Genomic DNA, 72,089 nt, shown 5'->3' with positions numbered 1-72,089 from the left:
TTGTCACTTAGACTTCTTATTGCACTCACCACTTCTTTTATTCTTATAGCATACTGAGCAGCATTTTCACCTTTCTCCATCTTCATGTCATCAAACTTCCCTCTTAGGCTTTCTCTCTTTGCTCTCTGGACATTTTGATCACCTCCATAGATATCTAATAAGGTTTTCCTCATTTTGAATGCAGTGTTACAGTCTTTGATGTCATCATATTCAACATAGCTAAGTGCAGATGCAATTTCCAACATTGCTTGGTTATGCTCCTTCTTTTTGTTTAAGTCATCTGCAGTGAGGGGTCCTGCTGGAGTTACATGCTTTGTTCTTATTGAGGTTTGTGCATAGTTACCTATTGACCCAAGGTGCAATTTTATCAAACTCTGCCATGCAACAAAGTTGTCTTTGTTGAGCTTGAGAAATTCTCTCTTGGACATCTTGATCTTCTTGCTTCTAGTACCTTGAAGCTAAATCAGCAGATGGCTCTGACACCAATTGTTAGAATTACTTTAGAATAACTAAGAGGACGTGGGGGGGGGGGGGGGGGGGGGGGGGGCGGTGAATTAGTTATTCGGTCCAAATGTCCTATTCAAACTTTTCACTAAGTATAGTGAAATCATTCAACCATTCATCCATCCAAGCTTTAACTTATCTAATCAACAAGTTACTGTAAATCAACATGCAAGTAAAACACACAAGAAATCAACACATAACACAGTGATTTATGTGAAAACCCAGTTTGGAAAAAACCACCAATAACATGCTACTCAATTTTCACCCTTCTAAAGTGATGCCCTGTGAAAGGCCTACCCTGTTAAAGGCTTACAACACACTGTTATATGTGACCTTGTTAGAGGATTTAACCACCCTGTTAGAAGTGGGCCTAGTTAGAGGACTTTAGAACATTCACTTGGAATGCCACCCTGTTAAAGGATTTACAAATGGTTGTTAGGCCAAACTAAGTCCATAGGATTTTTAGATCTAATACAATTGCTAGAGAGTATTAGAAAATCTTGACCTAACTACAACATACAACTTATCTTACAAATCTCAGCTCATACCCTTGCCTGGCCTTTAATCTCTGCAACTATTAACAGTTTGCCTTTTCTTTCAAGGTTTGTCTCGTTGAGTCTCCATACTCAATGTACTAGTGCATTCATCTCTTCATGACCACTCGTAGAAGCAGAGCCTCTATACTCTTCCTTCTCCTAGATGTCTCCTTCTTGACACCCTTTCAATCACTTCACAGATTTGGCACTTCAGCAGCAACAATATTAGCAACTCTTTGCTTCTTGGTTTATGACTTCTTAAATAAAAGTCTTGGAGTTCCTTTTCCTGCTCAATTCTTCCATTTTTCAATTTCAATTCGCATGGATTAGGTAGGATTCATTGTATCTAACCCACATTCTATTTCCTCTAGAAACTACTTGAATAATCTTTTAGAATTCACCCAAAAATGGTTTACATAAGATTTTGTGCCAACAACTCATCATTCTTATCTTCCATCTCGTTCCCAAATTTCAATGCAACCACTATGTCGGCTTAGATTTGGTGAATCTTCATCATTCAAAATAATGTAGCAGCTCAACACTATTGAAATATTAGTGCTCGGCACATATTGTGTTACTCAGCATCAACTATGTTTTTCCTGATGCTCAACTCCTAAAGATCACTTGGCATCAACTGAAAATTTTCTGATGCTCAACACCTAATCTTTACTCATCACTTGAAGATCACTCGACACACACTAGAAATGTCTGTTACTCAACTCCTACTAAGAATTTACTCAGCTTCAACTAACTTGCTCGACACCCACTGATGATCTTAGTTAAAGCTTTGTAGTCAACCTTGTTACAACTTCTTCTTCCAATGTATCTAAGTGTGACCAACCTCTATATCTTTGAGTATGTCATCAACATATTACTTAACCATTGTCTTAACTGATCCTTGCACTTCATTACAACATCATAACTCAACCTTTCCTTTAGGTGCTCTTGTTACATCTTGTTGATCAAATCCTCTTCATCAATCAACTAAGTGATAGTGCTTGGATCTTATAAGCAAATATCATCCCTACAAATAGCAAGTTGACATCAATGGCAAAACAATGATTGAAAACATTCTTTTATAACAATCTCCCTCTTTGATCTTCAACAACAATGAGCTTTTCAATAATATTTCTAACACATGGAGGTGTAAATATAGAAGTAGAAGGTAATGATCCAATTGAAGAAGATCACGATGATGAAGAAGATCACAATGATCAAGATGATGATGATATTGATGTAGACCTTGATCTATACTTGAGAAGGCACATGAGCCTTTATACAAAGGCTCCCAAACAACTCTTCTTGTCATTGTATTGTTGTTGGTGAACTTGAAGGTTATAAATGGTTTATCCAACATAGCAATGACACGTATGTTAAGGTATGTCATGTTTTTTCATTTTTTCAATCATAATTCCCTTACAATTAACATTGGATGAATTATGCAGCAATTAATATTCTTTATATTAACAAATTATATTTTTTTGTCATAGGTTGATAGGTGAGTGTTTGTTACCACCATCAAACATTCACCTATACCGAAAATTAACTTCCATTATGAAAGATATTGAAATGGAGTATCAAACAATACATGCATATCTAAATGATCATAATATATATCATAAACAACATGAATTTGTAACACAATGCCCTGCTTGTCATATTAGTAGATATTGATCAAATTGAATAACAAAAAAGGTGTCTCACAAGGTTCTTTGGGTTATTGTCATTATTCCATGTTTGTAACAATTATTTAGGTGCAATAGCTTGGCACATTTTATGGATTACTATGCACACAATAGAAGTCGAGATGACATTATGTGAATGCTTGCAGATGGTTCAACATTTAAGAAAATAGAGAAAAATGGCCACACTTTAAGGAAGAACCTCATAATCTCAAGCTTTTATTGGCAGGGGATAGTGTCAATCCATTTGGAGAGATGAGATCTACTTACTCAGTGTGGCTTGTTTTTGTTATCAATAATAACATTCCTCCTTGGATGACCATAAAAAGGGAGCACATAATGTTCAGTGATAACTTTAAGAAACCCCTCCTAAAAAAAATGGCTAAAATGCTAGCGAATCCAACATTTTGTGGGCAAGAAAATTTTAATGTCGAGGGCATTTTTTTTGTTCCATATAGGGAAATAAAATATTATATGTTGGGAAAAAAAGTCTTGCCCTAGCAAAATAATTTCAAATGTGGCAAATTAATATTTTTTCCTGCTGACATATAAATAAATGGTGGCTATTCTTTCCCTTGCCAAAAATGAATTAATAATGTCAGAGGCGAATTACTTGTTTTGTAAGAAAATGAATAATAATGGTCTTGGCTAATCTTTAGTGGTAAATTGAATTTTTTTTTAATTTGAAAGTGAATTAGTAGTCACTTCATGTTTCAACTTGTGTACTATCTTAAGTCTATTATTAACAATTTCGTAACATCATTACATTAGTGTAACTATTACCAAGTCGGCTAGCTTCACTTTCAAGTATCGTATTGTTAATACAATAGTTTTATAAACCGTTGATTAATTAGAGATCAACGACAAAAGATGCATTTTGGGGCCACTCACTTGAAGAGACTTGGAGTCACATGAAATTCTCTAGAATGGAGACACGTGTAACGAATGTACTCAATGTCATAAACTTTCGATTGTCTAACATTAATGCGAGTACATTTCACACACTTGAAAATAAATAGGAATACGAAAAAATATATATATGAAAGATCGCAAATGCCAAACAATTTAATGCACATGCCATTTGTAAGAATTTTTCTTAGGGCAAAATTCACCCAAGATCAAAGAATCAAGCACAAGCACAATAATAGACCAGAAAGAGTATGATCAAAATAACAATATGTATTCAATTCAATTGTGTAAGTACACTAGGATTGCCTGTATATAAAGGCCTCTAAAATGCTTCTAGAATGCATAGGAATCAACAACATAATAAGTCATACAACTAAGCACATGTCCACTAGGTGTGGGTTATCTTCCATTAAGCACAAGAGTAAGTGTGATGATGAGAGGATAAGCCTACAAAGGTGTAGCATGCAAAATAATGTTGTAGACACCATGTGCTAAATTAGGAGTGTGAATAATTGTGTTGTATAAATGACAACTCAGTTAATGATGCAAACTCGAATGTTGTAGGCACCACGTGTTGAATTAGAGTTGCTTACTTCTATGTTGTCAACATGACAACTTGTAAAAGTACACAAACTCCTAAGTGTCTAACCAATTAAATAATAAAATAATGCATTAACCTAAGTAAACTTAAGTAAGTGTAAATATTGAATACTTATTTACACCAACACCATTAAATAACCTCTTTAATTCCTCTTCCATTATCATTTCTCAAATTCTTCAATCCAAATTTTGTTTGTAGAGTTTTTTGAATCTTAGTTATGAATACGCCAATTTGCCTGAAATTCACTACAATGGCTCTCCAAAAGCCCTTTTTGGGTAAGATTCTTGATTATGTCATTGCCATGGTTTGCAAGCCAGATGCCCAAAGTCCTTTTATCTGCCATGCTATATTCATGGTCCTCGGCCATGAATTCTTAAGAAATAATAAAAGGTACTGTATGTCCCACAGATATTACCTCCTACTTCGTCACGTCTCTTCTCGACCTTGGAGGCAATCAAATAGACATTCTGATGCTTCTGCGTAACATTTTTAAGGAAATGTTTTTAGAAGATGCTGTCAAAATTCTTGTATTGGTCGAGCAGGTACTAGGGCTGGGCATTGGCATTCCTTTTGCATAAGTAGCAAACAAGTACTTGGAGCAAGGCATAGGGAGAATTATACAGAAGTATCCCTTCCTGCTCGGCATAAATGAATGACAATTGACTCACAATCGGAAGTGGGCACGACTCGAAAGGGATCTTCTATGAAAGTGGTCATTGTTAGATGACATCAACGATATTGACTTCACATGGGTGGATGAGTTCAATGACATCATCTTCTTCAACAGATTCCTCGCGGAGGGACTTGAAGACCTTTATGATTGAAGGCTTCAAGCCCTTGGCCCCTCAGCCCGAATATGCTTCCAGCCTCCCTGTTCCCTGTTTCTTGAATCTTGTTTCCTTAACCCTTGCCCTTTGGACAAAAAAATATTTTTAATATATATGTTTTTCCTTTGGATTGGGCCTTGCCCTTTAATGTAAATTGTGAAATAGTAAAACAAGGTTGATTTAATTAGCTATTTTGAATATCTATTCTATGAATCAATATTATGTACATTGTACACTCTAAAATATTATCAATGGAAACAATAGTTTTTGTCTTCTCAAATTGTTGTTCATGTTGGTCTACGACTTTATTTTTGGCATCTCAATGCACTGTTGAAATGTTAATCTATGACTTTGTTATAAAAAATTAAATGTTCATAGTTATAAAATTAGAACTTAGAAACAAAAAAAAAGGGTTTCAACAATCTGGATCCCTTTATGGTTTCATATTTGATTAACGATTTATAGTAAAAAATTATTCAATTGAAAATTATGTAATTAAAAGTTTTGTAATTGCTAAAACTATTATTCTTTAATCTGATTGGTTAAAACAAATGGAGTGATAAGAGCAGATTTCAAGGAAAACTAAAGATTATGACCTTAATAAAGTTAAATAAATTTTTGATAATTTAAGTGTCAATTTTTTATTTCATACCTATCTTATCACCTAACTTTTTTTCTTTATGAAATATTTTAAATGATGAAGAATATTTTATGAACAATTATCACAATTTTCAATATATGTTAATAATTTATAGATAATTAAACTATATTACATTGTAATTTTTAAACTAAATAATAAATATGAATAAAAATATAGCATTTATTATTACATTTTTAAATTTTTATTATTTTATTTAAATTAAACTATTGTCATTATTATTTCATATCTTGCACCAATTTTATTTTATAAAATTTAATATATCTTCATTGAATTTTTCATATCATCTTTACAATAAAAATTTTATGATAGGAAAGAAAATCATTTATTTATATTATATTATAACTATTATACTAATAATTATAAATTATATTATATATATAATATTTTATATAAATAATTAAATTAACATTATGATTTTGACATGCTCATTGCTCAAACTTAAAAATAAAATAATAATAATTAATAATAATTTCTTTAACAATATTTATTTCAATTTCTCTATATTAATTAATATGCAATTTAAATTCTTTTCATGCTAATACTTCTTTTAAATCATTTTTTTACTAATTCTATCATTTTTTTTCCACGAACTTAGTTGTTGTGGAACCTTGATCAAATAATTAATATTAGTTATTCGAAAGGTTTAAGATTTAACAATTCACAATTTGATCTGGACTATTCAATGAACAATAGATCAATGACTGCGGCTCTATTTTGGGCCAAATTTTAAAAGATTGAAGTTAAATTCTATTTCTACACGAAATTGGGACATGTGTAATTGAAGATTCTACCCGAAATCTTGACAATTGACTATAAGAAAGATTGATGGCTTGAGATGAATTTCGGGCCAACTTGGGTAATATTTTCCCATGTGCCCAGATTCATCCAAAATCGTGACACGTGTTCAGTCATTGCAAAGCTCAATTAAGTGTCAGGACTCTATTAATATTAATAATAATTTACTAAACATAATTGAAAATTTATTTTGGATAGATCCCAGTGAGATCAATCTTTCTTTCATTCCAATTTTCTTTTCCCCTTTTGTGCATGAACATGATTTATGGAATCACTTTTGATTTTCTCACTCGATTAGTCCAGAACTGACTCCAACTCTATAATATCAGTTTGTGACTCCCTACTTAGGGGAAGTGTCTCCAAATCGTGTTCTTGAGCCAGTGTTTTTTAAATGATTTATAATATCCATTGTCGAGGTCAGTCAGTTGAGAAAGTAGATGTAAGATATAATTTTGTTTAGCACATTGTTGAATCTATGCAACAACAATTACTAATGATTAAACAAAGTAAAACTATAGGCAAGACAAAGACATTTAGGTTCACAAGTTACTTGTGCTACCTTCTTTTAGTAAAGCATCACCCAGTATTTGAGAAAGAGAACAACAAGCTTGATATTGAGGTCTATAAGTTTGATGAGAAAACCCAGAAGAAATCAGAGACTCCAAGTCTAATATATAAGTGGATACATAAGATGAGGATGACTGCTAACAATAATAACTACAACCATTTTGTAGACTTCTTTTTGACACCTATTTACCAAAAAATCATAGGCACTTTGATGCCTAGATTGCCTGTGTCTTGTAAAGATTGCATTCAACTAGGAAGTCAGATTTAATTGGCTGACTGGTTATTCATGGAAGAGTACATTGTCTTAGGGTTTTACGGTTCAACAGTTGAACCCTACAAACTTCCAATGCATGTTACAAAAAGGATTTTTGCACTGGAATATGTACAATAGATGGAGAGCGTAGATGAACTTTTCACTAGACAACAAAAGAAAACGATGTTTCCTTCCTTGCCTTTCGCAATTAGAGGCCTCACATTTGAGAGAAAGGCTTTCAAAGTGGCAAATGAATTGGTAACATTTTTTGGCTTTGATTTTGTTAGTAACTGGAATTATGACCACTGAACATTAAAAAAATAAGACTTATTGCCAATGGGAACTCTGCGAGCAAATATCAACATTAGGAGATGTCATTGATAAAAAAGTTAAAAACCAAAGATTTGTGGGATGAAGTTAAGAAAGAGATGGAGAAACATGCAACATAGAATAATATTTCAATGTAAGAATTGTCATCCCAAATTACGACATTGCACATATCAAAGTCACACAAATCAAAGCCTCTAACATACTTAAATTTCTACAAGAAAGCATCTCAACCTTTTAAGAGATCTGTGCCGAAAGCAATTAAAGAGGCATGGACATCTGAATTGTGGTGTCAAACCAAGATGACTGATTTTTGGAAAATGAGGCAAAATTTGGGTGAACCAAAGACATTAGCAGGTTTTGAAGAAATTGAGGAGGATGAACTTTTCAGCGATTATTGAAATAAAGAGCATCCAACTGTACTATATGATTTTGGCAATTGTAGTGACAGTGATATTCAAAGACAAAAGGACCTCAAGTCTGATGTCGACATTCAAGGTATTCATGATTCTGGGTCAACCAGGGGCAGACATATTGTTAATCTTCAAATGAGTGATTCTATTAAACAAACATATAGTAAAGGGGCAACTATGATACAAAAAATGAGTTATGCAGGTATAGGGCCCACTGGTGCAAGTGGTGAAGGGATTTGGAATCTAGTTCCAGTACCAGACCCACCCAAAAGAGGAATTAAACCAATCATTGGACTCTCCGATGAGATTGAAGATGATTCATCTAGAAAAGGAAAAAATATTATACTTCTACTTTTGAAGGTCATCCCAACACATTATTTGTTAAATCTTCAAATCCAATTGTAGTTGATCCCACTGGCACTGGCACTGGCACTAGCATGGATGAACCCTGTGTAAAAATGAAAAAAGTTATGACAATTACACCGCAAGAAATGTCAGTAGTTACTTCACTAATGTTTGCGCTAGTAGCTTCTATACAAAACCTTGAAATAGTCCTAAAACGTCAGGATTTGGAATGGCCCATCTCCAATATGCTAGCAATCCTCAAAATGCAATTGTAGGTGGAGTAAGTTTAACTAGAGTTGGACGAGCATACAACAATATCTGATAATTCACCTTTCAAACACTCAATTGTGTCAGCAAGCCCAAATTTTGGTTTGAACAAGTTTGCATCAAAGTTTGATTAGACAAGCGAAAGAAATAGGCAAATTATGAAGAATTTGAAAAGTGATGCAATTGTTGAATTTCAGGGATCTACTAACATAATATTTCCTACATATGATCCAAATAATGAAATGATGAACTTCATGGATGTTATGCCCCTGGCTAGAGATAATAATCCACCAGAAAATGTAATAAATCATAACGACATACAAGTTACCAGTCTTCAAATGGATTTGTCAAAAGTGAAAAATATTGACAAAATCAATATATCAAAAGAGATCAACAAAATGGTCTACTCTACACTTTTGAAAGTGAAGAGAGAAAACAAAAGGTTTACAAAGCAAATAGAAAAGTTACAGGCAGACTTTGATAATGTGAAGGCCAAGGAGAAAGCAATAGACAATAGGTTTAAAGAATTGCAAAACATGATAAAGAACTCTTCTCCTATAGAGTCAATTATCTAGCAAGAAAAGATGAATGAAAAAGTGTGAAATTTGACTAAAGAATTGGATGAGTGCCAAAAAAGAATTCAACATGAAAAAGCCTCTATTGCACAATTGTTTAAGTCTGTAGAGAGTAGTGCACAGGTCAACAATAAATTGAAAATTGACCTAGAATCTGTTGTCAAGGAAAATAATAATTTGAAGATTGAATTGGGGAATGAAAAAAAAAAAAGAGGAGTCTAAGGCAAGGATAATTGATAATTTGTAGAAGGAATTGGGGAATAAGAAGAAAAAAGAGGAGTCTAGTGCAAACACAATTCACAATTTGAAGAAGCAATTGGAGAATATGAAGAAAAAAGAGGAGTCAACTGCAAAAACAATCCTTGATTTGAAGAAAGAATTGGAGATTACAAAGAAAACAGAGTTTGGTGCTACTGAAAACAATAACATAATCCACCATATGAAGAAGGAATTCGAGAATGAAAAGAAAAAAGTGGAGTCAGCTGCAAAGAAAATCCTAGATTCGAAGAAGGAATTAGCCAATGCAAAGAAAAAGGAGTCCACTATGAAGATAATCCATGATTTGAAATGGGAACTCGAGGATGAGAAGAAAAAAGAGGTAACTACAGCAAAGACAATCCAAGATTTGAAGAAGAAATTGGAGGATGAAAGGAAGAGAGAAACTGATTGGTAAGGGAAACCAGAGGAAATATAGAAAAAGAGTGAAATAGAGATGTTTGAAATGAAGAAAAAAATGGAGAATGTAAGTGCACAAAATAGAACGACATCTTCTGGAGACCATCATGCCAAAGATACTATAATAAACATGGTTAAGCTTATCAAACAAGAAAATTGGAACAAAACAATGAAGAACAATGATAGTTTGTTTGAATGACTTGATTTAAATAACAATCTCAAACTTGTCTTTGAAAATGTGTAAAAAGATGTTGTGGATAAAGAGGAATCTTCACCAATTCCTTAAAAAATCTTGCTAAACAAATTTTGAATAAAGTACAAAGATCCAGGGATTTGGCAAACCATGGAATAAACAATCACTTGGATGCCTCAGTAATGACCTTTGTTGTCTGTCACAATTGTGAACAAGTAATGGAAATAGATGAAGCTCTCAAATCTGCTTCCAAAGACTTGATGAAGATGAATCACAACATACTGAACTTGCTAAATGTTGGATTACCAAATCTAGCTTACTCGAACGAAAAATTCATTGGAAAAGAAGATTACATGAAAAAGTTGCAAAACATTATGAATTCTGATTTAGGCAACTTGCCTAAGGAAACCACTCTAGAAAGAACTACAAGTTTCATCAAACCAATATCAACAATGAATACAGTTATAGATAAATTCCTCGATTCATGTAAAACTATCTCTGTGAAGTATTCATTGTTGACGAGGTTACAACTATTTAGCTGCAACCTCAAACAACTAGAGCTTCCAAATGATGCAGAGTGGAGCACCCTAAAGAACTTCATTACAGTTGGGTCATCTTCTCAAACTATTATTGTTGTTGTTAGTGGTAGTCATTGTTGATAGCACTAAGAAGTAAAAATTTAGTAAGTGATAGTACTATAATCATTTTGTTACTTGTTGCTCTTTAATTTCAAATTTTGGATTTAATTTCAACTTTGTTTAATGTTAATTATTACAGGAATCAAGAGCCAGCATATCAGGATAGTTGGGCAGCTAGGCACTAACATACTATTACTACACTGAGCAGATGGAAAATTTTTCCCTACTCCCACTTGAAGAATTTGTACAATTGGCAATGTGATTGTACACACATAATGTATTATGTAGTAATAATTTGATTATATGTACAATTACAAACCAACCTACAGCTATTGTTGCTCCCTTATATCTGCAAAAAGGAATTCAAGGTCATTTCAATTTGACATTGAGTCATTTGCAAAGGGTTGTAATTGTTAAATGTTTTATGTTACAAGCTCATTTATAATTAGAAATTATTATACAATTTTTTTTAATAGAGCCTATTTTGTTAAATGCATTATGTTACAATTTCTTAAAGAAACTAGGATCAATGAAAATCTAAAAGTAAAAATGTCTAAAAACTAGAATGAATGAAAATCTCAAGTTCAACATGTACTATTGTATTAAAACTAGAATCACTAAAAATTTCAACATGTTCAAAAAATACAATCAATGAAAATCTCAATATGTGTAGACTCTAAAAGTAAAAAACTAGTTTCAATGAAAATCTCAATATGTAAGTTTGTAACATCAACATGTTTAAATAAAAGTTTAAGCATCTATAAAAGAACAGTGAATGAAGGTTATAAATTAACTTCTACAAACATAATTAATTAGTAGATAGAGTCTTAGATCAGAGCTACTAGCCTACTACTTGACTCACACAGAAGTTAGAACTTGAAGTTGAGAAGTTGCTATAGTTGCCACTCCACCTAGACCGGCTCAACATCACTATCATCAAAATCCTCCTCATTTATTGCATATAACATTTCATTGTTCATTGTATTTTCTTCAGATTCACTGTTAGTGTTAGTAAGCATGCCAAAGTCAATATCATGTTCATTGCTTCCAATGTCAGGACATGAACCACTGCCACTGCCACTTGGGTTTGAAATGTTGGCCATCCCTCTTCTTTGACATTGGTTTCTCCAAATGCTGAGAGCCCTATCATAAGGGAAACTATCTACCTCATACCTAGAATTATGGAGCCTCAAACAATTATCCAAATTTTTGTCTAATTTGTTTCTAACCTTTGACTTTAGAAAGCCCAAAGTACTGAAAACTCTCTCATCCTCCGTTGAACCCAATATCATCGTCAAACATAAATTGGTAAGCTTGAAATATTCTAGTATTGACTCTCTCAACTGATTACTCTCACCAAGGTTTTTCCAAAGCTTTGTTACCACTCCCTCTTCATTTGAATTCTCCATAAGAACATATTGTTCCCTCATTATATTTGTAAAAGAATATGATTGATCTCTCAATCAAGATTCATCTAAAATTCCATTTATAATTACTTCATTGATTACTTTAGGTTTGCAAAAATGTTGAATTGAAGTCATCATCCTTTGAAAATTAGTCGGACAATTTAGAGACCAATATCGAGGAAAAATAATTGACATTGCTTCGAGTAGTTCCTCTAGAGGGAATTTGAATCTAATTTCTAATGAAAGATTGTAGCAAACTCACTTGACAGAGTCAAGCGTAGAGTCTTCGATCTTCTTGAAGTTTTCACTTGTAACACGTGAAAGTACCTTCTCTAGTTTTGATTCTCCTTCGCTTCCTACTTCATTGGGGTTGGAGTCAGGGTTGATGTAGGCATAGTACTGCATTGGTATGTCAACTCCACGTACCCTAACACATACCTCATCATCTGCACCAATATATAAAAAGTTCCCAAGATTGTTCAAATCTATGATTTCTCCACTTTGCAAACTTTGATTCATCTAATGGTAGTAATTTATATAGAGTATCTAGGCTATTACATGTCATTTTACACAACTTATTATATTCTGCAATGTACATAGCTCTTTGTTGAACCTTTTTTTATAATATTTCTCATGTCATGTAGCATGGGGAGAATAGCTGCTAAAGTTAAGAGTATCTTAACATTAGTTAGACTTTAATATAGCTGAGGGAATCTATCTCACATAGACTGAACTAATCCAATCAATGATGGATATTGATAGATTACTCGATGTGCTGGTCTATCCAAAGAGATCCATCTAGTATCATCGTCTTTAAGAAGCTTCCTCCCATCAGTAAGTCCTTGAGCAAAGTGTTGAAATTCCCAGACTCGTTTTGGACTTCGATAAAAGTATTGGTAAATCTCTTTGATTAAAGATTCCACTTTACTTACACAACCAAAATCGTTGACAATTCCAAAAGCTAGATTCATTCGATGGGCCATGCAATAAATGGAGATAGCGTAGGGTGCCAAATCATTCTTGATCTTTTTGCAAAGACCACCTTTATAACCTTTCATAACCGAAGCTCCATCCGCTCCAACACACACCAATTTTTTGACAATCTCCATGTTATCCAAACCTCTACATTCAATTAGAGTACTATTTAATCAATCATATAAATTTTCAGCTGTCACACTACAATTCAATTTAGCAATAGATAGTGGAAAGGGTTGACAACAAAGATCATTTACAGTATAAACATGCATGCACACCCAAGAAGTATTATCAATTGTTGTAACTTCATCTAGAGACAATGCAATGAAATTTGAGTGTTTTATTTTTTCCTTCATATCTTCTTTTTCAACCTGTGCAAGACATCTAGCCCATTCTCACCCACCATTTACTAACCAATGACTGTTCGGATAGTTCCAAACTTTGAAAAAGCACAATAAAGTAGTAATTGAAGGGTAGTCTATCATAGGATTTCCTCTACTCAAAATATAAAAGACCACACTTAAATGAACTACTTTTCCCATATTTTGCACTTCCATTGCTTTCTCAATGAAATCTTCAATGAAACCTTTTACTGCAGAACCCTTCTCCTGTAATTGCTAGTGTAACTCATATATTTTAGTATTCCTGATATGTAGATGTCTTTTGTTTTCCAAGTTAGCACAATTTTTTCAACTCCATCTATAGTTTCCTTTTTGTAAACTTTACTAACATGTTTTTCTATGGTATCAAGTTTAAGTTGCAACCTCTTCTCCTTCTTTATTATCTCTGTGCAAATCTTACATCTGCATTCTATAGGAGGGTCACCATCAATTAGATTGGTCACTAGTTCAATGAACTAGCACTTTTCCACCCATTCTAATTGAAAATTCCTTTTGGATAGATCCTAGTGAGATCGATCTTTCTTTCATTCCAATCTTCTTTTTCCCTTTTGTGCATGAATATGATTTATGGAATCACTTTTGGTTTTCTCACTCAACTGGTCTAGAACCAACTCCAACTCTATATTATCAGTTTGTGACCTCCTACTCAAGGGAAGTGTCTTCAAATCATGTTCAAGTTCATCCTCAACTGAGATATCAGGTTCACCAACTTGAACTTCTTTAATACGGTCTGAGTCTCCAACTTGTGATGAATCTCCTTTTTCAATAAGCACTGGAGATCTAATTTGTGAATCTTGTAGGTTTCCAACATTTCCACCACCAAAATATGTTGATATGGTTATGCGTTTTGGTAATGGTGGCCTCTCTTGGCTTTCAGGGATCCTATTGGAACCCCTGTTACTCCTCTTGTTTGACATTGCAAACCGATAAAGGCTACAGAAAATAAATCAACTTAGTTGTTGAACAAAAGACTCAAATAATGACGAGTCAAAGACTATGAACAATGATAGTAGACTACTTAGACTACATACAATAACAATAATATGATTAATTCTCAAAAATAAGCTACTACGACTACTACAGTACTACAGTCTATGATACTACCCAATATAATTCGCAAACCTATAGGCTATCTTAGCATGTGAGATGTCCAGTCACCAGTGGACACTATACATTAAAACTAAAAAAATAACTAGTACCATTGTCGACATAAAAAATAAATTAAAAACCACTTGCCTTTTACAAAAACCACGGTCCACGAGTCAATGGGCAATGCTCTCTGAAACTTCGGCAACAATAAGAAATTCCAATCTCTAGACCAAAAAAGAGCAAATTGTGTAGAATAATAATATCTTATAGTCCAATCCAAGTTGGCGAATTATGCAGGATTAAAAAGCAGGAGTGTCAAATGTAGGCAAACCCAATAAAAAACAATTGGCTAAACGGGTCTAGTGGTTGATACATGTCGGGAAAATGGTAGGTGGCGCCCAACCCAAGGGAAAATTATTTGGTTGTAGTAATGGCAAAAGAATGTGGGCTAATAAGAAACAACATGCAAAGGATGGTGAAATGTTTAAAATAAATGTATCCAAAATGTATATTGCATTGGTGATTGGACCAATATTTTTGACCAATCATGTAATAACTAATGGGCGACTACTATGGGCATTGAACAAAAATCTGATAAATATCCAGTGATGCGGTTGACCTATGTTGCATGCGCTATTCACCAAATGACAATCGACCCATGAGACGGGATCGCCAAATGGCGAAGATTCGCTTGCTAAAGTAATCTCTGACAATGTATATCTCTCATGTCATATCATGTATATAATTCAAATTGTGCATGTAAATTTGTCATTTATCTAATATAAATTATTATGAGACTTTAGAAACATAAATTACCATCTAGAAAATGTATATATCTAATGTTATATGCAATTAGTTTTCCCAACAATTGCTATCAGTCATTTTTTCCTGCCACATATGCATCAGGGATAAACTATAGAATAAAATGGAAGAATTGGAAGTTCCAAAAGAATATAGGGTTGTTGTTTATAAGTTTTATGAACAGGTTAAAGCAAAAATTAGAACTAAAGAGGGCATGTTAGAATGCTTCAAGAGAAACATGGGGTTCAAATAGGGATGTCTACTATCCCCTACCTTGTTTGGCCTATACATTGATAAGTTGGAGGAGTGGCTAAACAAAGCCAATGGAGAAGGAATCCAACTAGCTGATTATGTGATTAAACTGCTTCTTTATGTGGATGACCTTATCCTAATTATTAAAACTGTGCATGGGTTGAGGGAGCATTTGAGTAATTTAGAGACCTTTTGCACCAAGTTAGGGATGAAAGTCAACACCTCTAAGACTAAGATCATGGTCTCTTCCTTGAAGAAAAGAAAGCAACAACATACTTTTATATTTATGGACAACACAATAGAAACTGTGGAAGAATACAAGTATATGGGGATCAATTTCCATTATCGGCTAGGTTAGGAGACATGTAGATAAAAAAGAATACAGGTGGGTTGGAAGGCCTCTTACCCTCTTTAGATTAGGAAAATGTTGTTTAGGTTGTTGATGGTTCCAGTTGTTCTTTACAGAAGTGAGGTATGGGGGAGCAACGTATCAAACCATAAATGATGACAAATAGAAAGAATATAAAAATATTTCATTACCACTAACCTCAAAGTCAAGTCAACGGTTCCCTACGAGATTCTCTTGGTAGAGGCAGGTGGAGGCCTCAACAATTATTCGCTTGTCAAGCTATTTAAAAAAAGTGGGAAAGATGGATATACATCGTTGGCCTAAGATGGTGCTTGACGAGGAGCTAGATCGTCAAAAGAAGACATGGAACAAACAAAATAGCAAATGGTTTAACAAATGAAACATTGACTACCAAGAGTGCCTGTAAACCAACTTAGAGATAAAAAAATGTGTGTTAGAAAATTTTAGGACTTCCATGTGGGCAAATCAAATAAGTAGGAAAAAAAGCTTACTATGTCAAATAATTCAACCCCACATGCGAACATGGCGATAGAGAATACTTAGGAGCTGACATCAAGGGAAAGGCTAAAATTTTAATCGCTCAATTGAGGTTCAGATCACACCATTTGAGATGTGAAACTGGTAGATGGGAGGTCCCTAAAGAAGGGTGGGAGGAAAGAATTTGTAGGTTTTGCAAAAAGGGGGTGGTGGAAACAGAATGACATTATGTCAAAGATTGTACCACATATGAGGATATCTGCAACCAATACAAAGACACCTTACGGGTGAACAACATAAAATTACTTTTTGAGGGACTAAGACTTTACAAGGTGGGCATCTTGTTAACGCAAATCTACAACAAAAGGGACAACTTGGAGAAATCGAGCAACAAACTGATTAATGGGTCTTCTTTTGGTCCCTTAGATCGTTGGTCTCATGGACATCATTAAAAATCTTTCACTTCAAAACTATTTTTGTTTACATAGAAAATAATGGTGTTTGTTTTAAATCTTATTTTCTAAGTCATATCTAAGATTAATTGTTCATTTACATTTTCACTTCATATTTAAATAAATAGGATTTAAATTTGGCTTAGTCAATATTTGTGTCTTCTAATTTTGTTTTTGAATAATATCTATCAATTTTATTTTATTTGGGCTTCAATTTATTATTTTTTTTAAAAAGGCATGTAAAATATTTTTAAAGTTATGATGTTTAGTTCATACCAGATTGTGGCGTACAACTTTCTTGTTAATTCCACTAAATGACTTCTTCACTACATTCCACACTTAATCAATCTACATTGGTTGCACTTTAACTAAACACAGATTTTCAAATTCAGCAACCACTGATATATGGCTAGAATTGTGAGGCATCGAGTCTTGTTAGTCCCTGCCTTATATATAAGGCAGGGAACTAATGTTTTTGTTTAAACCCCTGCCTATTTCTCTATTTTCCAAGAAACATCATATCCTAAGGTTTTAGAGTATATATTTTTAATTTCATTTATCAAAACAAAAGAAACTTTTTTTTGATGGGACCATGACTATTTTCCTAGGTTTAATTTTATTTTTCACTACCAAAAAATATAAAAAAGAAGAAGTGAAAAGACAATCAAGCGTCTCTTGTTAGTCCTTGCCTTATATATAAGGCAAGGAACTAATGTTTTTTGTTTGACCCACTGACTATTTCTTTATTTTCTAAGAAACATCATATCCTAAGGTTTTAGAGTATATATTTTAAATTTCATTTATCAAAATTGGACCAGGACTATTTTTTTAGGTTTAATTTTATTTTTCACTAACAAATTTTTTTAAAAAAAGAAGTGAAAAGAAAATCACACATTAATCAATGTCCAAGATTAATGTCCAATAAAACAATGCCATCAATTCACATCAATAAAGTTTATGTAAAATGTTTTAGTCATCAAAACCCTCAAAATCCAAACACATGTCAATGTGTTAAATGTGTAGTTGGGGTAGCGAGTATGCAAACTTTGTAATATTCTTCCTGTTTACTTTTTCAATCTAATATCATGTGTAGTTGAGGAAGGATAAACACCAATTATGAATATTAAAATAATCAAGGACACTCATCTATATCTATATGTATATCTTTTTGCACAAAACTTTTTAGTTGTTGGGTTTGAAAAGTTTTATTTCTTTATTGTTTTGGGATTTGTGCTAATTGCACAAGTTCAATTAATATCATATTATTTAATATATATTATTCAATAATATGTATTTTGTTTAAATATTATTATATTAAAAAAAATTCTAATTTATGACTCTAAACATTTATGAATGTAGACTTATTTTAACTAATTTTTTCACATTCATATTCTATGAAAATCATTTAAAACACTTTGAAATTAAAAAATAAAATTAATATTATAATTTTTAATATAACAAATTATCTTCAAAAGTCAAAAATTATATATATATATATATATATATATATATATATATATATATATATATATATACTTCAAATTATTTCAATTTACAAATTATTTTATTTTCATTTTATGAATAAATTATTTCTACTTACAGATTATTTTATTTTCATTTTATGAGAAAATTATTAAGAAATGAATCTTTAATTTTTTTCCCAAATTATTAGTTCAAGGTAGGAATACTTATGCATTCATGTCAATCCAAATATGACATTAACACTAACCAATCAAATTTAAGAATTTAAAAGATTATATGAGATTTCAAATGTTTATATCTTTTTTTAAATTTTTCATTATTTTATAAATCACATTTTTCATCCATTCTATTGGTCCATACTATTTTTGGTGGGGGAGAAAATTAATTTTCTTCAACCAAAAATACAAATGTTTTCTAACAACTTCATCTTGCATTAATGAATGTATTAATTATAACTTTATCTTTTCCACATTTGTCATGAGTTAATAAGATTCTATTTTTTCAATCATTTTATCTTCCACCTCACACAACATGTCTAATTAATATTAATTATCACAATCTATTAAATATTTTTAATTTTTATTTTAAAATATATTTATTATTAGTTTTACATTGATATTTATTTTTGAGTATTTGATATAACTTGTTCTTAAAATTTCATATAATACATAAGTTCAAATTATACTTCTATATATATATATATAACTAATAAATATGTCTTTTTAATATAATTTCAATATGTTATATCTTTGTATTTGAATTTATAATTTTTTTAAAACTTTATTTAAAAAAAAAAAAGTTAAATTATTGCTATTATTTTAATTTTATAAAAATAAATTAAACAATATTATTTTTTAATTATATTTTATAATAGTGTTTCTAATAGGTATAATTGGTAAGTGTTACAATTTTTAAATTATATTATTTATTATTATTAATATTTTTTATTTAAACAATTTACATTTAAAATTTAAATATATATTTAAATATTAAATTAATAATTATATTTTATATCAAAAAACATATTAAAGAAATAACCACAAAATAGAAATAATTCAATTTTAAAAGATATATAAATTATTATTAGATTTTTATAAACTATGTATTAAAATTAAATAGTTATATTTTATTTATTATTTATTACATCATATTTATTCATCAAGATCAAATTCATATGTATTACATCTATTTATTATTTACAAATGTACATATTAAATTATATAGATAATATTTCATAATTAAAAATTACTTAATTTTATAAAAAATTTGGAAATACAAAACATTAAATAGTAAACCTTCTCTAATTGTGTAAAATTAAACAATTAGTTTTACTTATAAAATATTTTTATATTTCAATACATTTCATTTTTTCTTATAGAAATGTGAGTTTTAATATAAAAATTAAATTCTTAGTTTTATTAATTAAAATATAATATATTTTAATTGTTTATTATAACCATGATTTTATTTTGACTATAAAATATGAACAATCTTATCTGATCAGTGCATTTCTAGACAAAAATTAATGCATTCATAATGTTAATTTAGATTTTCACTCATCTACACCTCTACAACCATTATGCGTTAGAGAGGGACTATGACGCATTGTGTCTCTTGTTTAAAAAGGTACAATCCCTACTACAATGTCGAACGAAGGGACTCCTCACAACGACTATAAATATCAATATTTTGACCCCTCCATAGCCAAAACCGATTGTAATAGCCAAAACCGATCGTAATAGCCAAAGTAGTTGGAAAACATGATCAAACGATCACCCCACTAGCTATTCCGCTATTTATAAAATAAAAAATAGAAACTTACGGACTAGTATTTCAATTTTTTCCTGAAATTGCAGACATTTATTCCTCTGGCTCCATTTGATATAGCTTCACATAGGCTTGCAATTGCAGAAGTGCGATGCAGGTGATTCAGGCGAAGAGTTAAGTCCGCTTCAACGTGTTTTTACAATCGACCGATTTCTTCGTTGGAGGAGACGTTACAAAAAAATGGTTCAACCACTAAATTGGTAGTCAGCTGTTCAGAAATAGGCAATTTCATTAATCTGCTCCGATTAAGGGTTTGTTCTGTAAATCATTCTCTTGTTTCCACAGAATATGTGTTGGATTTTATTTTTGAGTACGAGGACTAGGGTGTGACTTAAATTATGTTCGTTATTGTTTGAATTATGTTCTGTAAACCATTCTCTTGTTTCCACAGAATATGTTCCGGATTTTATTTTTGAGTACTAGGACTAATGAGTGACTTAAATTATGTTCGTTATTGCTTGAATCGGGTACGCGTTTAATGGATTCCTGTATCTTTTGTTAATAGATTTGGTGAGGGTTCGGAGTTTTCTTAGCCATGGGATACGATGATGATCGGTAAGTAACTATTTTCTCATTCTATTTGGGGGTTTTAGGAATGATAGTTTACATCATTCAATGTTATTTATCAGGGTTTGGGTCTTTGGGAATATTATTTATGAAGTGCATTAAGAATGGGGAAATCACAAATAATAAACTTGGGAGTGTTTTCTTCCATAATCTTTTCGCTGTCATTCTTTGCTCTAACTTGGCTTTGTAGTTAAATAGATACAGAATTACGTTTTTTCTTGTATTTCCACCAGGTTCCAAACTTTCTTCCCTTTTTATCTTAAGAGATGTATTCAAAGTGTTTTTCATTGGAAAAGTTATAAAATTTGGACATGATGCCAAAATTTAAGCATTCATTGAAAAAGCGTTGACACAGTGAAATGTTTGTGCTGACTGCTGAGAAAATTAAGCAGAGATTAGGAAATCACCTTAATTTATCAAAAAGTTTCTGACCTCTGTAGCGGCCCCCATAGATATGTGGTCACAGCAGAGATACTTAAATCACATTAACTGGGAAACAGAAATTTGGCACTCCTCAAACTAATCAGCTTTTCTTCCTCTATAATCTATTGATTTTGTGAGTATTGCCCAACACAGATTTTCTTTCAAATCTTTTTTCAACAAGTTTTCTGAACTCATGCACATTTTGGTACTGGCAGTTTTTTGAAATTTACTTGTTCTATAGCGTGACAACTGCAGCTCCTTTTGAGTATCCAAGTTTTCATTTAAATTTAACTGCTCAATTCTACTTGATGCTCTTGTGTTTGTTTCCATCCTCATCAAGTTAATCGCGATGTTTTTAGGGATATTCAAATGAGGTCAATTCTGCCAAGGCTCACTGTTATTTTTCAATCTTCTGGTTACATCTCTTCCAGCACAGCTTGTGTGGCTTACCTGAGATTGCATATTTGCATGTTCTTTAATCAGCGCAATTCACTTCTGTATGTCCTATGCATGTCCAAACCTTGTATCTACCAGAATATTTGACTGTCTCTGTAATATACATAATGGATAGTTTTCCCCAAATTTTCTCAAATAAATTTTAGAAATATAAACAGATAAATTCATGCAATAGATTTCAGATTATCCAACATAAATACTAAAATACTTGGATAAAATTTTTCTCAGAAATGTTATTGCATTTCAATCTTCAGCAGTACAATATCCAAATCCAATTGTAAACACAGAAAACTACAGTCAGAATTGATAATATGAAATGAAAATTTTTAAGCACAAGTGAGATACCCATGTGATAAGTCCAACAGACAATGAGTTTCAGTCCACTGCCACCAAGCTCGAGGGTTTCTGTCCTCAAACTGGCTGAAAGCTGAGCTTCCAAATTCTCCAAGGGAAGAAATCAAATCATAAATCAAGCATGCTGAAATGAATCTAGCTCTCTTCTTTTAATGCCCAAATGTAGCGACCCTTTGGTTTCCCATGCCTGTCTCTTTATCTTCTCTCTTTTTAAAATAACTTTTTTCCACTTAAGAGAATGAAATGGCCCTTAAAAAAATTAATAAAATGACATATTATTATGTACTTAAATTCAATAGTCATTTTACTAATAAATAATTTAATATTCAGGCATTAAAATTATTGATTAAATGGACTCGGATAATCATGTATGATAGCTCGTTGGAGAAGTCTTGGCGAGGCGCTCCCAGCCCAACATTGAAATGCCAGGAATATTTGAGCCCTACAGACTTACTATAAGTAGTAATTATTTGAAAACCCTGCTGAAACCACTCTGATTGGCCTGAAATTGGAATCGCCTAGGTCAATTCTCACTCCAATCCCAGAAAAGTCTTAGTTAGCCCACAAGACCAAGATAAAATGAACATTGAAGGAAACATTGAAATCCTTTTGGCCTGCTACTCCTCATTTTTCATTGAATCTACCTTCAGTATTGACGGTAGCAGCTTTGAAATAAAATCATAGAAAACGGCTTTTGTTAGTTTCTGAAGGATGTCCAACCTCTGTATTTCTGCTGCCATTTGATCGCAGGTAACAAGACTGCCAGCTTGTGCATGTTCTGTGATTCTGTCTGGAGGAATAATACCAACAAGAGTTATCAGAAAAATATAGATCATGCTTGATTAGTTACCTTTTTTTCCTAGATGTTACCACCCTGTTGGTTATAGCTTCATCCTCATAGATTGATACAAAGGAACTTGACCTGGAATGTATAATTAGATCCTTGCACCCAACTCATTCTGTCTTAAGATTTTACTTAAATTATTGACTGAGATAAGACCAAAAGATTATTTATCCCATTATTGATAGTTACAGACTGCGTTACGGCCGTAAGGGAGGTGATTACTCAAGTTTAATCACAAATCCTTGATGGTTAAACATTGTATTAAGAAACGGCCTTTTGAGTTAACCTGCAAAGTGGTGACAGTATGCCTGAAACAAATTAAAACAGTAGCAAACATTTAGGCCTTGTTTTCTTTCTTTTTGTATGTTATCTATGACAAAAAGAAAGGTAATGGAATCCGCATTTGATTCTTTGTTTTACTGTGATTAGTAGTTAGGAGTGACAGTTGTCAGAATATTTATCTGTGTAGTGAGTCGGTAAAAACATAAATTAAATAAAAGAAAATAAGTGATGTGGGTAGTAGTTTGTGTGTATGCACTTGTGATGTTTTCAGTGTTGTCATCCGTAACCTTTTCACTGTTATTCTTTGCCTAATTTGGCTGTGTAGTTAAATAGAGATACAGAGTGGATGAAATCCTTATTACAGCTTTTTCCCTGAACTGTTATAGTTGACTTATAATGTCGTATGGGGTAAGCTTCAATCGCATTCTTAGGATTCATAGATGCATTTTTTCATTATCTTCATATTCCAACTTTATTGCATGTACGGTAGAGTTATAATGTGCCTGTTTATGGTGATAGGAGTTTGAATGTGGTCAAAGAACATTAAGAGTGCTCTACTAGCATATGCTTGATCAATATTTATTTGCATTTTGTGAGATTTTAGCACTTGATCAATATTTATTTGCATTTTGTGAGATTTTAGAGTAGATATATATGTGACACATTTTTTTGAGGCTTTGAGTTTATTGAAGAGTTCTCGTTGCTATTATTTTTGAAAGAGTAATTCCATTGTTTACTAGGAGATTGGGGTATCTGTATAATGAAACAGGTGGGGTAAGCTTGGATTGCATTTGTAGGATTTATAGAGATGAGTTATGTTCAGCCCAAATTACTCCATTATGTTAGAGTTATTGGCTCTCTTATTGTGAATGTGAGTTTGAACTTTGGTCAAAGCACTTCAGGAGCTATCCCTGTTGGTCAGTGTTTTGTAAAATTTTGTAACTAAACGTGCAACATATTTTTGAAGGCTTTAGTTTATTCAAGGGTTTTGTCATTTTCAATCAAAACTTTGTTGCTGTTATATTTGAAGGAAAGGGTGTCTTTGCAAACATTTGTTAGTTACAGTATTCACTAAATGCGGGCTATAAGTATCATGAAAGAGGTGTAGAATTGTATGGATTTCATTTTGATATGTTGTATTGGTGTAATAAAGTATTGTGCAATAATAGATTGATGTTGAATTATGGTTCATGAAAGGATGAGAAAAGCAGAAAACAAGTCTTATTCAACTGCTCTGAAACAAATATCAATTCAGGAATTCTTAGCTTTTATAAGGTTCTTCAAGAAGAATTGCTCTTCAAAAGATCAAATAAGAAATTCTTAGCCTTCAGAAGGTTTTTATATCATAGTTGAAAAACTCGGGTTGCACAACCCCCAAATTAAAGCCATGTCATACGTAAAGGTTGTGTCATTTAAAGAGATTTTTGGCAAGTTGTGTAATAATGATGTCTAAGTTAGTACACTCAAGAACTATAACCTGATTGCTAGCCACCCCCTCATTGTAGTCAAGTTTCTCATTTGACAGATCTCAACAACTAATGAGGATTTAGGATTGCAGACCCCGAATGGGGTTGAGGGGTGGTGGACCTCATGGGGCTCAATGGGCAGTGCCCCTTGTGTGTGTGTGGGCATGTGTACACATATAATCAAAGGCTGGGAAAAGTCATATATGTCTATGTACATGTATATATATGGCTCTTTCCAGCCTTTTATGAACTGTACTGTAACATCAGTCTCTTATGTACATATGTGTTTGTGTCTGTGTGTGTACATATAATCAAAGACCGGGAAAAAGCCATATATATGTATAGACACACATTCTGATGAACCTGTGAAATTGAGCCACCTGGCCTGGAATGCAGTGCTGGCTGCCAATTGTGAAGTTTTGTCTCCTTCCAGAAAATATCAGAGACAGATCACATTGTGGCCAGCTGTGCAGTTTTATCTTCTGTATGAAGAAAAAAATCAGATTTTGGTCTTGCTTCCTCTCGTAAGAACCACCAACTTCTTGAAGAACCCCAGTTTTGTCTTGTAACTGACTTCTAGAATGAAAATTAGATTTGTTTGGTCCCCAGTAGCAAGACGCCCTAGGGCTCTCTTTAGAGGCAGTTGTCTTGTTTGTCTTTAGCAACTAGCCACCTTAGGGTTCCTTGTGAAGGTGGTTCCTTAAACTGCCCTTAGCTTAAATTGCAGCTCTGCTTTGTTTTGGGTCAGGCTGAATAATTTGTTTGCTGTTGTGCAAATTTGGTGAAGGGACTAAACTCCCATGAATCACCTCTGTGCTGCTATGTATTGTGCAAACTCTATTTTGGGTCTGCAATATCTGTACTGTTAAAGGATTCGATGTTCTTTAAGTGAACTGCTGCTATTAAAAGATTTTTTGCCAGTTTTCTATGAATGAATTAGAATTCCAGAATTTGCAGCCTCCAGTAAATCTGTGTAAGCACAACTGAATGGTTGAATGGTCTAAAAGAAGTTTGAAGTTAAGTTTCTTTTCTTGAACCTATATTTGGTACACATTCTGTTTTCAAATTTAATTGTTTAAGAAAAAATAGAAGATTCAGATCATACATACCTTAAGGTCTTTATGGTGGTATCAGAGCTTTAGTCCTGTCAGTCGTGGGCTCGTTTTTTGAGTGAAAGGGAACAATGGTACCATCAGAGAGAGAAAATGAAGAGTTCCACCATGGGTCACAGTGATGAAGAAGCAAAGGCCTTCTTTAAATGTTGGGAAGCTTTGCAACTTGGTATGGTAGAGACATTAAAAGAAGTTGCCCAATTGCTGTGATGACTCACGTAGGAGCAAGATGGCAAAAAATTTGTCAATGAGGGTGGTGAAGAAAGTGCTGCTAATAAAGGAAAGTCTGATAATCAGGGTGAAGGAGGCAATGCCAATGAGGTAAGCACTGTCTATGATGGTGAAAAGAATTCAGCCAAAATGTTTAGGGCAGTTTTTTTTGTCAAATGAAGAGGTTAGGATGCGACAACCAGAGCAGACTAAGGAAATGGAACTGCCATTTAGTGGATTATAATATGTTGAGCAAGGAAAACATGTCTTACGTTGAGTACAGTGTATTGCAATCCAAAAGTGGACAGAGGAGGGAGTATATTGAAAGAAAAGACATTCAACATGGCTTGGGTTATATTACCTATTTTTGATAGAAGAAGAAGTACCACAACAAGGTCAGAGTTATAGAAGTTGGATACTTATTAAACCCATGACAGAAGAAGTCCTCAAGTTCGCTACCTTACATGTGGAAAGAGTAGTTCATGAGTTGTGGCACCATAGACTTGTTGTAACTCAAGGACATGACTCAATCTCCACCATAGAAGGTTTCATTTAGAGGCTGGTTGAAAGATTTGGTAGAATCAACCTTGAAGTCCATCTTTGTAACTTAGCCCTACTAAAGCAAGAAGGTAAAGTTGAAGATTATGTATCAGAATTTGAAAAATTTGCAGCAATGGTGCCTAATGTGCTAGATAGGAGGCTGATAGTACTCTTTGCAGAAGGATTAGTTGAGCCACGAAAAGGGTTACTCAAAGCCTTAAATCCAGCGAGATTTGTAGATGCCATCAAAATAGCCTTCAACGTAGAAGATTTAGTGGTCAAGGATACTTGCAGCAGTAAGAGCCCCATACAGTTTAAGAAAACTTTTTAGAAAAATTCAATAACTCCTAGGATGTCTCTAACAAGGTCCAACCAAATGGATGTTAGTGAAATGAGCTAAGATGAAAGAAGTTGTGCTTTATATGCAAAGAACCATGGCGATCAGGACATCGATGCTTGGGTAAGAGGCAAATACATTCTATTAAGGTAATCTCTAACGATGAACAAAAAGTGAAGTGGCTGATGTCGAAGATGAAACATACACAATGTAGGAGCTTGAAGGCATTACACTTGCAGCTCCTACCAGAGAACCATGTTATAATGCATTCTGTGTAAAAGACGTTTTGAAAGGACAACAAGTCATCATCCTTATTGATGATGGAGCTACCTATAATTATGTAAATGAGGAAGTAGTGAGGAGGTTTAATCTGAACACAATTCTGATTGAAGGGCTTGGAGTAATGAGAGCTAGCGGAAATACCCTTTCCTATGCTCAGAAGGTTCCTTGAATAGAATTGTCGACGAGGTAATATAAATTAAAGGACAATATTTATATGTAATTGACATGGATATGGAAGTAGTACTAGGGTGTCAATGGCTGCATGCCATCAATAAATGATTATGGGAAAAATATAGTTTTGCAAGGAATCTCCAATCAAACAATTGAATAGCAGCGAAAAGGATGGAGCAGGTGCTCCATAAGAATGCCTTATAGTTATTGCTAGCAAATGATGCAAAGAAAGTGTTGACAACATGCGGACTCAAATTATTTTACATAAACATTATAAAGTCTTGAGAGACATACCCATCGTGTTACCACCAAGTAGGAGTTTCCAGAACATTATTGAACTCGAAGAGTGTGGAAAACCAATGATGATCACTATGTATTGCCATTTGAAGGTTTACAAGGAAGAAATTGGAAAGCCAATCAAATATTTACTTGAGATGGGGCATATAGGGCTTAGTTTAAGCCCTTTTGCATTTCTGTAGTACTGGTCTTGAAGAAAGATGGAATAATGAGAATGTGCATTGACTACTGAGCTTATTTCAAGCCCTTTTGAATAAAGAAAGATGGATGTCATATTCTAGTCAGAGCAACAGTAAGAGAAGGGGACATGGCCTCCTGTGTGTCATGTTGAGAGGCTACCAAATGAATTGGGTGGTTGGTAAAATAATCAATTTAGTGTAGTAGTTTATGAATAAAACACGGGAGCTGGTTTGTATTATATGGGCTCATGATAAGCATCAGCAGTTGATGTGGACAATGACAAACTTTGGCTTGGTCACCTAGCAATGTACGATCACTAGTTGGAGTGGATTTGGCAGTAGTTGGAGAAGGAGATGCTTGGGCATTAGAAGCAACATCGGTTACGTTTTGGAAGGGGAGAACAAACGGGTGGAGGAGGAGGTAAATAGGGGGTATCATAGAGAGGGAGCATATACAAAGATGACATTGGAGATTAATAAGTTTAATAGACACAGGCGAGCTTTAGTCCAGTTGCGAGAAGTAGGGATTGTGAGATGTCAACCTCACCAATCCAACAACCTTGACGCCTTGCCTATTGGAGGCTCTTGGGTTTTTATCCATGCGATCAGATTCGAGAGTTGTAATATAATCGTGAGGTAACAAGAGTGGGAACATCTCAAAGGGTACGACAACTTTGACCAAGTCGGAGGACCCTATCTTACATGAAGGCATATACTTGCCAAAAACGGAGAAATGAATAAGAAGCACCTATGAGTATGATGCAAATGCAACTGTGGTGACGGGAGTAAGGTGAGCTGACGGATGAACGTCAAGTGAAGTTATATATATTGTTAGTCGAGACTAGAGGGTACTTTGTAATGCGAGGAGGGGGTAGCTGTGAATCACTACGAATTGATACATTTATAAGCGCTCCTAGGTGACCGCTCGAATTGAATCCCTGTTGTATGCTCTGCAGCGAAAGTAAGGGTGACCTCTACAGTTCAGTTCAGTGAATCATTTATTGTGCTTTGGAACTGGTAGTGTCTTTAGTAGTTCTCATATTGGAATAAAGGAAAAATTTGTGAGTCATGCAATATTGTTTTTGTCTGTCGCCATGTTAAATTTTCCCTTGAATATTATGCACTGTGATCATGTAAGTGGCATATATGTCATTAAATGCTGTCTCCCAAACATAATGATTTAGCAAGAGCTTGCTAAAGCATATAAATTCAGTTAGTCACTACACATATAGGTTGAGTTTCCAACCTGGACATTAGTGAGTTATTACAATGGAATAATGAGAATGTGCATTGACTACTGAGCTTAGTTCAAGCCCTTTTACATCTTTTGTTGTGCTGGTCAAGAAGAAAGATGGAATAATGAGAATGTACATTGAATACTGAGCCCCGAATAAGGACACTATAAAGAATCATCATCCAACACCACACATTGATGAATTGTGTGGTGAATTACATGGAGCTAGCTTATTCTCCGAAATTGACTTGCATTTAGGACACCACTAGATCAAGTTCTGGGATGAAGATGGACACAAGACAACATTCTGGTGTCACTATGGGCACTATGAGTTCTTTGCAATGTCCTCTGGTTTAACAAATGCTTCAACAACTTTTCAATAATGTATGAACCTTGTATTTATTCAGCAACTAAGGAAATTTGTTTTGGTCTTTTTGGATTACATCTTGGTTTATAGCAAATCTTGGGAAAATCAACAGAAACATTTAGATGAGGTGTTGGAAATCTTAAGAGAAGCAATCCTTTTATGCTAAAGGTTCCAAGTGTGAATTTGGATTACAAGAAATCTTATTTCTAGGCTTTAAGATCAACAAGCACGGAGTAAATGTTGATGATGATTATATCAATGCCATTCAAGAATGGCCTAGGGCCCAGCAACTTGACACAATTGAGGGGATTTGTTGGACATCAGCTCAGAAAGCTTTCGATAAACTTAACAAGGTAATGAGTTCATGCTCCACCTTAGTGTTTCCAGATTTTTCATCTCTTTTGCTTTAGAATGTGATGCAGTTGGATAGGAAATACGGGCTGTTTTGATGCATTAGTTTGCAACAGATTTGTGGTAAAAACTGATCATAGTAGCCTAAAGTATTTCTTTAATCAGAGAGAATTGAATGATAGACAACAAAAGTGGATCACCAAGGTCTAGGCTTATGATTTTCATATTGAGCATGTGAAATGAAACAACAATGTAGTGGTGGATGCATTATATTCAGTAAGTGAAATGAAACCTCATATGCATTATCTTTTTGATACAATCTCTGATTAGAAATCATTGATTACAGCTGATGTGTAAAAAAATCATTTGTTAGTGAAATCTTGGAGGGCAAGGTATAGGATGACAAGTTCAAAACAATGAATGAGTTGATTTTCTGCAATCTGGGAGTTTATCTTATGCTTGAATCTAAAATGAAAGAAAAATAGATCTCGAAGGCATGCCATGACACTCCATTGGTTGGCCATGAAAGATTTTACAAAACATATAAATGAATATGATAGCATTTCTTATGGAAATGATTAAAGAAGGATGCGATGCAACATATAAGAGAAGGTTACTGCAGCCTCTACCTATTCCCAACCAAAAATGGTAAAGGATATCTATGGATTGTATATTGGTTCGCAAAAGGCCCAAGGCAAGGATTGTTTGTATGTGTTGGTGGATAGACTCACCTAGCACATACATGTCTATGCTATATCATTAGATTTTAGGTGCCTCAAGTGGCTTGATCATTTCTTTAGGGAGGTCTTTGTTAAATCCTGATAACTTGATCTTATTAATGTTCTGATCTTTGAGATTAGATAGATCTAAAATGCATGTAAGTTCCTTTATATATGGCCTTATGATAAATACATCTCCCTAGAACAGATCGGCGATTTGCTAGGTATATTTATATGCCTTGTATTTGACTATTGTAGTTAATTAATAATTAACTATTAGTTAATGGACAAAGGCTGCCGATTTGTAGAGGAGTATGTTGCCGATTTGTAGAGGAGTACGTTGTTTCATGGAGGGCCCACCTAGAAGGGGTTGTGTCTTCTGAAAAGACAAGACCCTTGGTTAATGTATAAAGTAGGAGCAAGATTGTGGATAGAGGACACACAACACAATCTGAAGTCTGCTCTTCTAGCAATCTGCTCCTTGGCGATTTAGTGCAGAAATTAAAATATAATTTCCAGAATTTATTGCAGACTTCCCGAACAAGTAATATTCAGCCCATAATTGAAGTAGATCGATTTGCAGCAAGGTATTAATATTCCATCAGTATTATATCTTCAGAATTTGCACAAAACTTACAGTCTTAAAGCTACATTGGGTACCGAAAACAATTGTGAGTGACAAAGACAATAAATTTCTCAGGCTGCTTTGGCAAGAGTTATTTTGCTTGACAAGAAACGGAGTTGACACCCAGTATCTATTGTTATCATCTGCAAACTGATGGACAAACAAAGATAGTCAACAAAAGGGTTGAAAGTTATCTATGGAGCTACGTAACAGGGCATCAAACATCTTGGGTCAAATGGCTACATCTTGGGGAATTCAACTTATCATATGTCAATTGGGATGGTCCCCTTTAATGCATTGTATAACTATGATGCAACTTCCTTTGTGGATCTAATTCTCTCTGATAGTAGAGAACCTATTGCTCTGGTTTTGATTCAATAAAGAAAGGATATTCTAGAATTGAAGTCAACAAGTGATGTATGTAGATAGACATTGAATAGAAAGAGCATTTGAAGGTAGTCATTTCTTGTTTCTGAGGTTATAGCCTTTCAGACAATCATCTATGAAGGGAAGAGGAAAAGAAGAGCTTAAACCACGTTTTTATGGTTGTTACTAGGTAATTAAAAAGTGTACAGGTTGATTATGAGTTAGAATTATTGCCAACAACAGAATTCCCATTACTTTCCATGTTTCATGCTTAATGACAGCTCTCACAAAACAGATTATTCTATCCAAGGAGCTCTCTCCAGTGTACTATGAAGGAAAATTGACCCTTCAATGTGAATATTTTCTAGATGTAAGGGAGAAAAGGCTACATAGTAAAGCTATTCCAGAGTACTTAATCAAGTGGAAGGGTCTACCACTAGAAGAAGCAACCTGGGGAGGAATTGTTAAATACCCTAGCCTAAAATTGCTTGAGGTCAAGCAATTAGGGGATGAGAGGACTCTAATGAACTCGTGAAGTTGAGGCCACTTGGCCTTAATGTTAGTGCTAGCTGCCAACTGTGAAGTTTTGTTTCCTTCCAGAAAAAATCAGAGAGAGATCAGATTGAGGCCATCTATGTAGTCTTATCTTCTGTAGGAAGAAAGAGTCAGATTTTGGTCTTGAATCTTCTAGTAAAAACCACCACCTTTGTCTTTTAGTGACAACAGTCTCCTAGGAAATTTAGCTTTGTTTCGTCTCTCCTAGGAAACTGTATCAGGATTCTCTTTGGAGTCGGTTCTCTTGTTTGTCTTTAGCAACTAGCTGCCCTAGAGTTTTTTATGAAGGCAGCTCCCCAAACTGGCCTTAGCTTAAATTGCAGCCTCTGTTTTGTTTTTGGGTCATGCTGAATAATTTTTATGCTGTTATGCAAGTCATTTTGAAGAGACAAAACCCCCATGAATCACCTCTGCTCTGCTGTTGTGCGAACGCTATTTTGGGTCTGCAATATCTGTAGCTTGAAATCTGCTGTTATAGGTTTCTATGTTCTGTGAGCAAATTGCACTCTTAAAAGACTCCGTGCCAGCTTTCTATGAATAAATCGGAATTCCAGAGTCTGCAGTCTCCATTTAATCTGTGTAAGCACGATAAAATGTTTGAATGGTCTAAATAAACTTGGAGCTTAGTTCCTTTTCATGAATATTTTGAATTTAATAGTTTGAGAAAATTCAAAAAACAGAAGATTCAGATTGTACAAACCTCGAGATCTTTAAACTCGTATGCATACATGGCTTTTTCCAGACTTTGATGAAGCATATTATAACATCAGTCTACCATGTGCATATGTGTATGCGAACACCCCTCTTATGAAGCATATTATAACATCAATCTATTATTTAAATATGTGTGTGTGTTCCAATAGTTCTTTGTTTTTCTATTTCAATCAGATGATATGCTAGTTTCCAAAGAGACGAGTTTCTCTTTTTTATTGCAAGGCCATTAGTTCCATTGTTTTGTCAAATCCTGACCTTCACACGAAGTGGACAAAAACAACTTTCTTGTGGAATGCAATGTAGTTCTCGTGCAGAACAGATGAAGCGAATTGCAATTGTGATTTTGTCCAATTTTTTTGGAGGAGTTTAGTGCAATGTAGTTAGGTCTCTTGAAGAACAGATGAAGTGAATTGCAATTGTGATGTTGTCCAAATTTAATTATTTTTCGTGCTTTAAATTAATTGTGAAAGCAAGTGTTACACACACATAGATACACATGGATTTTATACACACACATACAGGTAGAAGAGTCCTGTTGGAAGCATCATCAACCTAGTTTTTTCTAGACGTTGGTTCTTTTGTCATGTTTTGCATTTTGCTTTTCTGTCTACATAACTGTGATCTTGTAAGCCCCAGTAGGCAGAGTTTTCTTTGTTAGAGTATTATGGTGCAATGTTTAGGATTTTTCTGTTGTTTTGACATATTCAAACTGCACGTAAATGTTAAAAAAAATGCAAATAGCAGGGATTACATGTTTTGATATTTCTAAAATGAGTATTCCATTTCAAAGCAGTCACTGAAGTGAATACCCTAGGAAGATGTGCTAGCACTTTTGTTTCTGGTACTAACATCCCTTAGAGGTGATTTTGTTCTTTGTGATTACCCTCACTTTCTGATTATTATAAAGTTACAAACATTTTTAAGATAATGGTTATGGAGGAAATGATTATTTATGGAATGATTTGTGCTAGACATGGTTGGTTCTTGAAAAAATACGGAATCTAAGTGAAGTTTATAATGTCTGAAAAGTTATATATGTGCGCACCCAACAATTCCTACTTGGAAATAGGTAACATAATGTCACTGTTGATGTGCAGTTATCGTGATGAAGATGGGGAACCAATTATGGATCCAGACATGCAATCAGATAGAGAACTCACTCCGGAGCCAGCAGACGAGGAGGATTGGCAACAAGAGCAATCCCCATCTCCTGCCTTTGATTCTGGTGAAGAAGATAGTCCCAAACCTAAACCAAGAAAAAGGCTTATAAAGAAGAGTGTGCAGGAAAGCTCTGATGAGGCAGAGCAATCACGGAAGAGGAAAAGCAAAGATGGAGTAAGTAGTGACTCTAAGAAAAAAAGGAAATCGAAGGATGATGGTGACGGAAGAGAAAAGAAAGCAAAATCCAAGTCTGGATCTGCAAATAAATTCAAGAGACTTGCAAAATCTGGAGGAAAGGGTGAGAGCTCTAGGAGTGACAGAGGTGATACAGAAATGAAAGAAATGTGGGACACAATTGCTGGAGCTGATTCAGAAGTAAGTTTCCTTTGTCTTCTCTTTGTTTCCTGCTTACAAAAGATCAGTTTTAAGATGACTTTGATGTTTAGATTACTTAATTATAGAAGTGCCAGTGCCTTACTGTTGATTAGCAATACTCGTACATTTTAGGATGACCAAGAGGGCCAAAGGACCAGAGATGACGATGCCTTTATTGATGATACTGGGGCTGATCCACTTGATCGTTTTCGTAGTGATGATGAAGGATCGATTGGTGATGCTCCACAGGTATGATTCTGAATAAACAATTTAACATCATGAAAATCTTGTATGCAAGAAAACATGATTTATTTAAGAAATATAGATGTATATATCTATATAAAATAAATTATTATTAATTTCAATAAATTGTTTTTGGCCTTCTAGTGTTTCAGACTGTAGTTTTCAATCATATTGTTGATGAAATGGACTTATAGAACTTCTGACAAACAGATTTCCTGAAAGTCTTGAACTGTGTGTGTATGTTAACTTTGGATTATTATTGAAACGAAGCTATTCTCTGTGCTGTCCTAGTTTATCTTGTAGGCCCTGATTAATGGAAAAATTTATAATAAATTTTGGAATTATTACTCTGTTAGTTATTTGATATTTGGGAGATTTTGAGGAGACTTTTTCTGTGCTATCAGAGCCTTTCAAACTGCCAAAGTGTGATTGCTTTATGAGAGAAGAGGAAGGGAGCAACCATTAGGATAGAGAGGAAGAACAACCTCAGGAATGCAGGAAGGACACTAAAGAAACGGTGACCGGCATAAGAGATACTATGTTGGAAATGGTCCAATTATTAAAAGGGTTTGCGCCAGCAGCTGAGCACGGATAGTCCTATAAAAGATAGAGAAGAAGAGATCAGCTCAGATGGTGAGAAAATCTCAGCCAATACAAAGAGCTTTAGAGTCAACTAGTGGAAAAGGAAGCAGCAGTAAGTGTGGAGGAAGAATAGACCGAGTTGGAGGAAGAAATGGTAAGGTTTCATGATGCATACTATGCCTTAAGCCTGGTCAAAGACTACCATGAGATCAAGAAATCAATGGGGCATGGGAGGAGAAAAGGTATAGGGGAGGAAGGACATTCAACACCGATTGGGAAAAATCACCATCCTAAATTTTGATGGATCTGGAAGTTCATCAAATTTGTTTGAATACAATGCTTGAAAAAGAGGCTGTCAGATTCACCACCTTGCATTTTGAGGGGATAACCCATGGATTGACTGTATCACGATGTGATAACGCAAGGGGATGTCTCAATAACTTCTTTGGAAGACTTTAACTAAAGATTGATAGAGAGATTCGATAGAAGGTATGTAGAAATTTACTTCAGAGAACTAGCACAGCTGAAGCAAGAGGGTAAGGGTGAAGACTTTATAGTATAATTTCAAAGTCTTGCAATGATGATTTCAAATGTGACAGAAAGGAGACATTGTTTTGTATATAGAAGGCTTAGCTGAGCCACTCATAGGCTTAGTAAGGGCATTTGATCCAAACACATTGCAATAAGCCATTAAGAGAGCTCTCAATTTGGAGGATTCTGTGACTGAGGACAGATTATAATCCAAGAAAGAACCACCAAGTCAGCCTAAGAGACCTCTTCAATCAAATGTACTATCTCTCATGATGGAGGTGTCCAAGAGCAAACTATGAAGGAAGAAGCTATGTTTCACATGACAGATGTTTGGGGAAGGATAAATACATTACATAGAGGTAGTTTCTGATGAGGACACAAAAAATGATGAGCTTGAACCTGCCAGAAAACCCTATGGTACAATTTTTAGAAGGAAAAATCCACGTGCTTTTTGGAGAACCCAGAAACAGAGCTGTTCAAGCCGAAAAAATGACTGTATTTTTCAAAATAAAAATGAAACTAGAATAACAGCTCCCAGACTCCAAATTGCATTTTTTCACAGCAGAGAACCTTAGTTTTATTTAAAAACATCAATCAAAATATCTTTTGATAATTTCTACAAAATTTCCATGAAAAAATCACAAATTTTATTATAAAAGCTCCGTCGTAAAATCTCACAATTTTTTGCTATTAGAAAAACCAATCAAAGAACCTATGCTTTGATACCAAAATGATGATTGTTTTAAACAAAGGAGACAAATATTCTGTAAAGTTTCTGCAAATTCTTAGGTGAATCAAACTTAGATTATACCTTCTAATACTTGCTGTAGATAAACTTCAATGCTCTGTCTTGAATGAATTTAGAAATATAAATCTGGAAATGTGCTTTACTTCTGCAAGTTGTATTCAGGCAGTATTGACTAAGGAACAGACTTTATTGTTTCTTGTGTCTCCTCAGACTTCAACCACATCCTTATTAAATATATAGATCAAGGGGCATGTCCTTACAAAGGACATGTTCCTTTCAAATTCTCCTTTGAATCATCTTCTTGAAGTCGGCAACTTTTCATGCAAATAAACTAACCAAGGGTGATTAGTAAGTCTTCAAACTAGTATTCCACTATAGGCGTCGATATACTAAGAGGATAATACAATAACTTTTAGACCTATTTAGTGCAAGATCAGATCTGTACTCAGACCAACATGATTGAAAGTTATGGATTTAACACTCCCTCTTAACTTGATAATCATACTGAGAGATATCATATCTAGCAACATCAATATTGATACTCTATATCTATCTGAATCTTCTTAGCATGTGGTATCATTGAACACATGATACAATGTCATATTACTAAACCTGTAACATGACATATTACTAATACTAGTGATAACAATATTGCAAAGAATACAATATTTAGGATAAATCCGGAGAATAATTAAATTCTTCATTTATCCAAGTTGTGACTCATGTGTACTAGTATTCCTATTTCACAACATGATCCCAAGTTTAAGATCTACCAAAACACTGGTTAAACTCTAGAGAATAATAAAATTCTTCCTTTATTCAAATTGTGATTTGAACTCATTTGGATCTTATAGTAGAACTCTACTGTTTAACACATTATCTAAGAGATCGCCATCTCTCATAATGTCGTTCATACAAGTGTTTATTATTTTAGAGATTGTCACCTCTAAAATGATGAATACAAATGGTGGAGCCCATAACAGTCAATAGCCTGACAATAAAATTATTTTATTAATAATTTAAAGAATACAAATGAATTACAATTCAACCATACCAAGTCTTTTCCTGAAGTGATCTATCTTCACTCTAGAGAGAGGTTTGGTGAGAATATCTGCTGTTTGATTTGCAGTGCAAATGTATTCTAATTTTACAATATTCCTGTCTACCATATCTTTTACATAATGGTAAGGAATTTTGATATGCTTGGACCTGTCATGGAAAACTGGATTCATTGAAAGTTTGATGGAACTTTGATTATCACAATGAATAATCGTAGAATTCATGGCTTGACTAAATAAACCCACAAGTAACTTTCTAAGCCAAACTGCTTCCCAAGAGGCCATTGCTGCTTCAATGTATTTGGCTTCTGTGGAACTTTGTGCTACTGAAGACTGTTTTCTGCATATCCAAGATATCATTGCTGATCCTAAATTGAAACAACATCCTGAAGTACTTTTTCTATCCTGAAAACTTCCACCCCAATTTGAGTTAGTGAATCCATGTAAATCCAAGTCAACTTTTTCATATTTGAGCCCAAGATTTAGAGTGCGTTGTATCTCATAATGTGTTTAATTGCAACTAGGTATAAACTGACTTAAGACATTAACAACATAACATATGTATTTACCAGGTACATAAGGGACCCAATCATCTGTTTGTAGAGAGTAGAATCTATGGAAGGTGATTCTGTTGCTGCTTTTTTAAGTTTATGTAGATTAGTCTCCATTGGAGAAGACATAGACTTGCAGTTCCACATTCCAAATCTCTTCAAAATATCTAATGTATACTTCTTTTGCTGTACTTCCAGTCCTACGAAGTAATGAAGGAGTCCCAAGTCTTTCATCTCGAATTCTGTAATTAGATCTTTCTTGCATTGATGATCAGCACTTGTTATTAGTAAATCATCAACATACAATATCAAAATTACCATATCATCTTTATCCCTTTTATAATATAAATTTGGATTGGCTTCATTTTTGGAGAATCCTAAGTCTGTGAGATACTTATCAATTCTTTCATACCAAGCCCTTGGAGCTTGTTTAAGTGCATAGAGAGCTTTCTTGAGCCTGCAAACAAAAACGTTAAGATCATGAGTTTCAAATCCTTCAGGTTGCTCCAAATATACCTCTTCTGTAATCTTTCCATTCAGGAATGTTGTTTTTACATCCATTTGATGTACTATCCATCCTTTCAATGCTGCAATAGCTAGGACTGCTCTTACAAAGGTGTATCTGGCAATAGGAGCAAAGGTTTCTACATAATCAATCCCTTCTTTCTGAGAAAATCCCTTGGCTACAAATCTGACTCTATATTTTTCAATGCTACCGTTAGCAACATGCTTTATTTTAAATATCCACTTGGAAGATACAACAGATTTTCCTTCAGGTCTAGGAACAATTTCCCAAACATCATTCTTTATAATGGATTGGTATTCTTTCGTCATAGCACCCTTCCAAGCTATATGTTTAATATCATCTGAAACATTGGTTGGTTTTGATTTAGACAAATCATTCATGTTTGCTGTATAACTAGAAAATCTTTTGGGTCTTTTGTTTTCTCTAATTTTTCTGAATGGTGCAGCGAAGTCTTGTGCTTCCTCTATTGTTTTAATGGCCCAAAGTGGTCTTTTCTTAGAATTTTGAGTTTCTTCAAGATTGAGATTTTGAATTTCATTTTCAATTTCTTCAATGTTCTCCCTCCAAGACTCAGATTTAGTATTTCTTTCAGAACTAGGTAAGGGAGAGGGTTTTTCGGAACTTAGGGCTCTTTTGAATGCTAAATCTTCTTCAAAAATTACATCCCTACTAAGTTCAATATTTTTTTGACCAGGTATGAAAATCCTATATGCTTTAGATGTTTCACTATACCCTACAAAAATACCTTTCTTTCAAGAGGGTTCTAACTTAGTTCTCTTTTTCTTTTGGAACATGTATATAAAATGGGCACCCAAAAATCTTAAGATGACTTATATTGGGTTTAACCTTAGTAAAGACTTCTTTAGGAGTCTTATTTCTAAGGTAGGGGTGAGGACTTCTATTTTGAATATAAACAACAATACAAGAGGCTTCTGCCTAAAGATAATATTCTATTTTTTGATCAAATATCATAGGTCTTGCAGCTTCTCTAATTGTTGTATTCTTCTTTTTTGCTATCCCGTTTTGTTGCAGGTTATAAGGAATGGTATACTCCCTCTTAATTCCTGTTTCTTTACAAAACCTTTTAAACAAATCTGAGCTGTTTTCCCCCCCATTATCAGTCCTAAGAGTTTTAATTTTATGTCCTAATAAGTATTCAATTAAGGTTTTACATTTTGTAAATCTCTTCAGGATTTCTTCTGATTCTTTGCATTTTAAGAAGTAAATCCAAGTTTTCCTAGAGAAGTCATCTATAAAAAGTATATAGTACCAAAATCTTCCGAGAGAAGGAACAAACATAGGTCCACATAAATCCGAGTGGATTAATCCCAAAACATTGTTAGTTTTTCTAGTGCTATCATGAAATGGACTTTTGGTGTTCTTACCCATAGTGCATCCTTTGCATATGCTTGAGTGATCTTTATTCAATTTAGGTAAACCAGTAACCGTCTTCTCCATAGTTGATAAAGTTTTGAAATTTAGATGTCCTAACCTTCAGTGCCATATTTCATTTATATCTGCAACTTCATGAATTAAGGCTTGAATAGGTCGACTAGGTTCTGAATTTAATTCATACAAATACCCTTTTCTTTGACCAATCAATTTTGCTTTCTTAATTGAGGAGTTCTTAGCCTAAGTTATGACTTTACCGTCCATGAATGCAACATCATGTCCATCATCTTCAAGTGCTGTAACTGAGATTAGATTCCTTTTTATTCTTGGTACATAGAGTACTCCTTTGAGAAGAAGAGAATTACCCGACTTTAGTTTCAAGGTGCAAGTTCCAATTCCTTTGACGGAATGTGCAAAATTATCACCGATGGTGACTTCGCCATTAACTTTTTCTGACATAGAGTCTAGTGCTTCTTTGTATCTTGTAATATGTCGAGAAGATCCACTATCAATCACCCATGATTTACTTGAGACTTCATTTGATAGTGCCGAATACAATACACGATTCTCAGGATCATAGTTATCTTCTTCCCTAGTGATGTTTGTACAGTTCACTTGCTGTTTAGAATTCTTAGGGCAATCAAATCTGTAGTGTCCAAACTTTTCGCATTTGAAACATTTTATTTTGGGTAGATCTTTCTTAGATTTGTCATTCTTTTGATTACCCTTTTGCTTCTTGAAATGCTTCTTTTTGCCTTTATAGGAATTTGTATTAAGAACATGAAGTTCTTCATCTTCCATTTTTAGTTTTCCTCCTTTCTTAAGTTTTCTGGATTCTTTATGAAGACAATCTCCCTTAAGTCTATTGAAGTCAAGATGATTATCTCTGGCACTTACTCCTTGTGCGAATGTTTCCCATGAATTTGGTAATCCATCTATAGCCATCAGTGTTAGTTCCATGTCATTAATGATGGTTCCTATACTTGCAAGTTCATCTCTTAGACTGGCAACCCTTAGGAAGTAAGAATTCATCGATTCTCCCTTCTTTATTTGTATGTGATTTAATTGCCTTTTTAGTGTGAGAACTCTAGTTGCATTGTTAACCTCGTATGCATTTAGTAATGCATTCATCATATTAAATCCTGTTTGACGTTTCGTTAGCATGGGTACTATATCATTTTTCACTCCATCTAATAAGTGATTTGAATGACTTTCCTATTTCCTTTACTTCAGATAGATTTATGAGGTTCAACAATAGGTTGTCTGGATCCTAAATCAACATATTGTTTTACATCATTTTCTTCAAGAATCATCATGATTCTGAACTTCCAGGCATCAAAGTGTTCTTTCCCATCAAACTTGTCCTCAGGTCTAATTGTGTATGCCATTGAAGATAGGAGAATGATGCTAGATATTTATCAAGTCTAATTATTTAATTTGCAGAGCCTAGGTTCAACTACTAGAGCTCTGATACCATGTAAAGTTTCTGCTAATTTTTAGGTGAATCAAACTTAGATTATACCTTCTAATACTTGCTGTAGATAAACTTCAATGTTCTGTCTTGAATGAATTTAGAAATATAAATCTGGAAATGTCGTTTACTTCTGCAAGTTGTATTCGGGCAGTATTGACTAAGGAGCAGACTTTATTGTTTTTTGTGTGTCCTTAGACTTCAACCACACCCTTATTAAATATATAGATCAAGGGGCATGTCCTTACAAAGGACATGTTCCTTTCAAAGTCTCCTTTCAATCATCTTCTTGAAGTCGGCAACCTTTCATGCAAATATTAGTTTAGCTTCTAAACTAACCAAGGGTGATTAGTAAGTCTTCAAACTAGTATTCCATTATAGGCGCTGATATCCTAAGAGGATAATACAATAACTTTTAGACCTATTTAATGCAAGATTAGATCAGTATGATCTGTACTTAGACCAGCATGATTGAAAGTTATAGATTTAACATATTCCTTATAGAAGAGATTACAAAGGATCATTCCATAACGGAAATGGTCGAGAATTAAAGACATAAGTGGATGTTACTAAAAACTAATTAAAGAACTTAAAGAATAGAAAGTTGCTAAAAGCTAACTAAACAACTTAAATGACCATGATAAGCTAAATATTACAATGTTACTTGAATAGCATTTTGGAGTTATCCGACTTACAAGCTTCTTTCATAGTTACAACTTACTACACAGGAAAAATACCAGCAACTTGTGTTCTTGAGTCCTTTTGTAGCTCAATGCTATATCTAGTTTACTACATCTCTCTTTTACCCTACTCAGAAGGTTACACATACCCAAGTGAGTCTTTACTGAAAAATAACACTCTTGCTGTCGCGAGAAAGAAGTATAGCAATATGTATTCTATTGAGTGCACTCCCATTAGTTCTTGTTCCTATATTGTGCTAATTTCACTGTGGAACCCATCTCTAAGAGGAGTTTGATATGAATATGAAGTCAACATCATCAGCTTCACTGTTTTGAGTAGTTATTGTTAATGATTATGGTATTCATTTTAAATTCATCTGTGGGAATTAAACCTGGTATTGGGATCCTAACAATCCATCCAAAGATCTCTGCAACCCTAATTTTTTGTGGTTTTTTTGAAGCTTTATTAATGTTATCCATAAAAACAGTCTATTTCTTTGCCCCCTCTCCATTTAATGATAGCCTGCATATTGTTACTGTGTTTTCACTTTTCTCTCATTTTATATGCGTCTGTTGTTTTCATGACAGAAAGTTAAAAAAGTAACACAACACCCTTGGGCCCTTACATGTAAAGTTCTGGTTTCCTGATATTTGCACACAAGTGGCCCTATTTTGAGCTGTTCTGCTGAGATTTAGTTGCCTTTTCTGTGCTTGATGTTGCATTCAGGCAGAGGAGGGAGAAGAAGATGATGAAGTCAACAACCTCTTCAAATCTGGGAAGAAGAAAAAGAAGAATGTTGACCGTACGCCTGAGGAAACTGCAATGCTTGTTGAGCAGTTCATGGCCAAGCTTGAAGTTGCTGCTGAGGAAGATGCTGAACTCAATCGTAAATCTAAACCTGCTATTAATAAACTGAAAATGTTACCTGTGCTTACGGAGGTGCTTTCCAAGTAAGATAATCTATGCTAGCAATTTTCCATACACTGACATGCCATCTAAAGTCAAATTTACGTTGTTATTTGCTTTTCAATCCATTGACATTGCTACAATTTTTAAGGAAATTTACATCTTATTATTCGTATCGCTGTTCCAGGAGACAATTGCAACAAGAATTCTTAGATCGAGGGGTTCTTTCAGTTTTAAAAAATTGGCTCGAGCCACTGCCTGATGGATGTTTGCCCAACATAAATGTTCGTACTGCAATATTGAAGATTTTAACAGATGTAAGGTTCATATATTTTATATCTGGTTGTTGTAGCTTGGATTGATAACAATTTTGAGCTCATTAATGTGAGTAAAATGTTCTGATAATGCCCTTGTTAAATAGATTAAATTTTACCTTTATATTTCATCTTGTCATTTCATCTCAATGTGAACGATAAATTATTTCATCTTTAGTTACATCATGGCAGTTCTATTGTCTAATAATATAAGATTTCATATTTGCTATTGCTTTTGTTTTGCAATTGACTTCATTGACATGTTCTTACTTTTTGATGCAGTTACCCATAGATGTTGAACAGTATGATAGAAAGGAACAACTTAAGAAAAGTGGATTGGGAAAGGTATAACATTTTATCTTCCCAAAGTCTTGTATCAATGCTAAATTGTGGAATATGGATTATGTTTGTCTGTCTATGTTACAGGTTATCATGTTCTTGTCAAAATCAGATGAGGAGATGCAATCTAATAGGAAGCTCGCCAGAGATCTTGTTGACAAATGGGTAATTTACAATTCATGGAATGCCAGGATTTATTTTCTTCCAAGTCCAAAAATGCCATGTTTGGTTCTTATCATTGTATTTTATAAGCTCTATTGCTTGATTATATTGTAAAATGAAAATGGTGTACTGGGGCTAACTTGATTTGGATTTATTCAGAGCCGCCCAATATTCCAAAAGAGTACTCGGTATGAAGATATGAGAAATTTTGATGAAGACAAGGCTCCATATCGTAGACCACCACTAAAAAAGTACAGGATTGATATTTATTGTTATTGTTGAATAAAATTTTCAGTAAATCTTAAGATATTTTAATGGCATAATGATGAATATGGATCATGGTAATACAACAATTCTGTTTCTATTATTTGCTGTAGCAGGCCTGTTGCAAAGGCTGTTGGTTTGGACTCACAAGATGATGACCTTGACTTGATGGAACTTTCTCAGTAAGTCATGAATTTTTAGCTGTACTGTTAACTGCTGAGTGTTTTTGTTTTTTGACTAATGATTCTTTCACTTATTTTCTGAACCATACGACATCTCCACATTTGTTTTGTGTTTTGGCTAATTGTGAATCTTTGACAGGGAACCTAAGCCTGGGGAAGCAGGTTATAGGCAACATGCTTCCCGGCCTGAAGCATTACCAATGGACTTTGTAGTGCGTCCTCAGTCAAAGATTGACCCTGAAGAAATCAGAGCCCGCGCAAAACAACTGAAACAAGATGAGCGTCGAGCAAAGGTCAGTCTATTGCTGATAATTCATCCCATTCTGAATGATTCGCTGTCACTGAAACATCCAACTTTAGCTTTAAATTTAATTTTTGTTTGGAACTTTGCCCAGCATAATTACTAAAGTAGCCAGTTATCATACATGATTTTATTTTGAATACTTGTCAGATGGTTCTTAATTGCCTTCTTTATAAAAAAATAGGTTATTTGCAAAATTATTATTGGTCTATTGGATATATGAATTTGTTTAACCATTTTTTGTGGTTGTCTTCTGTTTTAAATTTTCCGTACTCTAATATTTTTTTTCCAATATGAAAGTTACAAGAATGTCATTGTTTTATCTTTCCTACTCTATGAAGTTATATTTGTCTCATAATGTTTTTGAAATAGGTAGCTAGACCGTTGAATTCCTTTCATTTTTCGTTGTCTGGTTTTAGACGGATTCTAATTTTTCAGTTCATGCAAATCAGTTATCACATCCAAACCATTAGGAGAGTGGATCTTTTTTTTTTCTTCTGCCAATTGTGAAAAGGAATGCAAAATGCAAGGGGCAGCGATGGCCTTCTTATCATTATGGGCTATAAGTATTTGTTACAACTTTTTTGACTCCCTTACAATTTGGTTTACCAGATTTTCTGTAGTTTATGTGCATTCTCTGGTTATAAGTTTTTTGCACTTGTAGGGTTGAAGTGTTTGAATTTTGAAAAGTATTTTGGTTAGTCATCTACACACAAAGTTTTTCAAATCAACCTTTATCATTGACATGAGCTAGCATTCTTTTGAACAAATTTATCATTTCTAAATGATATATGTAGTGTTTAGGTTTTGAGATTTTGGAATTTTTGATTGATTATGCATTCACAATTTTTTTTTGGAGAAAACTGAAAAAACCTATTACAAAAATGGTAAAACCTTCATGGGACAAAACACCACTTTGCATGGTAAAATTCTCCCCAAAAATTGGCAAATTTCATCACTTGCTAAAACAACAAACCACTTTGTGGAAAATTACACATGTAACCAACATGCACAAAAAGCACATGCAAACATGTACATTCAACCGACACAATTTGCAGACTTTTGTTGGCAAACAGATTTGTTCTGTTCTATATAACCCTTGGGGCCCCAAATTTCATGAACAATATTTGGTTACAACAGTTGGAGAGTTGCTTCTAAGAAGACTAACTTTTCTCTGAATTATTAGGTACAGCTCCCTATTGCAGATTTGCAATGAATTATGTTTGTTCCTAAATCTAAAAAAGGGGGTATGTTCTTAACATGAGAACAGGAGAGGTAAACTGAGCCAGACCTATGCAGGATCTAACTCAGGCAAGAAAAGATTTCAGAAGATAAATTAAGTTTATGAACTCACACATCTTATGAACTCATATGACTTAAAGATTCGATATTGCATAACAACTAATGCTAACTAAACCAACAAGAAACTAAAAAAAACGGAGGAAGAAAGGTTAACTAGGAGGGAAGGATCTCTTCCGAATTTATGATGACAATACTTATCACATTCAGCTCACTGCCTCGAAACAGGGGATGAAACTCTGTTCGTTCCTTGTTTTAATTCAGATAAAAGAGAAAAAGGAAACAAACAATTAACAACTAACATAATGGAACGGAAAATAATTGATACAAAATACCATTCAATTGACTCTGCAACATCCAGTATTTCACACAAAAATTTGCTGACCTTTTATTAATCTTTTATTATCATACATATAGGGTTCCGAGATGACCGTTACAAAGGAAGTTCAATCAGTTCATCTCCTCAAAAATAACAAATGGCAAGAGGCCAGTTTGTCTATTACAATGATTACATAAAAATATGAAAGAGGCGGAATATGAATCACTTCGCCTTCTTTCCTTTTTCTGCCTTTGCCTTATAGGCCTTGGTGGCAACAATGATTGGGATTAGCTCTTTGTGTTTATGGACGTGTACATTAGTGTATCTCAAGAGTCACTTAGAATGCTCTCGGGCTAGATCCTTGACAACGCCCAGCCGGTCTTGTAATTCTTCCATGGCCACATGCATGCATCCACCCAACTTCCGAAGCTTGGAGACTCTGTTCGGGTGGCCAGAAGCTATTCCTATCAGACCATCTATGAAATTGGAGAAATTTGCTTGCGTGACAGCTACTCCAATGATCGCTTTACCTTGCCCACTAGATTGTGCATTTGTGTGCAAACATCTTAAAAGCTCATAATTTCTATCCTGCTCCTTCTTTACTTTGGCTTCAGTTTCTTTAAGTTCCTCTTCTATCACATGATCATTTTGGACTTGAACTGCATACTCTGGAACCACTCGACTAAGGGCTTATCTCCTTTAGGCAAGATTTTTGCTTCAACAACCTCCTTTGCCTTCATGTGGATGATCATCTTCAACAAGGAAACACAATCATCACTCTTGGTTTTCTCTGTGGCTAAAGTGGCTCTATTTGATGATATGTTATCTTTCTTTGTTTCCAATCTCAATATGGCATTACCAATTTGCTCTATTATAAAGAGTCCTTCCACCTTGACTTTCCTGCTCTACTCTCTACTGATGTGCCCAAAATGCTTATCTTCTTGGAGTTGGGAGATAAGTGCCTGAACGTTTGCAGCGGTGGGATCACTAGTAATGGGCATCTCGGAGATGCTCGCCAACGGGGTGACCAACTGCCTAATGAAGTCATTCAATTCCTGTATTTCCACTTTCATCCAAACCTTTGACAATTTAAGGCTCTCCAACTGTCCTTCAATCACTTCATTTGTTGACTTCCACAAGCCAACATTAGTATCATGTCTGGCCTCCCCAAGATCCAATGAATGCAGAGTAAAATCATAAGTGGACATATCCTCAATCCTTCCCTCCTTGGTAGGATTTGTTATTTCCATTGTTAGATGCCCTGTTTTAGGGTCTTGTTCGAGGATGGACAAGGTCTTTTGCTTCTTGACCTTACCTAATGCTGACCTAGAACGAACTGCAAGAGATAAGGTATCCTTGTTTTGGGCACTTTCATTTTTCCTCTTTCTCTTCCTATTCAGAGTATCCTCCAACCATGAATCTGTGCTTATCACTTTGGAGTCCTTCCCAAGAGAATCTATGCTAAACATTTTCCTTTTGACCAGAGTGATTGTTTTTGCGGTCGAGGAGAAAGGATTCTTTTGGGCCTGTGAAATGAGCTTTGAAGACTCTTGGCCTTTTTCCGCCTCCAAAGTCTTCTTGGTTGCCTCGTCAAATTCAGTGGATTCGCTGTCACTACTTCCTCCATCTCCTAAATCTACTACCTGCACTTGAGGACTACTTGGCTAGAGAAGTGCAACACTAGTAGATGGAACTAGACTACTGTGAGGTGAGCGGACTAGAGTAGCCGCAGTGTCTTTAGTTTCTTCCGCTTTCTTCTTCTTGGCTTCTGCTTGAGTTCCAATGACTGGGAGGGAGCCATCGTGACAAGTTTTAGCCAAAGGAATATTCTTGTCAAGAGGTTGATCGCCGCCACCTAATGCTTGAGCCGGTCCCTGAGTGGTAGCTAGGGTCACACCTGATGTACATCCTTGAGAAGAAGGGGCCGTTGCAGTTGCTGGAGAAGCTTTAGCAGATGTACTTTTACTTCGACTTCTTTTGGCTGTAGTCCATTTGACCCACTTCCCAGTTCTTTTAATAATCCGGGCCATCATGATCTCTAGCTCTTCTCCATTATCCTCATAAGGTTATGAGCTAATAAGAGTATTCCTTAGCTTTGGTAGATAGGTATTATTGTGCATATTCTATCCATGATCTTCCATTCCCTCAACATTGATATCAACTTTATACATCTTCACTTGATCTATTGTGAGTTTGGCGAAAGCACGATCGCGGCTTTTGAATTCATCTTTGCAGTCGGCCCAGTAGTCTTCAAGGGTGGTGATGTGTTTGATAACACTTCCAATTTGCAACACTTCCCTTGCATATCCGTTAGGATCAAACATAGGTCTGAAGACCTCATACATCTCTAATTTATATTTCGATTCGAACACTTTTAGCATGTTCTTTGCATCCGAACGAGATTCACAATTGTAAGCTCCCACCTTCATAAGGAACTCATACCCTTTCTTCTTCAAACTACCACTCAGCACGTTCACCTCGATTGCCTGCTGCACGATCTCGATCAACATGACCATATCACTAGGATATCTTGGTAGCTTCAAGGGAAAGCCATCAAATGTTGCAAGATGCAAATATGAAAAGGATGAGAACTGAATGAAATAACTTCCAAATTGGCTGATGGCCGCCATAGCTTCGGGACTAAATCTCCTCTTTGGACATCCCTGGAGTTCCTTGCAAATTCTCATGGTGAATGCATCATTAACTTTGATATACTTTGCATAACTATTTTCCAATTGTAAACATGGGTAGAATTCATAAGACTTCGCATCATCAGGGAAGTTTTCCACCCTTGGGGGGCCTAGCCATAATTGTAAAGAAGCTAACATGTAAATGAGGAAGGAGGACTCGTAGAATGCATTGTAGAATTTTGCAGCACTAAGAGCATTGGACAGAATCTCGCTTACCTTGTAGGCCCAATCAATATATTGGGTATCATAATAGATGACTTGCACTAAAAAGAAATATTGCTCAACAAAGTTTAAAGCTTCAACCTCACCTTTAAATCTGTGTAAGAGGACCATGATGTCGACAATCTCAGGTTTGAGATTAGTCCCAAACAAGGTTTTAGGAGCCTTACTCTTGGTCTTTTCTCCAAATCATCTTCTTCACAGAGAACTCAGAAACGACGCTTCCAATTGTCAAGTTTGAAAATTCTTCTCGCTCTGGGACTCGGAGGCAATTCACCACAGTTTGTCTATCAATGGAGATCAACGCTGTGTCATCTGGCAATATAATCTGTTTGGTGTCTGGGTTGTAATGGTTTATGCATTCATAGATTAATTCCAAAGCTTGGACTGCAACAGGAAAACCGGCTGCCTCCACAAGCCCGCATCCTTGGAGCTTCTCAGTAATGGGATGTATTGGCTCCGATCTCAATCTCTTCTAAAAATCTTGCATATCATAGAAAAAGAGAGAAGTATCCGTGAAATTTTGTAGTGAAGACTTAATTCCATTCAAATCGTCAAAGCCGGCAAATCTAGTTGCCATTTCTGTTTGAGAGTGAATTTTGAATCTAAAGCAATAGAAAGAATAGCAAATGCACAAATATTAGCTTTTTGAAAAGTTTTGCAATTTTAACAAAATAACAGTTCAAGAAAGAGCGGTGGTTTTTGTAACTATTCATGTTTCCGTCTATATAGGAAACTCAATTCATCTGTTAGTCTTTAGGATTCGTGCCACACGAGTGAATTGAAGGAGTGATCTGTTGAGGCAGTAAATGCATGGTTTCAATGGATATCTCGGTGTCTTTTCATTGTTTTGTTGGCCCAATGGTAACTTTCTATCTTCTCATACTTACTTTCCCGTTTCCCTCTAAGTTTTGGGAAGTTACAAATATAGCACTCTTTGAGAAAATATCCGCTGCGTCAAATTCTGCCTAATAACTCTTTCCCACGATAGTTAGAATGTTTCCTATCCTCAACTTGAGAAGTTTTGTGCACAAATTGTGGGTCCAATCTGTTCGCAACTTGATTTTCTCTAAAATCCGGAAAATTGTCATGAGTAGAAAACCCGCTGAGGAGAAGACGATTTCTATTTCTCCGCCCAAGCCTCCCTTTTACTTTATCTCATTGACTATTGTTTCCTTTTGGTTCGGAAATGTTCAAAAGGAGTGCAAAAGTTCATTGGAGCCTACCCTTTGTTTCCTTTCCTTCAAAATTGCCTTTTGTGGAAAATTGACTTCATGGGTCGAAAATCCGCTGAGGAGAAGCCAGCTTTTAGTTTTTCGCCTGGAATGATTATAAGAGTTGTGATGAATCCTGAACATTCCTTGAGGTAGATAATTGTAAGAGGAACATTAATTTTCCATGAAGCATCCTATTATCTCCTCATTTAGATCTGATTGCATCATTTGGTGCTCTTCGTGGGAAATTGTCTTCATGGGTTGAAGACCCGCCGAGTAGAAGACAATGTCCGGATTTCTACAGGCTTTTGTTTTCATGAGAAAATGACAGGCCGCAAGTAGATGAATTTTTATAGATGATCCTTGCACAAGCAGTATGAGTCTCCATCGGATTAGGCACTAAGCTACCCATACAATCCCTTTACAAAAAGGAAAAAGAAAAACCACCCAGCTATGAAATGTGGAGAAGGGGAAAATGAAAAATCCGATGAAGACCCCTTCCACCTAAGGGGGGTTAAACCTAAACTTGAACATGCCTAGGAAACTACTAAGACATAAGAAACCACTTTTTCTACTCGGGTGCAGGATGAAAAGTGAGGCAACAACTTTTTCTCAAACCAGGAAATCGTGCAACGAAAACCCTAAAGCAGGATTGTGATATTCAGCAAGAAATCTTTGAATCCGCAAATGAATTTGTAAAGTTGTTTTTTCATAAAAAAACGATTAAAACAATTTCTGGAACAAATTGTAGGAAAAAAAGGGCTATGAATCTTTCTTTAGAGAAATGTGACAAATTTTAAAGAAAACAATCAATCTGATTTGATACCATTTTACAGTATTTCATTATTTATAAATGAGTAATTACAAATGGAGACATTGTCTCCTTATATAGAGAATACTTAATTAAAAGTAACCCTTCCTGCATAAAACAATGAAAGCAAGGATTTATTAATAAAATTGATGTTGCAGCACACGAGAGACAAACATCTAACCTGACACCTAAAAGGAATCTGATGAAAAGGGCCAGTAATCTATGCCACCAATCTCTCGTCATAATAATAAGTTGGCTAAGGATATCATAAAAGCACAAGAACACTTAATGGAGGCATGTATTAAAAAAATGATTGATACCTAGCGAATATTCAGAAGAATCAGAACCATCACTATGAGGGCCAAAAAAATGAAGTTTGATCCACTCCAACAGTTGCTGATTGATACCTTGTTGCATTCTTATGGCAATGACTAAAGTGGATATCAAATAAGAAAGACAAAAGGCCTCAAGCTTAAAACCAGCCATTTATTTAACTTGGGCAAAAGCCTTTCTTCAAAACTTGAATTTATTTTTGAAGAGTCTTGCCCAACATAAGACACTCGTGGTCAATTGAGGAAGTCAGAGTCATTCTTGCAACCATTGGTTCCCATTTGACCTCATTGCTCATCTCATGGCCAAGAAATGGAAAACTATCTTTTGCAAAACAACCCTCTAAACTTTCAACATAAAGCCAACTCCCAAGCCAACTCCCACTAACCTAGGGTTGCCCTTAGAAGCTCCAACAAAATTAAGCTTAAGAAAGACCTAAGGAGAGTTTAATCAAGTACTGGAACTCCAACCAATTTGTTTATTGATCAGCCCATTTATGGGGTTTTGTTGCAGCAACTGTTAATAATACAATGTGTGCCATGAACGTGCGTTGTGCAGTTCCAATTTGAGGGAATGTTCAATGTATGATGCCTTAACAATGAAGAACATTTATGAGGGATATTGACAGTGGTCAGTTGCGGTGTTACCTTATGAAGATTAGTGAGCGTTAAAATCTTGGTGAAGGTGTAGGAGTATGAGTTGGTGCCCATGTGTACTCTCCATTTTTTGATCCATCTGAGGTATTTTTTCTAGTTTTATGCTTCCTACTTTTTAGAAGCATAGGAATTATTTCATCCAGGAATAAATCAAAATCAAATTGGCTGATTGTTTTGCCTAGAGTAGAAGAGAGTCAGAACCTAGTCCTTATTGGGAAGATGAGGAAAGATGGTAAGAAAAGAGTGCCAATAGATGGGCCAATATGAATCTCAGACTAGGGGAAAGAAGACTTGATTCATGTGAAGTATTTTAGTGTCACAGATGGGCCAATATGAATCTCAGTCCTCTCAGAGGAAAAAACTAAAAAGCCAAATATCAGCAGCAGCAGCAGTTTGCGGGGAGTGGAGAAACTTCAGCTGGAGCAGATGAGAGAATCCAAACTTCAGACAACCTGCTCCATAGCATTGTGACTACATGCTCTAATAATGTTCTAGTAGGGCTGTATGTGGACGGTAGGATGTCTGAAGGTACAACCTTAAATATGAAGACATTCAACAGAGATTTTGAGAACAAGAGGATGGCATACAAAAATGCCATTTGTCCAGTTACGCAATTGGGGCTCTGTCTACTTCTGCATGCCTGCAGGTGACGCTCTTGAGCTAGATAATGTACTCTTTAAATTCTTGGTTTAATGGAGTGTCTTCTTTCTGTTTCTTGCATGACAGATCTACAATATGTTTACAAGTGACCATAGAAAATGTAATCCTGCACCTCATCAAGTTTTGGTCAGATGATGCCTATCCATGCTACTTGCTGATCCAGTCACGCAGGTATGCCAAGATGGAGGAGTGTAATAGCTTTATGGGATTGTTTTCGAACATACTATGGATTGGTTGTTGATTCCGTACATGCAATTGACAGTATATTGAATAGTACCAAGATCTATCTATTGGTGAAGTGTCCTCTTAAAACAGGGAGTTGACCTTGATGAGACTCTTGCTTTAGGATTCTCTCAGAAAGAGAGTTGATTCTATTGAAGTTTGAGATGTTTAAAGAGAGACTTGGATTTCTAGTAAACACTGTCCTAACAAAGATGGAGAGTCGAGTTTTTTCCTGGATTTTCTTAACATTGTTCTACAGTGATGGCATAATAGTAACAGCGGCAGATCCAGAGCTGTGTTTAGCGGCCCATTTATGTCTTCTTTGAGTTTAGTGCCCAATTAACTATTTAAACTTTAAAGTGGTATGTGGATGTAGATTGGGAGTTTTAAGTTGTTAGACTAGATTGTTTGATTGATAAAACTCAAGTTACCAGGGTTTTCTCGGTTTTTCCTGGGTCCTGGTACAGTCCTCAAATATAGGTCTGGATTTGGTTAGCCAAGGGTTTGGACAGGGTCTGGCCCACACCCTGTGGGTTCAGCAGCGAGAAACAGTGAAGAACTTGCAGACTTGGTCACAAGTTTGAAGACTTTTGAGGATATTTGATCAGTGATGGCTGATTGTTTTGTATGGATGAACCTGACCTACCCGCCCTGCGGCCCACAGAAAAATCATCAAAATGCGAACTGGGACAATAAATCAGAGCATATGATTTATCAGTCAATTTGAGTGTTGTTCCAGTAAGCTCTAAGCTTAACCTGGAGCTCTGTTTGCCACCTCTTCTAATTTCTCTTAGGTTCTTAGTGCATTTTTCTGTTTAAAGGGCACATATTCTGATGTCAGAGCATCTTGGGTGTAAGAGCAATCTTGCAGCACCCAAAAATATTTCCTTCATGTTTCTTGAATAAGGGTCGTCTCAGTGCAGAGTAGTTTTTTGTAGAAGCTTGCTATTTGGTAAGTCGGTCATATGAGCTGAGAATGTCCTAATTTCACAGGTGGAGGTTCATCGTGGATATATCAGCCTGCTAGAGGAGGCTTAGTGCCATATCATAACTATTTGTAAAAGTTATTGCAGAATTTTGGTAAAAAAATTGGTATAAAATTTCAGGCTCAGTTTTGAAGGCCTTGAGGCTCCAGATGGGCATTGATTAGCGCTTGTTTGAGTCGAGCTCTGTAGAGTAGAAGTTGAGGATTCCAAAATGGGCTTATACTAGTCAATTGGACCAACGGTTTGCAACTTATGGTCTTTCGAAGTTGGGCTGACCGAAATTAAATCTCGAAAGTATATTGGGCCAACTTTATATGTATTTTTAGGGTTGGTTGGCCTCAAGGGTTAGGGTTTGATGTCTAGGAACTTCCCGTACGACATAAAATTGCCTATATAAGAAAGGCTTGTAGATTGTCTAGGACAACTCTGGGTGATAGTTCGCAGCTCTGTTTTATAGATTATTGTAATGAAGGCACCCATATGGGTTTGCATATTGTAATTTTGAATTTTGTAACTCAACATTTGGGGCAATAATAGAAAGCCCATATTTGTTAAAGTAACTAAGATCGTTTCTGAAAATGTATAATCATTGCCATTATAATTGATGATTTCCAAATGCAGATTTTGATCTCATATAAATATGAGAGGAGACATGTCTCTTCAAGAGACATGAAGAGACATGTCTCTATAGTTAATCACCATTTAGTTTATAAATAACTATATGTATAACTCATTTTTAAAATATATATAATATTAATATATTAACCATATATGTAATATAATATAATATTATTATATAGTAATATATAATGCATAATATATATAATACATATCATATTACATATATCATATAAATATTATATGTGTAAGATATATAATGCATAATATATAATATGTATTATATTACATATATAATATATATTATATATAAGATACTTTAGGACAATTTATCATCAATGAGGTAGCTTTAATGAAATCAATCCAACAGAGGCTACAATCAAGTCATGTCCCGTAGCTTATGTAAGTCACATACACACACACACACTCTTATTAGTAATAGGAGACATAAAACAATGTTCATATAAATCATGAATACAAATGCTCAGTGTAATGAGTATATCACTTTGACTGATGCTATACTTCAACACTCCCTCTTAGCAAGGGAGAAGTAACAAAAACATTTTATGAGACATCAAAATCAAAGATATCTATACACCATATTATCTGACTTTAACACTCTGAAATAGTGACTTGTCAAATAACTACAATCACAATGTTATGAACACTATCATAACATATATTATGATCTCTAATTGTCTGAAACAATATCTAGAGTAATCATAATGGATATGTTATCAATGATCTCTAATTGTCTGAAACAATATCTAGAGATGTCCATGATAACATAATAGATTCGTTACCTATGATCTCTAATTTTCTGAAACAATATCTAGAGATGTCCATGGTAACATAATGAATACGTTATCTATGATCTCTAATTGTTTGAAACAATATCTAGAGATGTCTATGATAACAGGCCTATTATTTGCAAGATTGTCACCTTACAAACAATTATCTTTTGTTTGTTCGTTATCATGGTGGCCTGCAAAATCCGGCCCAAAGAACCATGATAATATGTCTACCATTTACAAGATCGTCATCTTATAATGGCTACCTTTTGTTTATATATGTCAATGAAAGATTGTCACCTTTCATTACATATCATATGTAAAATACTAACCACCATGAACCTAGTGAGGGTGGTGCAAAGAGTTTCAACCTCATGCTTCTCTTTCATAGAGGAGAGCACCTTATAAAGAATTTGTCTTAGAACTTCTCCTCATAGAGAAGATATCATCCACAAAGGATTGCATCTAAAAAAATTTCTCCCTCTGAACATCGATCTTGGGAAGTTAGGTCCTCTTGTTACTTCCTCAGAAACTCTCTTCATCCAAGGATGCCTGTCAAACTCATCACTCTCTCATGATATACGTAGGAGTGAGACCATCAACATCATGCAGTTACCCGCATGTATTTCTAGACTCCCTCTAAATATCAATCTTCTAAGCTCCAACATTGCCTTCAAAGAAGTGTCATACTCACTCTCTTAATGTAGAAGAATCTCATTATCTTAATCATCAAAGATGTTTCTTCAAGAGCCTCACTTTATCCATCTTAATCCTTAGGGTCTTTGGAACTACTATCATTAGATTGAGTCTGCATAATATTTGGTAGCATATGTGAAGTACCATCCTTCTTTTCCTGTAAGAATATCCTCAAACAAATACTTATCTGCCCATGAGGGTCATGGAATATCTCCTTTTCTAAGTATGGTTCAAGTGGGAATGAAACATTGCCTATTATTCCCCCCCCCCCACAATGTAAAATTTTCCATTCTTATATCGTTGAACACTTTTACATCACATCAAATTTGACTTCTTTCTACGTTACAACTTGCTCTTTTCATCCATAGAAGCTCCAATCCTTCATTAATCTTAATAGTATAAGTGAACACAAACTTGTCCACAAGGGGTAGGCCCATTAAATCACATAGTTGCATGAAATTACAATCCTCTTGATAGTTACAATTTATCGATCACTGAAGATTCCATCACAATATAGTTTACTTCCTCTGAATCAATGTGATCACTGAAGTTTGACGAAATCATATCCTCTATCTACTCCCCTCTTAATCAAGGTTGTAGTAGATGAAATGTCAAACTCCCTCTAAATCTCAATCTCCCTCTGCTTGCAAAACATTCTCAGATGAAAAGATCAAGGTATGTGGCTCTTATAGTGCATATACAAATAAGAATATGTTAACACTGATTAAAATGTTAGTAAATTTAACTCATGTCTATTACTAACAACAACATAACTCACTATTTTATGTTTTCAAGAACATAATACTTAATTATGTATAGAAGTCAAAATATAAATACTTCATCTTTAATTATCATAAAGAATCTCTTTATGTTTAACACACATTATATCGAATTATAAATATCACATTTAAATAATTGTATGTGTGTGTGTGTGTATATATTATTGAACATATATATATATATATATTCAGATATAACATCTCATATGATATGGTTATAGAAACAAATATATAATAAAAGACCTCAAACCATATCATATTAATAATACAAGAAACTTAAAATATATATTTGAAAGGAACCTTAATTTAATTCATTTTCATACTTACCTCAGTGGGGTTGGGCACCCAACATCCTTAACAGACCCTCAAAATGTTTTTAAGAGCTAAAATTGCGCTTTGTTATGGTGTCAAACATCTTTATTTCCTTTAGTGCAATGCTCAAAATCTAATCACGTAAATTATCTTAGCCCTCTTGTACATGTCGGATTATAGTCGCTTCTCCCTCTTCTTAAACACTGGTTGTATATTATTTTTACTGTTTGTTGATCGCTTGCCTTCATATATCTTCCGTTTATATTCTTCCTTCAATTTTGCTGTGATGCCTGCCTTGATACAAAATATAAATATTTGATCGTCTCCAATGACGCCTTATCTCATTTTCTCATTAAAATCTATGAAACACACTCTTTTGAAGTCATGCATAATCAAAACAACTTTTCTCTCCAATCGATCTACTACTACTTGACTTCCTTTCTATCAAGATGACATATAGAATTATTCTTCAATATTTGCATGGAGATTCTCTACACACATTCTGTATTGTCTATTCTTTTCATATTCATAAACTGTGCTTCTGTTCTACTGTCCTCATCATTCACTATTTTTGTTATTTTTAACTTCCAGTGAGGATGTACCAATGTATGACCCAAAGTGGTTCTGCACATTCCTCACCGTAGTGGGGGATAATCTGGCAGATTCTATGATTTGAGCTAATCCCCTTCACCTTTTAAATGTGTACCAATATAATATTTTAGGATATCTCATATTAAATTATGAATGATATCAAATCTTCCATCAGAAACCCAGTTTGAATGATTGCTGTGAATTCTTTAAAATAAGGAACATTGTATGGAGATGGTATTCGATTGTTTAATTTGTTGAGAAAGAGAGAAAGTGCTTAGAAAGTCTTAACTGCTAACTCCTCTTGCTTTCTTCTTTGTTGTCACCTCTGTCTACTGCCCAACAAATTCCAATTTCTTAGCATTCATTTTGGTAATATTGCTCTTCTCTTCTACCTTCACTAATATCAGTCACTCGAGTGGAGGGGGATATTTGTCATTTATTGATTGTAAGTCTCCTTGATGACTTTGTCTGGTTCCCGATAATTTTTACTGCTTCCTATGTTATTCTTCCATCACATTTGCGTTGGTTGTATCGGCTGGTGTATGCAATGCTTGGCAGAGGTTTCGTACTTTTGCTCGTGTTCATTCCTTCCTGTCATCCTTGTTAGTTCGTGTACATAATCCTCCTTGTTGACTATGAAGCTATTGAATTTACTGATATATCGTTGGTTCTCTTGACTCATTCAATAGATAAAGAATTTCATAGGCGTCTTCATGTTCAATGCTTCCTGTTAATATTATGTAGTTCGCCATTTATTCTTATATTTCCTTTTAGTGTTTGTCTTATGCTACATATCCATCCCTTCTTCTGATTTTAAATCTGTACTCCTTTTACATCTACAGTTAGGCTCTGATACCATGTTAAAGTAATTAAGATCATTTCTGCAAATGTATAGTCATTGCCATTGTAATTGATGATTTCCAAATGCAGATTTGGATCTCATATAATTATGAGAGGAGGAGATGTGTCTCTTCAAGAGACATGAAGAGACATGTCTCTAAAGTTAATCACCATTTAGTTTATAAATAACTATATGTATAACTCATCTTTAACATATATATAATATTAATATATTAACCATATATGTAATATAATATAATATTATTATATTATTATATAATAATATATAATGCATAATATATATAATACATATCATATTACATATACCATATATATATTATATATATGAGATAGTTATCTTAAGGACAATTTATCATCAATGAGGTAGCTTAAATGAAATCAATCCAACAGAGGCTACAACAAAGTCATGTCCTGTAGCTTATGTAAGTCTCACATACACACACACAGAGACACACACACACGCACACGCACATGCACATGTACACTTACACGTGTACACACACACACACACACAGATTCTTATTAGTAATATGAGACATAAAACAAATCATGAATATAAATACTCAATGTAATGAGTATATCACTTCGACTGATGCTATACTTCAACAGTATTAAGGTGAGCACCCCTTCATCATATTCTAATTTTAAATATGATCCATCTAGACTTGGTTTCATTCAAGTTTAGATAACTTCCTTTCAAATTTTAATGAGAAGACAGTTGCAAGTTTGATAGTTCAAATTTATGCATTCTCTGTTAATACTTTCAGCAGCATGTGTTTCTAGATTAGAATAGTCGGAGATTATTGATTTAAATTTTTGTGTTTCAAGCTACTGACATTTAGTGAAATCTACATTATATCCAATTCAGAGTAAAACAAGTACAACTAGACTGGGAGCTAGAAAAGAAACATACAAACAAATTAATAGTGATCTGATATGAAAAAAAATGCTAATCTAAGTAAGTTACCGAACTTAAAAAAACAGAAGTCTGATTTTCCAATTGCTCTATGACAAACCAAGTCTATATGAAATAAATTGAAGTGTAACATTCTTAGGTTGTTACCTCTAAGAAGTAGGAACCATAATCCAAACACTTGTTTCAAAGTTCAAACTACTTCAGAAGTACAGATAACTGCTTAAGAATTCAAATGACAGTGCAGAGGATGTGTATTGCAAGAGGGTAGATAACGGGTTGTTCATATGTCTTTTCTGGGGATTAGAAATGGTGATTTTAGAATACGATTATTCAGCATTAGGCCAATATGGATGGCCTGTAACAGAAAATTGATTTTCCCCCTAATAACATGAACAATTTGTGAAACTTTTAGCAGGTTGTGGAGAACCCATTGTTTGAATTGGACGCAAAAAGATTTGTCTACTTGGATAACCCACATTTTTTTGAGTCCAAGGCAGAAACATATCCTAGTTTGCATCTCATAATTTGTGATAATATCAAAGCAGTGCAGTGGAAGTTGAATTGTGAAATGGTTCGTAAAGAGCAACTGCCGGGAATGTTAGTAGTTGCAACAAGAGAACAATTTGTAGAGATGCATGTGACGCAAGGAGTTTTGCAAGGCAATATTGATAGTCAAGTAAAATTGTGAGGACAAGAAAGACATAGTTGTTAGGGAACTACATCAACCAGACTTAGCAACCAGTAGACACTTAATGAAATACATTATATTGGAAACACTCTTAGTGTTACCGAGATTGATTTGATATCCTGGTAACTCCAAAAAGATACAGTCAGGTGGAGTTAGCATCTTACTTGTGATTGCTTGAGTACAGCAGATCTTGGGAAGGGCAAAAGTAATTGTTACTAATTATGCAGGTATTTTGTTCTTTGCTCTGTAAAGTGCAACCAAAGTTGCGGAAAATATATAAAATTAAAAAAATAAAAGTTTACACCTACAGGTTTCTGACACTACTGTCAGAAACACAAGCTACAACAATGCATGCCCTTAATCAGGGGTGCAACAAAAGACACAGAGTCAGTATATCCTACTACACCAAACATTAAGTTACTGTATTTTTTTTGAGCTCCTTCATAGGGAGACTTTCAGCCAGCCCATCGAGGCTGACCTGAGAAGCATCTTGTATTTTCTTTCTTTTGACCTCTGACCAGCTATGGTCAAATTGAGGAGAGGCCACAGTGTTGTGACCTGCTGCTGTAAGACGCTTTTCCTCTGCAAGTCCCTGAAATTGTTTAGCTGTTCCATCTTTGTTGGCCACAACATCCTTTGTACCAATGCTCAAAGATTGAGATTCTGAAGGTTAGAAAGTATTGGCATTATTGAAGAAAACATCCTTCTGTGAACATTTCGTGGCAGCAGAAGAAAGTGGAGAAGTACCCTCTGAAGAATGCATATGGCATTCACCTTGCTCCAAAGATTCCTGTGAGGAGCCATCATGTTCCGAGGGGGTTCTGAAACCTTTCCACAAAGTGTTAGAAAGAACATCCATTGTGTAATGTTATGGAAGAGCTTCATTCCACCATGATTGATGCTCAACCTCGGTCTTCGATGTAGAGCATTTGTTGGCCATATGTACCGTCTCAAAACATCTGCATTTGAAAGGCAAACCTTCATAATCTAAAGGCTCAGTTCTACATCAATCACTAATCTTGAAGGTGATATATATAAGAAGATCTCTTGAGATGTCCATGTCCACAAGGATGCAGGGAAAAATAGTACGAGTGAAGTGGAATCCATCTGAATCATGGCAAGAAAATTTTCCAAAGAGGTCCCAATGGCTTCAAAGCAGTCGTCAAACCAAATCTGGAGCAGGAGGTTTCAAAGACAAACTTAAACTGAAAGGACTCTTTGAGAGGGTTGAAATCTATATATGAGGGTTTAAGGAGTTACAAATTTTGCTCCAACACCTTTGTTCCTAGAGAATAGAATCCTGATCCTGCTTGCAATTGAGCACCACAATGAAAAAGAATTTCCCACAGGGATAAACCTCCATATATTCTGTAAGAATGGGTTGTCATGCCCTAGTGAACTTGTTGTGTAGATCTACTAGCCTTGGCCATTACCCATTGAATTGGCCAATCAAACTACTGGAAGAATATACCCCTTTTTTGATGAGAGTTTTTGGGCAAATAGCTCCTTGCAAATTAGAGCATGGAACCCCTTGCAGGCTGGGCATCCTAGGCCTTAGATTTAACGCTGGAGCATTTGACCCGTGTCATGACTTCTCAGAAGGAAGCATTGCCATTGTCGGTAGTTGTTTCTGACGTGCGGAAGGATATGCGTCATAGCAAAAGCCTCAAAACCCCCAAGGAACCCATTGAATGGATCAGAACTATGCATATAGAGGGGCTAGCAGCTGAGCGCACCATTGTGGGTTTATGGCATGATGCAAACTGGAAGGCATGCCATGACCACCACCCAGCCTGAATACACCATTTGTCTCTGTTTACGCCAGAGCCATGATTGTTGGGGATGCCATTTGTGATTTCCAAGCAAGGCAAGATTGTGGAGAAAGATGCACAAATGCATGTAAAGTTAAACACTAAAGTTTTTTGCATTGTGCGTAAAAGCATAAACTATGGATCTGTTTATTCTATAAAAGCATTGTATCATGCAGTTCACATTAATATTGCAAGTATTAGTATGAGTGGAATAATTATTGAAGGCAAAAATAAGGAATTTGAAAAAGAGAGATTACAAATTCTTCACAATACTAAACTTTTTCTTGTTGCACCAAGTTTTATTAGAGAAATCACAGCCTTATTAGTGTGAGGTTGCTTTGTTGATAATCCTCCTTGATTGATCTTCTTGATCACCTGTTTTGCATTTCTTCTGGAAAAATGAATTTTTTGTCTATTATATTGGCCATAACCTATGTAATACATTCTTATTGAGAGAGGATGTTTCTTCTAAAACAAATTACATTTCTTGCTAGTAATATTGTAAGAGAAGATGATTGTATTTCTGCTTTTATATTTGTACATTAGGAATATAATTTGGTTGCAATTTCCTCAGGCCCTGATATTTTGATCAGTGTTGGTTCTAGTGCACATATAATACAGCTATATACATTTCTGAGCATGGTTTGCTTTGTAATACAGTCAATCATCTTGTGGTCTTGTCTGTTAGTATACATTTTGATTTATATTAAAATTGTGAATAACCTGAACAATTTCTTTTGACTGAATCGCAGATGAATAAGAAGCTGCAGAATCTGAAAGCTCCAAAGAAAAAGAAACTTCAGGCAACTAAGATCAGTGTTGAAGGGCGTGGTATGGTGAAATATTTCTAGTTAAGAGATGCAACTTTAATCATAGTTCCCTGTGACAAATCTGGTGGGCTTCGAATCAGAAACCTAGTTGTAATCTGGTTCCCTTAAATTAATAATGGTTTTTACTAAAATACATTGAACCTAATTTTTTCTATTTTTCATGGCACACTTAAAAAACAAATTGCCATATGGCAGCAAAAAGTTTTGACATGGTGATAGAGAAAAAAAAGTTTTTTGCTTTCTTTGTTATGTCTTCTATAAATGCATTTATAATGCATATAACCCAGAATTTTGATCTATGGAATCAAAACTACCCAGTCATCTTTGTAATGCTTATCAGTAATCTTGGTTGTATCTATGGTCCATTTCATATTGGTACTTTTGTGGGATATTCATTCCTGTGCTTGGAAGGCTTATGGATTCTAGAGATTTACTTAATGAAATGGAATATCCCTAATACATATTTACCCGATTTCTTTCTCAAAATAATAGTCAGAATATAAACATATGAAGATATATTATAAATCAACAATATAAAACCACAGATTCTCATAAAATCCCTTGAATTATGTTATTGCATTATGCATCAGCAATACAATAACCAACATTCAAAATCCAATCTTAAACACAGTGTTACAGTCCAATTGGATTACTAAGAAAAAAATTTGTAAGCACACGCGAGACACCTGATGTGACGTCTCTATAGACAATGAGTTTGCATTCACTGTCTACCAGCACGAGGGGCTACGTCCTCATGTTGGATGAAAGTAGAAGCTTTCAAAATAACTTGTGCAAGAGAGAAACTGAAATCTAAATCATAAACCAAACATACCCGAATGAATGAGTCTCTCCTTTTTAATCCCCAAAGCTATGACCCTTCGACTCCCTTCTTGACTTTTCTTCTTATTCTTCCTTGTCACCTTTAGCCCACCTTACAATATTAAATTGACCTTTTTAAATTTTAATTCACACTCTCCTAGTCAATTTTAATATTATATGAATAGGTCTTTAAATCTTCTAATTATAAATCTTCCCTCGAGATTGCTTGTCCTCAAGCAATCAGTACTAAGATTTCATATGAATCTGCAGGTAGTTTTGTAGCCCAATCTGAACACAAATCTTGCCACACTGTGAAGCAAGGTGTCAAACTGCAACTCATCCATCAACCAGATCCTTAGATCCCATGTTAATCTATGAAGTATTGTTGCATCGATAGGTTGTACAATTCTGATCAGAATTGCATTTAGTCTCAAAGTGTGTAGAACTACAACAAAATCTTCAAAATGCCATAGATACATATGGTCAACACCTGGATCCCAAACTCTGTTGTCATGACCAACTGATATGATGAGGTAGAAATGTATCAATGAGCTATGTATAACCTAGTAGATGGTGACAACCTGACCTAAATAGTTGATGTAAGAAACAAGCTGCTCAAAAGCTGAAAACAATACTATGGGCACATCAAATACCATACTGTCGTCATCAATCTGGAGAACCCCATAGTACATAGGTGCTATGAGTAAGAATAATGCTGAAAAACCATTCCCTATGATTGAAACATAACTCTTATCAATACTCCACCAAGATCTATTCAATGGCTAATGTATGAAATCCATCCAACTCTTATATGTGTTGAAATTGGGAACCATATTTGAGCTGATCAAAGGACGATCGATCGTAGTCAATTCACCACATTGATCTTGTGACCAAGATTCACTGCTAGGAATTGTATATGGATCCAATATTCTTAAGTCACGATCATCCTCTTCATGACAATAAAAAAAAAAGTTCTTTTGTTTATCTCAAAAAGGGGATTATCGGAAGCCCAATCAACATCCACTTCAAATATGAGGTTTTCTATAAGCTAAATGTGATCTGAAATTTTTGTGCTTGGTCTTTTGGGACAACTATCCAAGTCATGAGTCTACTGAATGCGATCAAGTTCATCAATTACTTCTTGGAAAAACTCCTGCCTCTTTTTACCCTCATGCTTCTGAATATGATTTGTGATCGTAACCTGATTTTTTGCTTCTTGAAGAGAAATCTAAGTATCATCCAATGCCTCATGAGCATACTTAAGCTCCATAATCTCATTCCTTCCTTTTTTCAACTAATCAACATATATTTCAATGACCTTAAGAATATAATCCCCGTCGGAAAGCAAACATAAATAATCCGATTTCATAGATTCAAGGGCTGTTTTGACGATCTACAAATCAACAAGAAGCAAATCCCTTTTCACTCCCTTTTGAGCCTTCCTATGGAGATTCTCCACCATTTTGTGAGTGCTGTCATAATGTAAGAAAGATGCCACAACCATGTCTTCACAAACCTTTAGCTAGTTCTTTAGGACATGCATCTCATTATTGTCATGTTGATACAACTCATCGTCTGGTAGTGTCATCTTGGGTTGTTCATTAAAGTTAATATCATGCGTATAAGAAACATATGGTCTATCATACAAAGACTCCAACATGCTGTTACTTCGATTACAACCAACCTAATCAACATGTTTGTTGAGGCTAACTTCCAAATCACCAACGTAGAAACTTGTATGTTCTTTATGCACAACTGAAATCATCTTAGCTACATTTTCCCCTCTGCTTGTCTGAATTTCTTTAGCCTCCTCTTCGTATTTACGAATCCTACAAACATGATCAAGTGTACTAGTGTCCTCACATGCCAAGCAAATTTGTTTCAGCCTCATAGGAATTCCTATAATTTGTAAACCCTTCAAGTTCTTCACTATCAATTGCAAAACTTTCTTCATCACATCATCATTGTAGGCTATTATAAGAGATGCTATTCGCATGATCTCATTGAGACAAGAAGCTACCACAAGGTTAATTCATTTATCTGGATGCTCCATAAACCTGGGCTGGACCAAAGTCACCATTAAAGGTTGTAAAGTCCAATTTAAGAGCCTACCATCTATTGGCTCTATTACGGTCAAATATGTTTCTATCTCTTCCAATTTGGAAATAACATCATTTGAAGATTTCATTTGTTCTACTTGCCACCCAAGTATGTATATCCGATCCAATTGCTTTTTTTCTGCAAGTTTTTTAGCCAAGGGCCATTGAAAGTATTATTAAATTCTTTTGAAAAGACATTGTTTTTTAAATCTTCCATTGTTCTGATTCTAGTTTCTTCCATAAATGGTTGCACCAATATTAACCCTTGTTTACTAGAAATTCTAATTGCAATAAATTACACTCACTTCTGTTCCAGTATTTCACGTGCTCCTAATTATTCTAATAACCCTTCTATTTATTACTTCTTGCTTCAATTTTATCCCAAAATGTTATACTGGCCCGCTAGCAGTTGATATTATAACTTTTGGCTTAATGCTGTTATGAGTATGATCTATTGTAATGGAGTTTGAGTTGTAGCAGATTGTGAACAATTCAACCTCAAGTAAACCCTCAACACTCCATTTATGAATCATTGTTGCCCAATTTTTTTTTTTCCAATCCGCTTAAAAGATAGTCCTCAATACTTATTCTCTTCAGAAATCTTGTCTTGAGCTACAAATGACTTGCATTCAAAGAGTGATACAAAAGTGCCGTTGCTCCTGCCACCATAGCCATTGTTGTTGTGGCCATTATTTCTCTTTTTACAACAATGCACTGATTAAATATAATAAATAAATCATGCTCAAATCATTTAGAATAATCTTTTATGCATTCGCTAGACTTGTGTGATTCTAATAGTATCATCCAAAGTTCACACTTGGTAAATTAAACAGAAGATGATGTGATGCTCCAGGCTCCAAGATTGTTATATCTCCTTCACCTAATACTCCTTCATAGCGCTGTCATTACCCATGAAAAGGTTCCTTGTAGTTCAACCCACGATTAATCCAAGTTGTTCAATTCATATCATCGATTGTGTTATGTCATCTTTAAGCAAGTGGCTTGCCAAAGTGACAATATTGAAAATATCATTCCCACAATTCTATCACGCTTTCTCTTTTGACAAAATTAGGTGCTCCAAAAAAATTTGTTCACAACCCTTCTCCATGTAAAAGTTCTATTCACTCAACACTAGTAATTGCCAATGGTCTTGACAGAGACTCTAGACATTAATGATGAGACTCATCAAGTGGTCCGCTGCTTCTGATTGGAGTACGATAATCAACAGTTGGTGCTTAAACTATTTGAAACTTCAACCCGTCAAAGCCAAGTCAGGGAATTCGCTTGAAAAATGTAAATACCAATAAATACATTGCCGAGCATTTTACTGCCTCAATACAATCTTTATCTCCTATGCTTGTAACTGCCTAGACTTAGTCAACTATTGTTTGGTATGATGTCCAGGTGTGGGAACTGTTACCTTCCACAAAACCTATATATTAAATTATTCATGCCCATCGGTTTTCTCCTTTCCTTGTAAGCACAATAAGCCATGAAGAATATTTAGTGGTTCAATTCTTGTATTTAGTGGGTAGCTCCAATAAAATAATCATTGTTTCAAAGGTCGCCGTTACAATGCATTATATGCTTGAATCGACAATTATCTAGTCAACCTTTTGATTGTTCTATCGGGATAACAACAGGTGGCATGAATGCAAATTCAATAATTGTTGCATCGAGTGGAGGCATAGTTGGTGACTAGGTGGAACACCAAATGCCACAAAGAATGAATTATTTTATGTTCTCTCTATAATCTTGAAAATTAGACTTCAACCATAGAATATATATCTCAGCGAATAATTCCCTTGTCTCCAAACAACTTTCAAACTCCTATAGTTTTGGTTGCAATTCATGATGGGATACTCGTTACAAGCACCCCCGAAGTTGTGACAACAAATTATGTCTGCCTACAACTTCTTTTGGATACATCTACCCTGTTATTGACAATGACATCCTTTCTCTGATATATTTTCTGTGCATATTATTTTCTCATGAAGAAACAAACTGCCTCCTACACTATCAAACTTTCTTGCAAAATGCTTGCTGAGTGAAGCAGCACCAGAATGTTCACTGTAGGGATTCACGACAACAAAAAATTCAAGCACAATAACTTTGCTAGTCATTCGAACCAAAAGAGGCTTCGATAATTCTCACAGATGAATTCTATGTATTGCCTACACTCGAAAGATGTTGGAAGTGATTAAGTTATTGTCTGGTAACTCTCTATGCATGCCCAGGTGTGGATACATAGGTCTCCACCATTGTTCTTCCCATGTCTTCCAAACCGCATATAGATATATATAGGTACCACAATGATTATATCTAGACCAGACATTGCAAACCTTTGATAGTCCTGTCCTTTTCGATAGTCTTGTTGATGAATCCAATGCTTCAATTCATAAAAGCATTGATCAATATCTCAAAAATCGACAAAAGTCTCAGTTTTGAGTTTGATCCCTTGTCGTTTGAGAAGCCCAACTCCTTGCTTGGAGACCACCGCTATAGTGCATGAATTATCCCCAATATTTAATTTTCAAACACTCACGACAATTGAATAATTTGAGACATTCCTCCACTTTGCAGACCATTTACAAAATCTCTATCTGCACTATTTGTAATGGTTTTCTAGTATTCTAAGTAGATGGACCCCAACAAAAGTATGCCCAAAATTCAATCTCGTAAACTCCAACTACCTTCTTTCAGCTTAAAATGTTTATAATAAATCCTTATAAAAATTTGTCTCTGTTCTAATTTCACAGGCTAGCAGGAAGACTAGCTTTGATACCATTGAAATATCCCCAATAGATATTTACTAGATATTTACCTGATTTCTTTCTCAAAATAATAATCAGAACATAAACATATGAAGATGTATTATAAATCAACAATATAAAACCATAGATTCTCATAAAATTCCTTGAAATATCTTATTGCATTATACATCAACAATACAATAACCAACATTCAAAATCCAATCTTAAACATAGTTTTACAATCCAATTGGAATACTAAGAAAAGAATCTATAAGCACACGCGAGACACCTAATGTGACGTCTCCATAGACAATGGGTTAGTGTCCATTGTCTACCTGCATGAGGGGCTACGTCCTCACGGTGGATGAAAGCTGAAGCTTTCTGAATACCTCTCACAAGAGAGAAACTGAAATATGAATCATAAACCAAGCATACCCGAATGAATGAGTCCTCCTTTTTAATCCCCAAAGTTGTGACTCTTTGACTCCCTTCTCGACTTTTCGTCTTATCCTTCCTTGTCACCTTTAGCCCACCTTACAATATTAAATTGACCTTTTTAAATTTTGATTCACACTCTCCTAGTCAATTTTAATATTATATGAATGTCTTTAAATCTTCTAATGTCCCAAAAAGGGGACATTACATGAAACTGCATTCTTTATGGATCATGATGAAATATAAAGCCTCAAGGTTGAAGTAGCTTTCGGTGCACTCAAGAAACTGAGGCTATATTTTTATTATTGTACCGAGTGGTGTGGTTCTTATTATGTAATAACAATTTTGCTTGCATATTGGGCCCCTATATGGCTTTTTTGTAATTATATGCATGATGGTATGGGGTAATCTTTTGCATTTATATACAGGATGACATGTGGTATTGGAATCATCCCTTAAATAAGATGTAGACAAATGTAAAATGATTTAAACTTCACATCAAGAACACGTCAAATTATTTTGTTGTGACATTGGGGTATCTATGTCCAATAGTTGACCTCATTATTAAGGTGTCTTGCATTTGATGATCTTTGCTGTGTGTAATATGAAAAATATATGGAAACACTCAATAATTTGATGCCAACCTTGTTGCTTGATCAAACCATCATTGCAGTTAACTTCTGAATGATTTTTCAACAGGGCATACCTTGCATGCTGCTTTATTCATGTCGATATGAAGTATTCGAAGTTCTTGTTGGGCTCATGCCCAGTCACGAGGGTAACAACTTGCATTAAAAAAGGATGTTGTTGCATCCGTGGAATTCTTAGGGTGAAATACGAATGTATCATGATACAAAAGAGAATGTTATTTACAAGTGATCAAAAAGATCTATTGTATTTGAATGAGTCGTAAATTAGAGCTTAATTTTTTGTGGTTAAACTAACTCCGTGAGCAATCATTTCACTTATTCTTTTGTGGTTTGGTAATTTCAATTCAAGGGGACCCTTGTCTTAACAAGCGCTTCTAGCATCTACATGACTAATGTTGTAAATTTGTTGTGTGATAAAATGTCTTACCAAAAAAATCCTTTTTTACTCAAAATTTTGATTCTCTTTAAAATTTTGTAAATATATCTGTTGGAGGGGTTAATTCTTTAATAATTTTGCAAGAGGGTTTCTTTCATTTTTTTCTCTTCTTATTATATTACCAATCTTGTAATGGCTTTAGGAGAAGCAAGCTTCCTACCAAGATGAAAAATAAACGGAGATTTATTGTGCAAGCTATGCCTAAAAAACACTATTCCTTTATGGGCAACACCCTTAATTTTGTCATCATTGACATGCCTATGATTAAATATGGACAAGAGAATGTTGTCCAATGTTTACCCCTAGACATGGGTGATAAGGAGGGTACCAGACAACTTGTTCATCTAATAACATTGTAGTTTAAAGTACAAATTGCATTTTTTTACTGCAACTTGATATTATCCACTCTCAACTTGCTACTAATCCCTCTGATTTGCAAATAATTCAAGCCATCCTCTCGATCATGGATGAGATATTGAGGCCTTATTTATCTAGTGACCTCCATACTAAATCTAATGCCATTTGTAAGAGTGACATTCCTAACTTTGATATTGTCAATAATGCTGATAAATGTAATGCTTTAGAAGACACTAGTGGAAATTGGTGACATGCTTAACACTAGTGGAATGTCGACCATTACTTGCCCTAAAAACACCCTTGCCCTCTACTTGAAGAATTCATTAATGAGATTTTTTTTTCAAAAAAAAAGAGAGAACAAAGGAGCAAAGGAGACCCTTTACCAAACCCTACGAGACTTAATAAATGCTCCAATCTCTCAAAGTGTTTTTAAAAGTTCAAATATATGATAATCAAGTATAAACTAGATATCTAATGAAGATTGATCGAATGAGTTGGGACACAAGGGAATCAAAATCCCTAGAATTGGCTTATTAACTATGTTGATAAAGAGTCATTTAAGGTACATAAAAACCTAGACAATGAGAGAAGTGGGCAATATATAGTTAGACACAAATATATCTATTTAATGATTGAAAAGAAAGTAAAAGTTTGTTCCACAAACTTCTATAAAAAAGTTCTCCATTGAAGGGAGACAATAATATCTCCAAGGCAAAAGGCTAGAGATAATTATGGAATATGATTTCAATATTATTGATGAAGCAAATTATAGACGAGCTTAAATAAATTGGGTTGATGATGACTTAATGTGGGTTTTTTGTGAAGCCATAGTCAAGTGATCACGAGGTTCTAATATAAACAAAAGGGTCAATAAGTTATCTCTAAAAGAAGATGAATCATCAATATTGATTCAGAGACGCATCTAAGATTTTAACTAAGTTCTAGCTCTTAGGTTAGTAATGTCCTCAAAATTCATGAACTCCACCCAAACAAGATTTATTATAAATTGATTGTGAAGGGTCTACTACTAAAGCTACCAAAGATTATTTCTCAACAAATCCCCACACATCTTTAAGTATCCACGAGCACTCTCAATTTGTAAGTTATAAACACAACCCCACACTCATAAAATTGTCAAGTGTATGACTAATTTACTCAATACCAAGACCACAATCCATATCAATATCGAACCTCAAATTATGTGTATGCAAATTTAGTAACATTACATGACATCATGGTCTAATAGTATCACATCGCTATTATAATACACAATCAAGATTTCGTTATGACACAATACCAAACATCCTCTCAACAAGAGTCATAAGCTTGATTCTTCAACTAGAGACTCCAACAAGCATCATCCCTAGAAAACATGTCAATGTATCCAATCACACGAAGATTACCATCTTATACCAATCAAATTGAAAATGTAAAATGCATCTCATTGTAGAAAACAAGATCGAAGAGATCGGTCATGGCATAAACAACCACTAAAAGAGACAATTCATCACAAAACAATGAATCCACATCATTGGCAAAGCTCCCAATAAGTTGTGATGTTGAGCTCTTTAGGAATTTAATAAATATGATTACCCTTTGCTCCAAACAGTCAATTGTAATATTGGTATTCTAGAAAAGAAACTAGATCCAAGATCTCCAAGCCAAGAAGATACAACCACGCCAGGCTGCAAGTCCGCATAATT

At 34.6% G+C, this 72,089-nt stretch overlaps 1 protein-coding gene across 2 annotated transcripts; it reads left to right on the top strand.

The window, feature by feature from the left end:
- The first annotated feature begins 20,296 nt into the window (after nucleotides 1-20,296).
- LOC149563015 (protein IWS1 homolog 1-like) lies at nucleotides 20,297-63,209 on the top strand. Of its 2 annotated transcripts, none has more exons than XM_089826456.1 (12): nucleotides 20,297-20,551; nucleotides 20,806-20,855; nucleotides 33,849-34,287; nucleotides 34,420-34,536; nucleotides 42,797-43,020; nucleotides 43,164-43,293; nucleotides 43,573-43,635; nucleotides 43,717-43,794; nucleotides 43,951-44,042; nucleotides 44,172-44,237; nucleotides 44,377-44,530; nucleotides 62,760-63,209. In XM_089826456.1, the coding sequence occupies exons 2-12, from the start codon at nucleotides 20,836-20,838 to the stop codon at nucleotides 62,856-62,858; spliced, it is 1,482 nt and encodes a 493-aa protein (XP_089682582.1). In that variant the 5' UTR covers nucleotides 20,297-20,551; nucleotides 20,806-20,835; the 3' UTR covers nucleotides 62,859-63,209. The 2 variants fall into 2 exon arrangements, with proteins under 2 accessions (XP_089682582.1, XP_089682581.1); XM_089826455.1 differs by having other exon boundaries at nucleotides 44,169-44,237.
- The last annotated feature ends 8,880 nt before the right edge of the window (nucleotides 63,210-72,089 follow it).

The sequence above is a fragment of the Cupressus sempervirens genome, chromosome 4 (assembly GCF_028749045.1).
Source record: "Cupressus sempervirens isolate cs-2001-9-10 chromosome 4, ASM2874904v1, whole genome shotgun sequence".
NCBI lineage: Eukaryota > Viridiplantae > Streptophyta > Pinopsida > Cupressales > Cupressaceae > Cupressus > Cupressus sempervirens.
The sequence above is the reverse complement of the archived record's forward strand: the minus strand, read 5'-3'. Positions and strand labels throughout refer to the sequence as shown.

Bases quoted from the DNA above. Each gene is read 5' to 3' on its own strand.
- LOC149563015 (XM_089826455.1), top strand. From the start codon at position 20,836: ATGGGATACGATGATGATCG. The intron at 34,288-34,419 runs GTAAGTTTCCTT...CGTACATTTTAG, and splicing joins TTGCTGGAGCTGATTCAGAA to GATGACCAAGAGGGCCAAAG. The intron at 44,531-62,759 runs GTCAGTCTATTG...ACTGAATCGCAG, and splicing joins AAGATGAGCGTCGAGCAAAG to ATGAATAAGAAGCTGCAGAA.